At 37.5% G+C, this 72089-nt stretch overlaps 3 protein-coding genes and 1 long non-coding RNA gene across 4 annotated transcripts in view; 2 read left to right on the forward strand and 2 right to left on the reverse strand.

Annotated features, from left to right (window-relative positions):
- Positions 1-4031, reverse strand: part of LOC139730962 (centrosomal protein of 85 kDa-like) — a 20131-nt gene extending 16100 nt beyond the window's left edge. The window contains exon 1 of the mRNA XM_071641845.1: positions 3746-4031. Within this exon, the coding sequence (XP_071497946.1) occupies positions 3746-4031 (286 nt within the window). The remainder of the gene's footprint in view (positions 1-3745) is intronic.
- A 14907-nt stretch (positions 4032-18938) lies between these two features.
- On the reverse strand, positions 18939-32769 carry LOC139730325 (uncharacterized). The gene is made up of 3 exons (XR_011710918.1): positions 32685-32769; positions 20017-20145; positions 18939-19022 (listed from the first exon to the last, which is right to left on the reverse strand). It is a non-coding gene; the product is annotated as an uncharacterized lncRNA (long non-coding RNA).
- A 405-nt stretch (positions 32770-33174) lies between these two features.
- LOC139730332 (small ribosomal subunit protein bS6m-like) lies at positions 33175-35185 on the forward strand. The gene is made up of 3 exons (XM_071641203.1): positions 33175-33288; positions 33811-33950; positions 34945-35185. The coding sequence occupies exons 1-3, from the start codon at positions 33244-33246 to the stop codon at positions 35183-35185; spliced, it is 426 nt and encodes a 141-aa protein (XP_071497304.1). The 5' UTR covers positions 33175-33243.
- Positions 35186-38043: 2858 nt separating this feature from the next.
- On the forward strand, positions 38044-51996 carry LOC139730342 (PEST proteolytic signal-containing nuclear protein-like). The gene is made up of 5 exons (XM_071641213.1): positions 38044-38070; positions 39865-40241; positions 43607-43681; positions 48442-48497; positions 51627-51996. The coding sequence occupies exons 2-5, from the start codon at positions 40017-40019 to the stop codon at positions 51760-51762; spliced, it is 492 nt and encodes a 163-aa protein (XP_071497314.1). The 5' UTR covers positions 38044-38070; positions 39865-40016; the 3' UTR covers positions 51763-51996.
- Positions 51997-72089: the final 20093 nt, after the last annotated feature.

Raw genomic sequence — 72089 nt, forward strand, 5'->3', positions numbered from 1 at the left:
AAAACTATGGAAAACTATCAAAGAGAAAGTAATGGTCTTTCAATGAGATGTCAATCAGTGTCATGTCATGAATTATGTGAAGTCATATGATCTTAACATTTATGTATGATTTACATATTTATGAATAGTCATATCGCTTATAAATTCAAAAGAAATCGCTAATGAAAATATCCATCATAGCCTTTGTAAATACAGAAAAACAAATTTTGAAATTCTCATAATGTAAGCTTTTTGATGGTATGAATATAAAAGGTATAATGCTTTCATACAAATATGAAGAAATACTGAATAAAAACTGAAAGCTGCAGATTAGTGTGGTCTACATACTGATAAACACTATGGATGGGACTACAATAAAGTAGGCACTGGTACAGCAGTGTTTGATCTTACATAGATGTAGACCTATTCTGTCAGCAGCCTGTTGTAAACCTCAAAAGGGAATATTGATCCAAATATCAGTGACAGGAAGTGAAGAAAAGGACTGTGAAATATCAGGTCAAAGTTCACATGGCAGAAAGTTTTTCACTCTAGAGTATCTTGATATAATGTTCATAAAATCAAACTCACATTTCAAACATCAACAGTCCATTGCAAAAGAGAAGAAATTAACCATTCACTGCAGAAAACAAATTCAATTTTTGTATACTCAGATAATGAAAGAAGAGGTATGAACAGGACTTCATATTTCCTTGCTACACAATTGTACCAATTCACTAAGAAATCAGGATGATTCTAATAAAAATCAATAAATTTTCATTTTCTTAATTCATAATTATGGTAAAAATGTGTTTCAAGAGTTGCACAAAGTCGAAGGAAATCAGTCCAAAAGAATAACAAACAGCATACAGAATTCTATGCATGAATATGGATTACTGATCATTGTATTCCTTTTTATAAAAGCAATTTCAGCTCTCTATCAGTACACGCAATGGTCTTTCAATGCACCACACCTAACCAGTATCAATCATCAATATGATACACACTGCAGCTGTCAGAGGTCTGCTCAATCTACCAGATGTTTAATACTTCCAATGACAATGGACACATCATGAATATTCATGAGGGCAGCCACAAGGATACAGGCATGATTAAAGAGAGGAATAAAGTGTGATGGCTGCCATGCCATATGGCTCTACTGTAGTAGGAGACCTCCACAACAGCGGTGGTAAATTATTGATTTCCCCGCTTCATACTGGACTGCTTTTAATAATGCAGATCATCCAAATGCATAGCTCACACAGCTGTCATCACAGTGTGTAGATACACAGCACACGATATCCAGTATGAGAACCAGTCAGTTTGCAACAATTTTGGTGCAATTGCTGGTGCAACCTACACATATAATGTTGATGTGATCAGGAACTACATATCATCCCTCGGGTGACAAAACCTTGTACATACATGTACGTGTACAATGTACCTACAAAAAATCATCAGTTTTCAGGAGAGCATTTTTTTTTTTCATCTCTGCAACATTTTTGCAAAATAACATCAATGGTACTGTCAAATCACACAGAAATATTGTCACAAGTTCACTGCTTATAATATATGTCTTACAATTCACATCTGTAGTTTTGATATTCAAAATTTATTTATTTATTTTTTTTTTTATTTTTTTTTTTTGCATACTGTGTGTCCATTGAGAAACACTGTACCAGGTCTTAATTGTCACCCCAGGAATGTTTAAAATGATACATGGTGGATCAGGATATCAGTATGACCAAAAAAAAAAAAAAACCACACATGAAAAAAAAAAAAAAAAAAAAACACTATCATGTGAAATGTACAATAATACAAATTATGTATTATTGTGCATTAATAAGCCTACTGTAGACTGTGTGTCACAGCACTGTACATTGGCAATGAAAGTTGGACTTGGAACATCTGAATGAAGTACTGTATGGTACCCAGAGAATGCTCTTATATAAAGCATCAGTACTGTCAGACCAGGGAGGTGGAAGAGTTTCCACCTCCCTGGTCAGACCAAGCACAATTTGTTATGTACCATATGATGGGAAGACAATGATGTAATCTCATCGAGGTGTGGGTAAAGTTACAACGGATTTATACACCTAAAATGTGTGGGTGGGTATTCAAATGATATGGTGGTAGTGGTGGTGGGATGGGGGAACCTATGGGGGTGGAAGATAATCTGGCAATGCATGTATCTGATGACTTGCTAAGCCAATATTGACATTCCACACACATGATACATCATGCAAGCAAAGAACCCAAACTCCGCTGTGTTTACTCACGACAAAAATCTAAACTTCAAAGGTTTGGAGATAATGACGTTCGATTCCTACAAACTGAACTGAACTGTGACCTCCATGTGCTGTCACATGGCGTGGTTGCCATGGAGACGTTTGCCCGATTATCAGCGACTGTAAGCAGTGGGAGCTACAAAGTACACATTGTTTGACTACTAGATAAAATAACAATGTTCCTTGTAAATCATCAGTGATAATACCCTTCTTCTATAACACTTGCAATCTTTCTCTTTGAACAGTACTTGAGTATACCTACAGGCTAATTAATTTGAAAAGATTTAAATAGGGTTAGTTTACACCAAAAATTTTGATAAATCTTAAGCAAAAGGAGTTGCTCTGAAAGTGAAACCAAACTTATAAGGACATGGAAGTAAAGTCATCTATGACAATGCATTTTGCATTTCTATGACTGTAAACAGAAAGTGTTCAAGGCACACTTTTATAAAACATGAAATGGCTCTCATCCTGTGTGTGTGTGTGTTTGTGTGTTTTTTTTTCAGGCAAAACTTTATTTTGTGGTAACTACTGTAAAATACGATATTTTCGCGGCATGAAATTTTCGCAAATGAGAGCCAATGGCCGTATTTGCAGCCTTAAATTTTCCTGAGTTGCCTCTAACATTTAAAGGAGACCTCCGGATGATTTTCAGATTTTTACATTTGAACAACTATAAATTAGTTATACTGAGGACAGGGTTTCAGAATTTATGATAATTTGGATGAAGAATGAGAATATTTTCAAAATTCAAAACAAATTGTAATGAACAAGGATGATGACATGGCTGGGTCACCATAAGAATGCATGAGTTGGGGCTCAAGGAAGCAGAACAAAAGAAGAAGGTGTGTATAGATTATACACAGGTGATCTCACAAGCAAGCAGTATTGTAATGGAAATTACACTGCTACATTTTTTAAATATGTGAGCCTCTATGTCATCATCCTTGTTCAGTGTAATTTGTGATTTGGTTTTTCAAAGTTTTGTTTCTCTGTGGCTTAAGAATCACAATAAATTCCACAGATCTACAAAACATGGAACTATTGATTTACGTACTACATGATGTGAAATTATGAAAATCGTCTGGAACGCCCCTTTAATGCATATAGTGTACACAAGAACTATAAAGGTATTTTAATTTTGCATATCTCAGCTCTCGCGAAATTTGTGAAATTAAAATGCATGCGAACATTCATTGTTTTACAGTCCTATCATTCATGGGTGATGGTGTTTCAGGGAGCATGTTGTATCACTCAATTCTGTGTCTTTAAAATAAATTCTCAAAATCATTTTAATATATAACATACTCCTTTCTTTACTACTTGTTATTCAGTAACACTGGAAGTGAAGTGATCACCTGATAAATCTTCCATTATGTTATTGAAAATTTCTGCATTACATTTTAAACAGAAATAAAATTAAAAAGAAAATTTCCTTATTGTTCAGTAATCCTGCCAAACCATTTACCACATCAATTTACCTGAAAAATCGTGATCATAATCACTTTGCTCATTGTCTGTCATTGTTGTTGCAGTGAGCGGGAGGGACGTGACAGACCCATCATCGAGGTCAACGTCGCCATCATCGTCGAGAGCGTAAAGTTCGTCAAGGTTCTGGAGAGAGCGGCTGAGGTACTTTTGGAGAAAGCCCTCACCTTGGTCCTGTTTGTGGTAGACCTTGTGGCGGTCCTCTCCTAATTCGAGGTCCAAATCGTCGTGGTGTTTCCTCCGCGCCACTTTCCGCTTCACGGCCCTCACGGAACTCATATTGCACAAGCTGAAGCAGCAGAATCTCCTCAAATCTCAAATCCTCGCAATGCGGTCGTATTCCATGGTAATCCCAAGCAAAGGAGTTGTCAAAAGTCTGAATCCACACTAGCACAGAGTGATTAACAAAAATATTGCAGGCACATTCCCACTCTCGAGTAGTGTAGTAGAGTGCTCACTGCCATGTCACCATTCTTGCTGGCAGACTTAGAAGAAAGCAGCTGGTATCTGCCCGAAGTTATAACTTTGCCACTAACCAAAGCAATTAAGCAGCTGGAATTTAACCACCTCAGGACCAACTTGTGAGATAACTACTAACAGTGCATGCACAAGACAGCCAGTGGTAACAACAGGACCAATCTTATTGATAGCACTAAAAATCTGATAGCGCTACATTAATTAAACTCACAGGTACCCAGAATGAACAGTGCCTTTATAGGAGACTTCAAAGTTCAGTGATGTCATAAAAATGCATCCCACAACAAGCTCCGAGGTCCAATCAGCCCCCTGCAATGAATGACATCACGGTGATTAATGCTAGTACAACCTAACTCACACACCTACACACTCCTCGTTGGAAGGGAACTCCCAGACGGTGTCGTGATCAACACACTCATCAAACATTCTTCAATGCAAACATTGTCGACAAAGCTTACAGTGTGAACAGGTTTATTTCTGAAGGCAATTTACACATTGACACAATGAATTTAAAGTGAAAATATGACAACCATAACTAGGACAGCAAGTTACTAGATGAGATACAGAGGGAGAGAATTTCCACCACAAGTGCCTAATTACCATAATGGAGTTTGAAAACAATCAGTCGAACCACAGATTTTTCTTCTCTTACCCCCCCCCCCCCCATGAAAATGTAGAGATTGACAAGTTTACACAACCAAAGAGCAAATTGAATACTGTAATACGCTATTGTTCCAGAGTGAGACTGATTACAATAAATCCATTGAGAGAATCAAGTCCAGTCACATGAACACAGAGAAACTCCAAAGAAAATCAAAGTGAACCATCCAATTTCAGAGGTACAATTCTCTGGGAGCACCCCTTGATACACCACTACCTATGGCATCTGCAGATATACAGATACCATGATTGTTCCCAACAGTGGGAAAGAACCAGAACTGGGATGTATAGGTAACAAAAACACACACACATCATACTCACACACGGCCTTCTTGCCATTGACTGTGAAACCCAAGAAGGACAATATTTGTGAAACGAATCCAAACAAAAACTCCTGGCAGACACCTTCCCAAGGCCTCAGAATGGAATGCCGGTGGTCATTTTCACTACCAGCTGAATTGATCATCAGACTGAAAATATCTTTCACTTGGAAAAATTGTTAGTTTTATCATTTCATAGAAAGTTTCCTTTTCAATGTGTCTATTCCCTGCACATCAGTAACAAAACTAAAATTTTAAGGTAACATCCATAAATGGAAAGCACAAACTACTGTGTCATCCACAAAAATTAAAAAAGAAATAATTTGACTGGGTTCTGGAGGATTCTGAAAAACACAGCGGGCCCAATCACACACATGAGTTAGAAATTGATTTTGTGGATCAGGATGCAAGAATCAGCCCAATTGTGAGGGTTTTTTAAAAAAATAAAAAAATAAAGATAAAGTGATGTCTGCATCAAGAGGAGCATCGGCAAAAATTACCAATTTTCGTGTCCACAATGATCATCAGTTTTTGCATCACTTTGCAATAATTGAGTTTAAAAACCCCCAACAACAACATTTTTGGGTGTGTGTGAACGTGCCTATCTGGACACTTTTGTAGGATCAAGCTGTGTTTTAATAGCAATTTGAGCCCTCTCATGTTTGTCTTCGGAGTCTTAATTAAAAAGTAGCGGTGATCATGTTTCGGACTGGCAGTACTTCACGTTCCTTTCATCCATGATATATTACAGAATTTTCTCCTGTGCATACCAGCCCTGGCACTATGTCAAAATTGTAAGGATAGGAACGTTGAAGTTCAATTAACATTCCCAAGATCACTGAGAAGGAACAGTTTGAGCTGACAACTACCCCTACATCCAACTGGATCTAAATGGTATGTAGGTTTGGCATAAGTTAATTATAAACTATTTCGTATTCTGTCTCAAGACTTTGAAGACTGCAACCAGGCCAAACTCATTTTGAAGGAGAAAGATCAGGAGCAGCAACTGCTGTCTTTCACCAAATAGAACAGTTCTACAGAAAGTGAAACACAAAGTAACATTAATTTACTATTCACAATGTTTGACTACCTATAGCTGGTACAGAAGAGGTACTTGCCTTCCCTACTTTGTATTATATCCTCACCTTTATCTAATTCAGCCACAATGTACAGTCATTTTTCAAAGCCACTCTATATGATCAGAAATGTTGTGTCTTGAATCAAAGAGGAAATGAAATATATACAAAGCTTTTTAAAGGACAAGTCCACCTTCATATACATGTGGATTGAGTAAATGCAGCAATATTAGTAGAACACATCAGTGAAAGTGTGGGGAAAATCGGACAATCCGTTCAAAAGTTATAATTTTTTTAAGTATCTGCATAGTCACTGCCAGATGAGAAGACTACTACAGTGTATGATGTCATATGCGTACAACCATATAAAGAAAATAAAAAGAGAATTTCACAAAACTTTACTTTTTGAATAAAGTACACATTTCTTTGACTTGTTACTGACATATGTTAAAGGCAATCGGTCGTCGCAGGCGATTCGCAGCTCAGGAGAAAAGCACGACAAGCTGCTCCTCCCGTTATTGTACCCCCGTACGTACCGAATGCCGAACACGACGCTACGCAGCGCACCAGCGAAAACCAGATGGGGCACGAGAGCCGTGCGAGCCGTCCACTGTAATTTCAACATGGACGCCCGAATACCTACCGAATGGGGCCGAATGGGTGCACGCACAAAACTGCACAACAGCCATGTGCATGAAAATCTCTCCTACGGGTCCCCGTCGCGACACAACAGTAGAGCTGTGTGGTGTACGTACGTACGTATCTGGCTGCAGTCTCTGTTTATTTGCACTATGGTGCCAATTTCAGCAATCTAAGCAATAATATTTTAAAATGTCTGAAAATATTATATAACAATATTTTAAATCATTCATATATTATGTTGTTTAATATTTGGTATTTATAAATATGCTTTGATGAAGAAATATTAAAACTCTAAACTTCATGTATAGCAAGTTGCAATGCTCATGGCCATATGGCGGGTTGTTTTGATCTCATTGGCAATTGTCTGCTGCGTCAGCTGTGTTACAGTATGTTGGGCCGGATCGGAACATAACAAAGTTGGTATAAAGTCGTCGGTACCGGTATGTCAATATCAATAATGTGTGTGGTATGCGTGTACTGTTTCGGATTAGCCTTGGCTTTGGTTTAGTAATGAAACCTCACAATGGAGATCAAAACAGCCGTCCAACTCGAGTAAAACGTATCTACTTGTTTGACGCTATCGACGAGTGGAGAACGCAGAGAGACGTGTTCTTAGCATGCTTAGGACAGGGAGGTTTCCTCTCACCTCCCTGCTTAGGACAAGTAAGAGACCAGTGGCAGAGGGGGAAGCTTCAGCGTCAGCGTGCCGATGAAAAATTTGCTTTCCACTTGCTGGAGTTGCATGAACAGTTTTGCAGGAATTTAGAATGTGCAAATTCGTGTTACGGCATGCACGGTGGAATTGTAATGCCACGGCTTACGCCAATCAAGCAACCCCAGCTGACCAAGTCAACAACTTCAAGGAATCCAGATCCAGATGATGTGTAAGTAACGTTAGAACTAAAAGTCTATTACATGAATCAATGATTGAAGTGGAATGACTTTTTCTAATCTATCTTTAACTGCTAGGGCCTTTGCGTTTCATCGACAAGTAGGCCTATTTTTCTATGTATAATTCCGCGAAAAACTTCTCTAAGTTCTCATTTATGTCAAATTATGATAACGCCGTAATCGAAATGACATTTGCTGGGTCAGTTTATCGCTTCTTAAAAACTGACCCAGCAGTAGGCAGCAAATGTCATTAGTCAGGGAATCGCAAGTAGTGGTAAGTTTTTTGTCATCACAGTATAGAGAATTTAAAGTATTTCATGTGCAAATGTAGAATCTAGATAGATACAGAGAGGTCACTTTCCTGAGCAGCTAGCGTCAACAATCCAGGTTAAATTTGCATAGCCAGATTTCATGGCTGCGATTCAAATACTGTTTGTCCCCATTGATTTAGCAATGTCTCCTCTTTCATCATATTTAGGGGCCCTACATTTTAAGTTTGGTTAAGGAATTTTGATAAAGATTGTAATTTTCATAAGCTTGGCAAAAGTTTCAGGCATCTATGTTGCATTTATAGTCAAACTTCCAATGCATTTGGTCCAATAATTTGAAACCAAATTCAAGTGATCCAGTGAAGTGTACATCTTTTCATGTGAATTTCTACAAGTATGTTGAAATGTAAATTCTGAAGAAAAAAAAAATTGATCCTTTACAGTTGAAATTCGTTAAAGTTTGGTTACACCGACAGTGTCAGGTCAGTGGTAGTAACTACAGAGTTACAGTAGTGTACGTACAATACCCTTGTACGTGAAAGTTAGTTTTATTTACCCTCACATCTTCATATAGGAGTGTCTAATAGGGATGTTGATTGGTGTGGAAGTTGTTGATGAACAACAGTTCATAAGAATCCATTGTTTTAATTCTAATACAGATATTGGTCATAGGTCAAGGGGCAATATGAACCTATCAGTTTGTAACATGCTAATATGTACAGGTATGAGCTTCATCAAGTACGATTAATTGGTATCCGTGGCACATCCCTTATTTGTTGATCAAAGGTACGCCTCTGATTGGTATTTTAATCAGTGTTTGGTAGAAAGCTAACCCATTACAATGGCTTTGCGATGTTACACTGAGTTGACTATGGACAAAGGTCTACTGTCCGCGATTTTCATTAATTTGTAGGGCATTTTTCACACATAACCTCAAATACTGATACCTGTGATAGGTTTATTTATAATGGTTATCCTTCACACTGTATTGTTGAGACAATAGTGTTCTGTTTGTTTGTGTAAGAGGGAGATAGACAATAATTTCTTTATGCTCCTGTCTGAAGAAGGCATTACATCTTATTTGTCATGTACTTATCTATGAGTTTTAATGTTCACTTTGTGTGTGTGTGTGTCTTTTTTTTAAAGATTATTCACACCAGGCTAAGCTGACAGAACTATAACTGTGAGTTTACCTAGTCAAATGAAAGGGTTTCGGCATTGCTTCTTACATATAGTATATTCCAGGCAGGTGATACAACGCTCACCTTCTTCATATTAGTTAGTAAAACAATGAAGAGTGCAAAAATACTGCATAAATGTGCAGTGCAACTGTGGCCGTTGGCCGTTGGCCCTGCACGGGCACAGTCGCTTCCCCGTCCTGAATTTATGTACACACGCCAGGCCAGGGCAAGTACATGATGTATACAGGCAGGGTCTCCGACCCAATCGTCCGCGTTCAGAATAGACAACTCGGCGGTAATATCCGCTACCCATGACGATGTGTCATCGTCCATGATGGCCACCCTATCTATTATGATGTGGTCTGCACTCACTAATCTGATCTGATCTGATGATTACAGTATAGTTGACGAGTTAGTGACGACGATCGACGATGCGATGAAGAGAATGCGTAGTCGTACGAAGTATACGCAGCTAGCTACTAGCTCATGCGAACATCACTCACATTACACAAAACGTACTGTCCCGCGCTCAGCAAGCGATCGCGAGCAATCGAGATACTATAGCGCGATACATTGCTTTAGGGATGTCTTGCGCACACACACATTTCGCTTCGTAGCAACTTCGGAAGCGAGTTTACGTGCTGCCGCCCGCGGCTGAAATATGTCCATGTATCCTCGCGACTGGGTGTCTTTAAGGGTAATAATTATTATTCCCCCTGCCTTCTGAAAGAGAGAAGTTAAGTGTTCTTTTGTTATGCAAGAAAAGTGAAAATATGTTGGAATTTTCTTTATTCTTTCTTTATATCGTTGTACTCATATGACATCACAAGCTATCTTCTCATCTCGTCTTCTCATCCAGCCTTGAGTGAGCAGAAACTTTAAAAATTCATAACTTTTGAACGGATTGTCCGATTTTCCTCAAACTCTCAATGATGTGTTTTACTAATATTGCTGCATTCACTCAACCCACATGTCTATGAAGGTGAACTTGTCCTTTAACTTCAAAAGGAAATGCTTCTCATAATACCCGAAGTAAAAGTGTGACATATATTCATCTGTATTGTACTGTACAGTACGTTGGAGACTAAACAAGGTTTGTCCCAAACTCCTGTCGGATGTTGTGATGGCATATATCACACCTCGTCAAGAACCCCTCTCCTGTCTTAATATTTGAGGCATACGACTGCAGATCTATTGAACTCTGTTTTATAAAGTAAGAATGGAACACACTTTGAACACATTGATGATGAAAGTCCACATTAAAATAGAACAAATACATAATGCTTCCTCTTCTCTAACGTCGAGACTGAGTCACCAACAGGACAAAGGGTAGGGAATGCTCAATTCCCAAGACTGACAAAGTCACAATCGCAAACAAAAGTGTCAACCCTAAAATCATTCAAGCTGACAGCCTCTGCCAATAAAAACTCTTCTTCCAAAGCACTGTTCACATTTTTGCAAAAGTGAGATTGAGAAGAAAATCCACTGCTTAAATTCAAATCCTTCATACCAAACCAGTCACGTGGAAAAAAGGAGCTTGCTTTGTGGGCCAGTGCACTTTGCATCTACACTGTAATAGTAATGATTTTACAGATGGTTTTTTGTTTCGTTGTTGTTGTTGTTGTAAGTTTGTTTTTTCCCCCATTTTTTAGTATCACATGGCAGCCAAGATACTGAACTGCACCCAAAGCCATACTGATGCACTGTCATAGCTTATCACTGCTGCTGAAATAAATTCAGTACGCACAAAATATCAATCTTTTTAAATCGATCTGGTTGTGTATTCAACCTCATGAATATTTTACTCAAAAAAGCTTTCAAGACCTATAAATAGAATGTTCCGTGTAGTTGTACAGCTGTATGCATCACATGTTATCAATACATACTGTACCTAAACACTTTAGATTCAAAGAGCTCTGTGATTGCTGAACATGATGCTGGATACTTGAAATTTATGTTACAGATGCCCATTATGATGCACATAATATATTTCTCCATTTCCTCCTCCTCCTCCTCTTCCCCTTCTTCTTCTTCTTCTTCTTCTTCTTCTTCTTCTTCTTCTTCTTCATATGGCACATTGGTTGATACCATTTGCTGACTTATGATAATAATGATAACAAGAGTAATTAGTATAGTAAATGAACTACATATCATTGGTAATTAAGTATAATGATAATAAGACCTGATGAATCAAAATACGATTGAATGCAAATTTCACAAATCAGTAATTGACATCTCCTCAGTATGTAAATGTACAATGTAGTAGGAAATTTGGGGAGTTTACAAGTAATAAAGAAAGTATGGATACAATGAGTATTCCCAAGAGTATAGAAAGAAGCACTGAAATTTTAATTCAGTTACAACCCATTTACATGTAAATGTACAATGTATCATCTAATGCACCAGATCTTTTTTTTTTTTTCAGTACAGATTTTCAGGACAGATCTGCCATCATATGGCTCATATTTTTTCCCCCAAGTTGACATTTAAATTACCACTCATTTGTACCCACAAGCACGGATGCAGGTGGTTAAAAAGCTGGCATTTAACGTTGGAAAGTAATTGCCTTTTTCTCTGCCTCACACACACCATGGACCTACTAGGTCCATGCACACACGAATGCATCGGTCTGCTGTTGCTAGGCTACCAGGAAATACAGGACGGTACGCAGACAGAATTTCCACTCAGCTGCTGCTCTGGACAACGACTAAATTGCATTACTCAGCTGCTACGAGATGCATAATAAGTCTGTAAAGGGCCATAAAGATAGCAACAACAAAAAAGAAATATATGATTGGGGTAATCAATCAATTTGCATGCCAGAAAAAAAAAATCTGTACTATTTTATCCCTTGTTGTTTTCTATTCATTGTTCAATGAGGCTATTAAAACAAGTCTGTAAAGTGGAAGATTCCTGTAATAAGCATGTACACTGTATTATCCACAAGGAGGTATCATCACAGGTAATTGTGTATAAAGACATTGAGCCACTTCCAAAAAAAAAGAACAAAACAAAAGACCACTGATAATGATAAACTGCTGAGAAAAGGGTGAACAAATATTCTGTGATTTACTTGACTTATTTGGTTTGGTGACTTACAGTATTTGATAGCTCTGTCATTTTCTTCTACAGAATGCATCATATCACCTCATTTGAAAGTATTATCTACACAAATTCATGAATGTCAGAAGTCAAAGACAAATTTTATACCCTTGGTACTTGCATTTAGAGAAGAGTGCACACAGATTTTTTAGACTTTATTTGTGAGAGTGACCAAAAACTTGGATGTGTCTCTAATCTCATAAAAATACTGAATGTACTACAGTATTGCGCAATTCTCTTTAATCTAAATAGAGCAATTATAATGTAAATAAATATGGCATTTTCTTAAATTATAGGTGGCTATTAAAGATGAAATATTATTTCTGTGATGAGTACCAAACAAAAGAAAAAAGAACAGTGTTACAGCTGGCAGACAGACACACAGACAAACATAGTAAACAAACAGATAGAAAGAGAAAAGACAGGGGGTAATCTTTATCTTATTGATTACCTCACAAAGACTGACACACATACTGTGCCATTCCTGGTAAGGACTTTCATCATTAGTCATACATTTTATATGTATACAATAGTATACAGGCTCTGTGTGATACAAAAATCAATATGATGAGTGTATAAAACAAAAGATGCTTCCAACCTTTGCTTTACACCGGACAAAGGAAGGGGGAGGGGTAATTGACACACCCATATGGCATCATCACCTTATTGGAATATGAATAAGGCCTTGCAGGTGATGATTCAGGCATATAATAACCTACACACAATACCACACACAATTGACATACAGGTAATATATTAGCATACACTGGGCAAAGGCAGGCAAGAGTGGGTACGTAGATAATGATGAAAAGCCCATCTTTAGTCGCCGAGGGCAACGGTGTAATGGGGAGATAATGAATGCCTCATTTTTCGGCGTAATTGGATGCATATTTTCTGCAGGCAATATAATGCAGTAACCAGTCCCCGAGCCTCGTAACTGTGTTATGCCTAGTTTATGTTGTCTTCCTGGAAGTGGGCGCTACATGCGTGCATTCTGTGCAATTTGCTGGGTGTATGATATTGAGTCACTATATGTGTGTATGTGTGTGTGTGTAGCTGTGTTTGCGTATTTTGAGAGAGAGAGAGTGTGTGTGTGAGTGTGTGTGTGTCTGTCTGTCTGTCTGTCTGTTTGTCTGTCTGTCTGTGAGATGAGATGAGAAAGAGAGGGAGAAAATTTTTTTGAAATGGTTCTTAACAGTTTGAAAAATAGAAATACAGGGTGGGCCCTTGAATGCTTTTCGTACAATCTCTCCCGATGTAAAACCATATATTTCATGCATGAATATTATCTAGCTCTTCCTCAACCACAATATTTCAAACTGATTTGACTGAATATATAATGTGCCAATAAAGACAGATTTGGTGATTTACAGTTTGTATCATATATAATTTGTCTTAAAAGCGCTAGAGTGAATTTTCAGAGCACAGCTCTCTCCTGATTCTGCCTAATTGTTCTTAGATGTAAGTGCTATATGTTTGCATGATGCAATAGGTTTATGGGCAACAAAGATGAAAGGGTGAAAGATTTCTACAATGGTGCATTTGTCATTGAATCAAATCACAAGAATAAGTTTTGCTCTTAAGAATAATTCTTTTATAGTTATACTACAAATTTTGTATATCAAGAGAAGAGAGCGAGCAACATTGATATTACTCATACAAGGAAATAAACTGCAAACATACAATGCTGTAATTCTCTACACTATACAACAATTGACAAACCAACCAGTGGAAAGAATGTGAAATGGACAGGCAATGTCTAACAAAGCTTTACATATGATGCCCTGCAAAAGCTGCCAATATAATGCACAATGTACAGATGAATGACCAGCACGGAGAACAATCTCAAAACAGCAAGCTCCTCCAGATGACTTCACAAGTCATTGAGCTAATGACCAGCACACACATATTTCCTCCTGTATCAAATGGCACAGCTCACATCGCCTGATATCCATCATGTACATCCGTACTTGCCTCCCCTCCCCCTTTAAATATGGCATCAAAACAGCCACCAGCTTGCATGCATAAGCCACGATGGAATCGCTTCCATTAAAGAAATATTCCACAATCAATAGGCACTCCAAACACAGCGCAACAAAAATTGATTGAACTTCTTCTCCACTGATCGGATGTCCTCCTCCGCTGGTAAGATGCAGCTTGCTCCCACAAGAAAAAACATCATGGATTACTACACAAACCAATCAGCAATTCCTGAACAGCACCGGGTAATCCTAAACCTCGATCCACATCGAATTTAACAAAATCAGAGCTTTATTCCAGCAAAGCCCTACACTGTCGTTCCTGCCCCAGATACTGCAATCACAAAAGCTCACCATGAGCATTGGAAGTGGAGCTCATCTACCTCCACTCTGCTCTGTTTGACTGACTGTTCATCACTGGTTCCAGTGATCAATGCGAGAGCAATACCCTGACATTATGTACAGCTGGAAAGATGCGCTCGTCTCTCTATATTGGAGGGTATTTACTTTGCACAGATAAAGGGGGGGGAGAGTAGAGGAGTTTTTTTCTATTTGTTTTGTTTCTTTTTTGCCTTTTTTTTTTTTTTTGCTTGCACCATGCTGGGCTTATCCTTAGCTCAAACATCTCAGAACCCATCCTCCTTTGAAGCAAGACCCCTAACAGCACTCAGGCCATGATTATAACTGTTCTGCAAACAAAGGAGTAATTACATAACACTGGTACCTCTTGCAGGTGTCTATAGAGGGAGTCAATAAAATCCTCTTGCTCTGGATAGTGCTAAGAAGTTTGGGTCTCTTTCTAGTGGGTAATCTTCATCTTCTTCAAAACCTCCATATCTCTCCCCCCCCCCCCCATTTTCCCTTCTTTTTTCAGGAAATGTCACTTTACTAAGCTTTCTACAATGTAAAATCCTCTGTGCCCTGCCTGAATTAATTGCTACAAAAGTCTTTATCATCTAAATCCTCTTATGTTCATAATGAAAGATTCTCTGTCCAGCCCATTTCACAAAAATTAGGTCTTTGATAAATGACAGAAAATAGGGGAAATCTTCAATCTTCATGTGACTACCACACTATGTACATGATCTAGACACTATCTTAACCACAGACAGAGGCCTTTGGGTCTTGAACAGAAGTTAGCCTATTGTGGGTTAATTTGAAGAGCTTTGTCTTCAAAAACCATTTCACTATCATTACCTCCGCCATGTAAGGAGGTTATGTTTTAATTGATATTGGTTTGTTTGTTTGTTTGTCTGTTTGCAAAAGAACTCAAAAATGTGTGAACTGATTAGAATGAAATTTGCAGGAAAAGTTGATAATGACACAAGAAATAGGTGATTAAATTTGGGCATTGATCAGGGAATTTGTGTGGATTTTTGAAGGATTTTGATATTCAGGCAGATAGGGTCAATAAACTTGGGAGTACAAGCTGCGCATTCGAGGTTTGCATGCACGTGCCCTAAAGCATGCTCTGCTCAGGTAAAGGCGCTGCGTAGCTGAAAGCTGATGACGTAAACAAAAGGCTTTATTGGGAAATTTGGCAATTTTCAGCATGCATGTATGGGTGGAAATGAGCTGCTTGGTGGAGGTCTACGCTCTCTGATTGCTTTTCTAGTAAATATTTCAGTGGCATTCACACACACTGGTGCTTCTTTAATCCACTACATACATGTAGCAGAGATTACCATACAAAGTGGCCCTGAGATATACCTCACATACTCGCAGGATCATGATCACAGATCACGGAAAGACTGTCATTCCTACCAACTAGGCTAATTCACTGGCTGACACTAAATTGCAATGCATGCTGGTATATGAGTGGAGGAAGGTGACATATCACACATACTGTACAATGTATGTAGGAAAGGCTTGCATCAGAACATCATGAAACACACTTTTTAAACCTCAATGCACTTCAAGTAGCAAAATAATAGCAACAATGAGAATCATATTGATGATTTAAAAAAATATAATCTCAGTATCATGATGATAATGATAGTGACATTAACAACAATAATCTTGTTAGTATATTCTTATAATGGGAATAAAACTGACAATATTAACAATATGGCAATAATGCTAATATCTTATTAAAATGATACTGTGAAAAAAAAATGCTACAAGAACTGGTAACATGTTGTTTGGAGTACTTGATCACACATTTCTTGGTACATTAAAGGCATAAGAAATATAATGATTAAAAAGGTTGCATGTTGGCATGTATATTTGTACTAGAACATCTGTAAAGTGAGGAAGATTCAACTTCATACATGTATGTACAGATATCACATTAGCTTGCCAAATGTTCTATAGTTGTGTTCTTCAACTCAACAGGAACTTGTCATATCTTTAGACTGTGTTTGTAAACATTTGTGATTTATTCTTTGATATCAGTTCAATAGAATCAGAGGATGGTTTTCAAAGTCATTTTCTGAAGATATCACAATCCTAAAAATGCTGACTTTTAGACAGAAAGTTTCTTCTTCTTTTTTTCAAGATCAAACTGCAACAAGAGACTTATGAAAGCTGAAATACTGATATTAAGTCAGAGTGGAACCTGTTTTGTATGCTTTAATAGATAGAAGCTACATTGTACATACACAGTTTTTGTTGTTTTTTGTATGTTTGTTTGTTTGTCTGTTTGTTTTTTGGGTGTTGTTTTTTTTTTCCGTTTTTTTTTTGTTTTTTTGTTTTGTTTTTTATTCCACTAAAGCAGATCTACTATCTACTGGTCTAATAGATAACAGATCTGCTTTAGTGACAAATTTTAGTGACATTTTATCATCTGTCATGAGTATTATAGTTTCTAAACTGTCAGTAGGAAGAAAGAAATCCAAACTTTCTACGAGTGTAGATACAATACTGCAAGCATAATACCGTAAGCCACAAGTTAGCCTAAAAAATGAAGGACCAATGCATGTCTACATGTACACGTATATAATGGAGCAAAGAAACCCTGTGTAAATAGAGTTAGACTCTTTTTAATCTGCAGCATGTAAACACAGCTTGTAAATACATCAGGTAGCCTACTATAAACAGCAACAATTCAAAAAGCGCCCTCTGGTGTTCAGAGGCAACACAGTTACATGTCTACATTGTTAAGCCTGCGAGACAGTCGTATCAACATTCATACAGTTTATTACTGTATCAGATTCAGGTACAAGTAGTTCATAAAAACAAACTGATCAGTATCACCTCCACTACCAGTATTCCTGACTCAGAACATTTTCTTACTGTACATTTCCCTACTGCCGTTAACCACCCCCTTTTTAACTGTACATGCTTATTCGATCATTACAGTTTATGTTGCCTGGTTCTGCAAAACAATTGTCATTTTGAAATTATGCGCAGAGCTCTTCTGAATAGGTATGTAACTTCACCTATGCCCCTTGCAATAATTGATGTTAGAAATCACACACTTGCAGGGCTAACAATGCTAAACACTCAAAAAATCAAGATCACTTTAATACTCTTTTGATTTGGTGATAATGTACATAAAGTATTTGACAAAGAATCAGGGTACCTTTGTTGGAAAATATATTGTGAAATTACATGACGAAAAACAAAAACAAAAGGTCACCTCTAATACATTGTATATATAAACAGAGCACCATTTTGTTTGTGTCAAATCTTAACCAGCAATATGAAAATGAGGAGCAAAGTGTACTGGGGTGAATACAGGAAGGTGGGGTGGGAAGATGCTCTGACTACAAAAGGGTCAACCTAGTACTTGCTTCAGAGAGGGGGTACATGTGTACCTCTTGACATTATGTTGTACAGTGCACTCCCATTATAACAAACACTGTTAGAACGAAATTCTGGTGACAATGAAGTAAATATTCAGAACACAACATTATCTGCTCTATATCTTTATTGTTTATTTGTTCGGTTATACAAAATAGCGAAAGTTTGATATTTAAATGGAAGAAAACTTCCGGTCCCGACAACTTCATTATAGTGGGAGTCGCCTTTACACAGACATGATCATTCCTTCCTCTTAGAAGAGGAGCAAGCCAAAGAGATACATGTAGTATAGTTTTGGTCGAGATGGGGCTTCAGGTTTCCAACATTTTGTGAGAAAATGATAAACCTCCAGGTATATGATATGAAAGAGCATACAATTCTAGGAGGAATTCAAAGTTTAGTTCACTAAAGAAAATTGCCTCTTAACCCGTCTCGAGACGGGCTGATTTTACAACACGCATTTGCCATAGACACCTACCCCAAGTATACTCGGGACTATGTAGTCTTCAACAGGTTAAAATAACCGAGATATCCAAAAAGAAAGAGGTCCTAATAAAAGATTGGTCCAACCTTTCATTAGGACCACATTGTTTTACCTTGTTTTGGGAAATCTAAGCCACTTCAAAACCAATTTTCATCAAATAAACTTTGAATACAGGTCTCTTAGAATTGTATGCTCTTTATTATTTCATTAGTGGTTCCTAATCATCCCTAAGAAAGTTAAATCTAAATCCCCCATCTCAACCAAAACTACAGAGTATGCCATCCCTTTCAAGTTACAAGGGGTGGAATATTACATGTTCTTACAAGACAGTATGCAAATTACAAAGTGAGATTCTTACCTTTAGTTGATGCAGCGAAACCTACACCCTGTCCTCTCCTAGCACTCCCTTTGTAATAATTCACTGGAGATGTCATCTCTCTGGACACTGGAACACAAGAAATCACACATACAAGATGAAGCATGTTGATAACAATGATACACACAGAACTTATAGCATAAAATGTTTGACAGACACTACAATCCCAACTCGGCAAAAGTGGGCAGACATTGTGCAAATTGACAAGCATCTTGTACGGTGTATGTCAACAAACCAACAACCAACAACAATAAAAATGGTCTTCAGTGCTTCACGAATTCTTACTATCTGTTCAAAAAATCTAAACTGATGTAGGAAAGTGTTCCATATCACTGCTCAGTGCTGGTAACCAATAAAAGTTTGTATCCACAATACGATTATGAAATTTGAACGTGGTTCAGTTAGCTAGGAGTTGGTGGTTCCTAAACAGAATCTTGTGAAAATGGCCGCCACAGAATTGAAATCCTGCTACCATTTTACAAGGTATATCAAATAATTCACATTACTCGCTCAGGCATTTGCAATAATCAATCACTTGTCCACAGTAACTTTTGGACACATTCAGCTTTGCCTGGAGTGTTTCAAACTGTCTTTAATTACAAATGTACAGACGTATTTTCAGGTGGGTAATTCTTATTAAAGCCTTGTATAATGTATATTACTTATAGTATCAACCCGATAACTCCATGATGGACTCTTGAAATGTTTACTCAAAATGTTGAAGTAAAAAACTGCACATTTCTTCTTTAAAATTCACTACAGCAGTTCCATGAGACTCACCATACTTGAAAACATTCTTTTTCCATATATCAGGAGTTTCTACTTCTCCTTCTTCTTTGCGGAGTGTGTGAGTATACGTGTGTTTATTTTAAAAGTCCAAACTAAGCAATCCCCTGGATACAACTCCCAATGCAACCACTGTACTAGTCAAGCAAGAGACACTGCCCCAACAGGCAGTCAATATCACCTACTATGTGTAAACAACAGACTACCAATTGATCAATCTTTATATTGATTGCACTTCATGACACAGTCAGAGAATGAAACATTTCCACAAACTTACCAGGAACATTTGTCTGCTGATGCTTCTTCATTGTGATGTATGATGGTTGTCTATTCAGCTTCTCAGTAATATCACGTCGACTTCATCATTTGTTGATGGTAGAATCCCTTCAGTGCCGTGTGAAGATTTCTATGAGGGGTATCAAAATATAGTGAGAGTCAAAATGTTAACTTGTAAGTCAAGCCCTTGGTAACATAATTTGTTTCCAGTCATTAGAGGCTCCCATCATGGTTACATGTGCATTGAATTTTGATTCATCAGAGGAATAATGCATTCCCTGCTCCATTAGCTTTGATTGGCATGCAGTATTCTGAGAAAAGCTTAAGAGTCAAAAGGCAGTACAAAGTCATCTGCATTTTGTCAGTTTCAGTAGTAGATGTGGCATGGCAGCAATTTCATATGCAAGTTGAAAAATTTTTAGCTATCTTTTTATGTATGAGTCTTGGACAGGTCACTTTGGGTGAAAGAAATTTCATGTTGTCTTAATTCTCTTCCAGAAGATGTGGTCTCAGCATGCTCAGTGAATGCCTAAAGGACAAGTTCACCTTCATAGACATGTAGGTTGAGTGAATGCAGCAATATTAGTAGAACACAACAGTGAGAGTTTGAGCAAAATCGGACAATCCGTTAAAAAGTTATGAATTTTTGAAGTTTCTGCTCAGTCACGGCTGGATGAAAAGACTACTATAGCTTGTGATGTCGCATGAGTACAACGATATAAAGAAAGAATAAAGAAAATTCAACATATTTCCATTTTTCTCCCATAACAAAAGAACACTCGACTTCTCTCTTTCAGAAGGCAGGGGGAATAATATTACCCTTAACATATAGCGTATGTCAGTAGCAAGTCGAAGAACTGTGCACTTTATTCAAAAAGTAAAGTTTTGTGAAATTCTCTTTTTATTTTCCTTACATAGTTGTACGCATGTGACATCATATACTGTAGTAGTCTTCTCTTCCAGCAGTGACTGCGCAGATACTTAAAATATTCATAACTTTTGAACGGATAGTCCAATTTTGCTCAATCTTTCGCTGATGTGTTCTACTAATATTGCTGCATTCTCTCAATCCTTATGTATATGAAGGTGGACTTGTCCTTTAAGAATATTATCAAGCTGTGCGAGCATTTGAAGATGTATTTGACTATGAGTAACCGCTACATTGAGTCCTTGGTCTCCAGCAGTTGGCATCCCTCCCTGCCATATGTATGTTTTACAGACTTTTAGAATATCACTTTCCATATTGAATGAGATCAGCCCAGGCTATTGATCACGAGCAGCCACGGATTCAATCCTGATCAATGAACAGGCTCTGACCTAGACACCAAAGTAGGTAGCTAAAATAAAAGCAAAGCACGCAATCTGACCATATACGGTAGCCTTTTAAAATGTCGTCCAATAGACCTTGCTTTACTTAAAACACATAAAATGCATCATCAAGTATCCACACTCCATATGCCACATGTCATCAGCATATTTATAGAGGTGCAGGCTAGAATCTCATTGTTGTGTAGCTAAGCTACACGTTGTAGATCAGATCTACCCAGGTAATCCTCCATTTGCCATAAGATTTCCTTCCACGGAATATTGATGTGAATCAAATACAAAACTTTGTATATGGCCATTTTTACAATCAGTGGTGTAAAATGCAGTATTGGCACTAATTGGTGTATAACTTTCTTATACACTGACAGATATGCATTATTTTTTCTCATAAACTTACCATCCACAGTGTCTACCTTGGGTACCTTAATGAACTTTCCTCTCTTTTTCTTTCAGATGTGGCAGGCACTTACATGCTTGAAATCCAACTCTTTTGGTGTACTCACTCTGACATAGTATTTTTGTTAGAGCTAGCATATTAAATTGTTTATTCCTTTTCATTATTTTTGTTGCTGTTGTGATAGACAGGTATCCAACTTTAAGAACTATTATGTTTACCAGGTTCTGCTTTGTCTTCTTTAAATACTGAAATTGTCCAAACTTTATGTTTCGGAGGTGACATTTTCCGTTAACAATTAACCCCTCTTTTGAGTTAGCTCTTGTTCACAATTATAAAATTCAACTTTGCTAATTTCCATCAAAACAGAATAGTAATCAATCTGACTTAACTTTGATCTAAAGATTATTCAATTCAAATAACTTATCATTTTTTGGTGAGCGTTTATAAATTTATGTAACTTTTCCGTTAACATTTCTGTCACCTCCGAGACAACAGATTTATGTATTTAATTTTTTTATTCTTGACATCAGTTATACATTACATTTGCAAAAATGTAACATATCCCCTCACATTATCTCTGAAGGAAGGTAGTAGAAATATAGCCTGTTGTTTTCATTTCGGAGCAATTTACAATTTTCCGTTAACACTTGTCACCTCCGAAACACTTGTCACCTCCGAAACAACAGGCATATTATATTTGATAATTTCTCGAAGACAAAGCAATTTTGTTTGATTCTGTCCAATTGACAGGAATCTCTTTTGGATGACAATAGTAATATGGCAACAGGAAGTGAGAATTTTCTAGGGATTAATAAAAGATTCAATAAAAACTAAAAATTACTGTTTCGGAGGTGACAAAACACTGTTAACAAGATTTTTTGTTCATTTCTGTTGAAGAGAAACCATATCATGTACACCAATGGTTTCATTTATTTTAGTAACATAAGTCTCAAAGTGGAGAAATCAACTACCACACTCTCACTCTTTTTTTTATTACTAGACTGTACGTTTTAGGGCAAATTTACATTTTTTCACTTTTTTTTAACAATGAGAATGCACAAAATACACCCATCTGTTGTATATATAATATTGTAATCAAGATCATTTCTCCTGCTTTAGTTAAGTAAACATATAGATGCTTTCATCTTAGAAGCTTGATTTCCAACAAGCAATTTAGTTGTGAAGATTTACCAATCACAGCTTTCCATGTAGGTTGCTTTTTCCTGTGTTTCGGAGGTGACATTGTCTGTTAACACCATATTGTTGTGTGATAGTGAAAGGCAAGACTTCAGTTCCTTTTCACTATTTATTAATATTTTCTAATACATATTATATCTACAAAATCATCACAACAGAAGTGACTTTTGTATACATAGCTCACCAGAATTCCCTTGATACCAAAGTAATACATGTGGCAGTTCTTTAATCTTAAAAAAAAAAGAATGTAAAAAAAAAAAAATCATCAAATAATCAAACTCCACAAAAAGGCCACATGCCTATAGCTGGTGCACAACTTGTTCTTGAATTCATAGTTGTTGTTTTTCCAAGTACAATGTGGTAATCATAAACAAAATTATGTGATTTTTTGTTAATATGACAATAATTATTACATTTTCCGAGTTGAACCAAACTGTTTATGACATTGTATTTTTTAAGATTATTGAAGTTATGTGACAACTAAAGTGAACAGAGGAACAACTCCCAAGGACTGGAAAGGGAAAGATTAAAAAAAAACAAACAAGATTTGTAGTTCTATTTCAGTACTTTTGATGAGGTGTTTACCTTGTTTTGTTATTATGTTTTATCTTAGAATTTGGCTTTAAGTACTGGAATTTCAAGGAAAAGAAAATGGTTTCTTAAAGGACAAGTCCACTTTCATATACATGTGGATTGAGTGAATGCAAATGTTCAACAGTAAAACATATCATTGAAAGTTTGGGGGAAATTGGACAATCCATTCAAAAGTTATGGGTTTTTTAAGTATCTGCGCAATCACTGCAGGATGAGAAGACTACGACAGTGTATGATGTCACATGCATACAACGATATAAGGAAAATATAAGTGAATTTCACAAAACTTTAGTTTTTGAAAAAAGTGCACATTTCTTCAACTTGCTTCTGATGTATTTTAGGGCAATATTATTCACCCTGCCGTCCAAAAGAGAGAAGTCATGTGTTTTGTTATGCAAGAAAAGTGAAAATACAGAATGTTGAATTTTCTTGATACTTTCTCTATATCCTTGTACACATGTGACATCACAAGCTATAGAAGTCTTCTCATTCAGCTTTGACTGAGCAGAAACTTTAAAAATCCATAACTCTGGAACGGATTGCCTAACTTTCCTCAAACTCTCACCGATGTGTTTTACTAATATTGCTATATTTACTCAACCCTCATGTCTATTGAGGTTAACTTGTCCTTTTCCAGTTTCGGTCCCTTTTAGGTTTATTTGAGACCAGTTTGTGTCCGGGACCTTCTGTGAAGTTGATGGGGAAAATTACTGAACAAAAACAAATTTTCCCCTCAAGTTCACAGAAAAGCATTATGCTGCTCTCTTCAGCTGGGAAACACAAACTGTTGTCTTAACCAAACTGTAAAAACCTGTTAAAGATTAGTATGAATTACAATCTCAAACAAAATATGAGCTGGTATCCATTATCATGAAAGAGAATAACCAAACAAAATAACAAGTAAGAACTGAAAGAAAGAGCTTATATTTGAAAATTAAAGCCATGAAGAAAGACATGAATGTTCACTAAATAGTTAACACCTGATAAGTTGGGTTGTCTCTGTGTTGTGTCACCTCAAAAACAATAAAATGTTTTTTCTTATCATATACTTTTTACTCTCAAAAGTGACTGTTAAATACATATGCATGATTTGCAGGTAATTTTCAATCAATTCAAAATGATATGTAAAATATATTTTAGTAATGTCAACAGTTTAAATGAATCTGGTGTGGTACATAGAAAATTTATCCCAGATGAACCAAGCACCTTTCACCAGTATTATAACATTTGTATGGTGGCTATCAAGGATGATGAAGAATTCATGAACATCCTTGAATTAATCTATTTATAAAACTATGTGCAAACAAAAATGTACACAAGTCAAATAAGAATTTTTGCTTTTGGTATTCATACCGTATGTCCCTGCCAAAAAATTACAGTGGTACCCTCCGCAACAATAACTTTAAAGATAGTGAATCAATCTAAAATACAATGTAAGGGATTGAAACTATAACTCATTGCCCACGCCTTACAGAAAACCCCATTCAATTTGCTTCAGAGGTCAAAGAGAATTGAGGATTTTTGTAGAGCATGTGAGGAATCCCTTCCCTCCAAGTTCTGCATGTGTTTACACATTAATATGCAGTTCCAAGAGCATCCAAGTACTGAACTTGGAAGAATCAGACTCCTGACATCCTTTATAACAATCCACATTTCTTTGAGATCACTTAACCAAATTGACTGGGGCTTTCTGCAAAATAGAGCTAAGATGTTATAATTTAAGACCCCAAAGTAGAATTTAGTTGATTTAATCATATTGGGTGCTATCAATGCAAAAGTCTTATTGTAATTTTTTTTTTTTTTTTTTTTTTTGGGGGGGGGGGGGGGGGACATACTATATGAATACATGAACACAATGTTAACATTGAATGTCACCTCCGAAACAAAGTTATTCTTCCCTGGTGTTGTGGAATAAAATATTCTGAGAGTAAAGAAACATTACTGAAATGATCTTACACCCTCATTTCAATTTAAGGTAGAAAATGGAATGCCATGTTTCTTCTGGTATACAATATCTAGCTTATGTCCATCATATTCTTACTGTAAATTAATATTTTAACACAATGTTAACATTGAATGTCACCTCCGAAACGAAGTGATTCTTCCCTGGTGTTGTGGAATAAAATGTTCAGAGAGCAAAGAAACATTACTAAAATGATCTCACACCCTCATCTCAAGTTAAGGTAGAAAATGGAATGCCATGTTTCTTCAGATTACAATATTTAGCTTACATCCTTCGTCCAAATGGAAGGCAAACTACCGGTACCCATGCTAATTAATGAAGTGTAGAAAAACACTTGTTCTGTGTGGTTTATCTGCTTGAAACAGGAGTTAATTTCTTGTTCTCGAGTTATAATTATCAAAAACATTGATAAAAAGAAGAAGTTTTTGTGTTATTGTCCCTTATTCTCAAAATAAGTGAGTATTAGTATTAATGTCACCTCCGAAACATTCTAATATGTTAACTGTCACCTCCGAAACATCCATGTGTGAAAAATCCAAGTTTTAAAGAAATGATTGGAATTTCATTTAACCTACATAGGAAGGTAGCCCTTCTTAAAGACTTGTTATAGTAAGAGTTTGACCTGGCCTGCCCTTCAATAAATAGTTAAAATCTTAAAAATTACATGTCAATTGGTATTTTTCAGCAAAAATTTATAAATCTCATGTATTTTTTTTTAATTCACTTTATATTCAACCCCCAAATAGTTTTGATTCACAAACTATATATTGTTGTTAACCATATAAACTTTGCATGGTGAAGTTTGACTACAGAGTTTTGTCAATATGGTGCAATTCATGAAAGCAAAATTTTGCTTAAATTTACTTCAGGTGCCAGGGTTTTCCTTAAATTACACCAATAACCCTTCAGCTTTAAGGTCTGAAATGTTATTTTTTCAAAAATTTGAATACTTTCAAATAGGAATCAAACAGAATAATGAAAAAATATTTTGTTTGAAATTTTGACCCTCCGAGTACAAAAGTTACACCACTGATCGTAAAAAAGGCCATATTGTAAGTTCCCAAAACTACATGTGAATATATCACAAAATTATTACACCAATAAAAACTAGAGCACTCGCAATCCAGCACACGTATCCCCCGAACCCGTCTCCCATACCCCATCTGGATTACTAGTACTTTTTGGGCCAGAATGCTGTATAATATGGCAACTGTCACAGGATACAATAAAATCCGATGAGAAATGAGGCTAGTATATATTGCACATACAAGGAATATGACATGTCATCCTATAAAAGTTTGAACAATGAGAGCGCTGGCAATGAAAATTTTCGTTACCTACAGAATAACTCCCCATAAACCTCCATAGCAAGTTTGAATAAAATCCGACAAGAAATGTGGCTTATACAGCATTATATACAAGAAATGTGACATGGCCTCCAAGTCGGAACACTAAGGGCGTCGTCACCACAAACTGTTGTGTCCTTCATGTAGAATGACCACCCATACATCTCCTCAGCAAGTCTGAATAAAATCCATCGAGTAACAATCAAGTTATTGAATAAATAAGCACATGATCAGGATGGCCTTTGACTTTGTAAAAGGTGGAACAGTGAGGGCAGCATTATCAATAGGCATAGGTGTATAGATTTGACTATGATACATATTTACATACCAAATTTGAAAAAAAAAATAAAAAATGGTCAAGGAACAAGGTCAGCGTTGCAAACACAAGCAGACCCTGTTACATTTTTACCTTTTCATGCATAAAGACGGAACAAGCAAGGGTGCCATAACCAAAAACAATAGGCTTCTTTGTCTCTAATACCATAATACACCTTCACGCCAAATTTGAAGATGATCGGAGAAGAAACACAGCTGGTAGAGCGCTTACAAGGAAATCTCTGCGGCGGCGGATGCGGCGCGATGAGGCCAAATCCATAGTATCCTCCGAACTCTGTTCAGGGGATACTATTATGACAAAAATTACAACTGATGCCAATCAAACATTTGTTCTACCTAAATGAAATAACCTTTATCAAGGTTATCCACAAGATGACAGGAAATGTCACACATCTCATCCGAGTAAAATACAGGTGTGCACAGCACAGATTTCACCGAAAGATTGGTCTGTATCTGGTTGTTGGGGATATGTTCCACAGAGACTGCGTCTGGCTTCACAGATCATATGGAGGAGAGCGATAAAGTCAAAAAATAAAAGACTCCTCTGGACAAACGGATCTTTCTGTCTAAGCACAGATGAACATTTTAGAACAAGCAAGTACCGGTAACCGGGGTTCATCATAGGTGTGATAGGTACACTATAAATTCAGGTATCTGGTATTGAGTGGTAATTCAGGTAGCCCATTGTCAAATTGTGAGTTTATAGATGGGATAGCTAACTATTTGAGTTGGTGGCAATGAAGTTCTTGTGTTAATCCTATTGTATTGTTGGCCCCCAAAAAAAATTCTTGGGGAAGACAACATCAGCTGACATAGGGGTGATGTGCACAAATTATTTAATACTCATGAAATCTCATTTCACCGAATACAAGACAAGTCCATATTATTAACATTGGTCATTGTTAATCAGGTTAATGCGAAAATGGTCTAGCTTACTACTTTTACTACTAGTACTAGCTAGATGAGGACCGAGGTCTAATTGCTTTTCAATACCGTACAATAAAACTATTAAACCTTGTGTGGTGGCCAGTAGACTTATACTAGTTCTACTAGTACTTGATCTTGATCTTGATGGAGTAATCCCTATAGCAGCTGCAAGCACAGCTAGACTGGGATGGGTTGGTGCAGTGGCAGTATGTGATGGTGCACGTGATGATATCAGTATATGTACAATTAAAACGTGATACATGTGCAAGTAAAAGATGCTCTTGAATTACAGCATCCTGTCACTAATGGGAGGCTTCATCCTTCGGATGGCTGGAAGGGCAGCCTCTTGGAAAGCAGCAAGGGTTTGTGCTGTTACTGCTTGATGTGGTAGACAGTTCCATATACGGATGGCTCGAGGATAGAAAGAAAACTTGTAGGAATCTATGGTGGCCACAGGTACTGTAAGCTTGAGGCTGTGGTCATTTCTGCTGATGTATGGGGCTGGTGTTATGAAAGCTGGGAAGGAGATATTTACAAGTTGCTGCCGTATTTTGAAGAACATTGTGGATTGTGCAAGGAGGCGACGTGTGTGCAAAGGATCCCATCTAAGCTGTCTCACGAGACTCGAAGATGATGTAGTCGTTCGGTAGTCCCGGGTTACAAAACGTGCAGCTGCTCTCTGGATTCGTTCAAGGTTTTCAACACACTGTGATGTGTAGGGATTCCAAGCTTCTGGACTGTATTCAAGTTTGGGGAGAACCAGGGCTTTGTATGCATTTTCTTTTACAGTCTTTGGACATGGTGCAAGAGTTCTGCGCAGCAGGCCAAGAGTTTTGCTGGCATTGTTGGCCTTTTCCTGGCAGTGTTCATTCCATCGGAGGTCTTTGGTGACTGTAATTCCCAGGTATTTGTAGCTGTCAACTCTAGGGATGGATTCATTGCATAGTGTATAGTTGTACATGTTGGGTCTACGCTTTCTTGTAATGGTGAGCACTGCACATTTCTTCACATTGAATGACATAAGCCAGACTTTGGACCAGTTGGATAAGACCTCAAGATCACGTTGAAGGGAGATGTTGTCATCTTCTGAGTGGATGTCCCTATAGATAACACTATCATCAGCAAAAAGTCGCATAGTAGATTGGATGTTACTGGTAATGTCGTTGATGTAGAGTAAGAAAAGAGCTGGTCCTATTACGGATCCCTGGGGCACTCCTGATGTCACTGGCAGCCATGATGACCTGGAGCCGTTGACAATTACTGCCTGTTGCCTATCAGATAGCAGTGCCATTGTCCAACGGAGTGTATCCCCTGTGATTCCATAGAATTTTAGTTTGGTTTCCAAATGGCAGTGGGGGACACGATCAAATGCTTTCTGGAAGTCCAGAAAAGCCACATCTGTCTGTCCCCTGCATTGGAGTGTATGTGCCCAATCGTGTGTTGCTGAGATAAGTTGGGTGTTGGTGGACAGCTTCTGGCGAAATCCATGCTGCTCATTCACGAAGATGTTGTACCTAAAAACATGCTTGGAGATGTGACTAAGCACGACATGCTCCATGACCTTGCAGCAGATGCATGTTAATGATATGGGTCGGTAATTCGCAGGGATGCACTTATCACCAGATTTATGGACAGGTGTTACAAGGGCGTACTTCCAGTCAGATGGAACCTTTCCAGTGTTGATGCTCTGCTGGAAAAGAAATGCTAGTGCTGGTGCGATCTCTTCAGCAACAAGCTTGAGTAATCTAGGAGAAAGTTGGTCAGGGCCACAAGCTTTGGACGGGTTGAGATTCCGTAGTTGTTTAGCCACACCAGGTCTATTAATGTGAAGATGGCCTATGGCAGGATAAGGAGAGGTGCCCTTGGAGTCAGAATGGCAGGATTGATATCCGGTATGTATTGAGTGGAAGAATTTGTTTAGACACTCGGCTTTGGCTTTGTCGGTTGTGAACAAGCCACTGTCAGTACGTAGTGATGGGATTCCAACACTCTCTGATCTGCACTGTTTGACATAACTCCAAAAGGTTTTGGGGTTTTCTTTGAGACTGCCTCCTATGACAGAATTGACATATTCTTGGTGAGCCTGGTGAACAAGTTTCGCTACCTTGTTTCGATGCTCACGGTATAGTTTCCATTTTGAAGTACTTGGGTCTTTTCGAGCATTCTTGAACAGTCTATCCCTCTTTCTCATTTGTCTCTTGAGGACAGGTGTGATCCAGGGAAGATGCCGTCTGGATTTGCTCATCTTTGATGGGATAAACTTTTCCATAGATTCTGTAAGGAAGTCAAGGATTTTCTTCCAGTTTACGTCAACCGAGGATAGCTCTGGGGATGACAGTAGGAAGCTAGAGGAAAACTCTTCTACTGCTTCTTTGAGCCCGTCTTCATTAGCGCGATGAAATTGGTAGATCTTTCTCTGTGGGGCACAGGTGAACTTAGGACTTCCAGAAAAAGTGAATATGACAGCATCATGATCCGAGATACCCGGTTGGGTATGTATGTTAGTAAGCAGGTTTGGGTTTGAAGTCAGTATGAGATCCAGGATGTTCCCTGACGTGTGGCGTGTGACATCTCTGACAACTTGCGCCAAGGAAAAATCTAGCATAGTGTCTAGCAGGAGTTGATGAAGACTTGCACGATTTGAACTTTTGGTAGAATTTGTCTCCCAATCAATGTCAGGGAGATTGAAATCTCCGCCAATGATGATGTTAGGATGACTTCTCCTGTGTTTGGACATGAGTTTCGATAGGGAAAGATGCAAGCCTTCAAGACTCTTCCTAAGGCTTGATGGTGGACGGTAGTAGGAAGCTATGAAGAGCGGCTTTGCATTGGTAAATTGTAGATTACACCATATAATTTCACCATCTGAGTCAAATTCCGGACAATTCACAATTGTAAGAGAGTTGTGAACTGCAATAAAGACACCACCTCCATGCTCATTTCGATCTTTCCGGAACACATTGTAGCATCTCAGAAATATGCTGTAAGTTGGAATGTTGCTACCAAGCTTGGACTCACAACCAAGAACAATATCTGGTTTGTGGTCATCTAAAATCGCTTGAAATTGGGAAACTTTCAAGGTGCTTTTGAGCCCATTGCAATTTATGACCATACCACTGAGAACTTTCCTACGATTTTTAGGTGAAAAATGCGGACGTGGCAGCCTTCCAGAAGTTGGGGTTGATGTCAGTGGGGGCTCTATGCTGTCATCAGTTGAACTGCTTGCATCCAAAGATGAGAAACGGTTGTGTGAAGTGAAATCGGAGTGGCCAAAGGAGTTGGTTAACTCGGCATTTATCCCATGGCATCTGCAGCATACCCAGGAGAAGCTACTGAGCTTGGTGAGAACTTCATACGAACCCTCTGTAACACCAACGCAGGAGGTATGGCACCAGGTGTTGCAACTATCACATAAGAGAGCATGATCATGGTCTCCAACACTGTTGTTGCAGATGGCACATGGAAAAGCTGGTCCAGGATTGCTCTCAACTTGCCCACCTAGTAGCAGGAGAATTGCAATTTGGCTGGCTGAACGAAAGTTGAGGACACTGGTGGATTTTTGTTGCCTCTGGTAAGCTTGAAGAAGCAGCAATGTGCTCGAGTTGCACACATCATACTTATCAAAGCTAGGGCAGAGAGAGGTGTTTTCTGAAGCTTGTGCTGGGTAACAGTCTAGGTGTTTAGGTTGATCGATGTGGTCATGCAAGAAGAGCTTCGAAGTCAGTATAGACAAGCTGATGACAAGTGAGAATAATGTAAGGACAGGATGAGGCGGAGAGGTCATGGTTGTGTAACAGTCTCAGCTCAGGCTGGCTTGCATACCGTACACTGGCACAAAATAATGAAGTGTGGGGCTGGTTTTACTTTTACTTCAAGCTGCTCTTGAACTCTAAGTCTCAGTTATAATAAAACTTGAAAATTATATGGAAGTAACTTGATGGAAAGACGGTCCCTCAGTCCATAAGATGTAGGGTGGTAACTTTGACTATGCAGTCTGTCTGTAACATAGACAAAGGCTTTCTGACTTTTAATACTCAGACAGAGTCCTACCTCAGAAAAGTATGTTTGCATGCATGTACTAACGTAGAATGTAGTACATGTACACTGTTATGGGGCTGGCATATCCACTCCCAGTCTTGAGCTGTTCGCAGAGAATCTTGATTTAAACTTCATTACGTTCCATAAAAATACTTGATGGGAAAATGGTCCCTCAGTACATAAAATGTAAGCTGGAAGCTGGAGGCTTTCAAGTGACAAATTGATAACTATCCAGCTATCAGGATCATAAAGCAGAAGTTGTTTGACCATTAAAACCCAGAGTCAGACCTCGGACAAGTTGGCGTGCAAGCATAAGACACTATAATAGGAGATAGTACCGGTATATGGGACTGGTACATCCAGGTCTTGACCTGCTCAGTAAAGAAGTCAACTTGTTTACATATGCTACATTGTAACAGAATACACCATTATAGTATATGGGACTGGTACTGGGAATTAGTACTAGCTAATTCATGATTGTTACCGAAGTATCAGATGAATCGAGAAATTAAGACCTGGTTTAACGTTAGTAGTTGTGGTAATACCTTGTTGTTGTCTTGTAACTTGGGCCTTTATTGGCTTTGGTCATTGCACATGCACGGCCTTCATATTGAAGTTCGCGCCTTGCAGTTGCACTTGCAGAGCCGATCCGCGATCAGCCGCCAACATGCCTAACGAGTTACAAAATAACCTGCAGTGCAGTGTGACTGTGAGACGTAGGTTCTGGTTCCTGGGGAATCGTTTGTTGTAATAATGTCGCATCCTCCTAAGTCCTGAATTGAATACCGAGGATACCTGTCTCTCGAGTTCTCTGCAGTCTGCGGTTACGTTGGGTTACACCGAACTGTTCGAGCTTGACCGTACCACTGCGTAGCTGCTTCGCCAAGCGCAGTCCGCGGGTAGTCAGTACCGTAGGCCTAGGGCCAAGGGTGCAGCTTCGTTGCGGAGCGCCAGTCAGCTGCGGGTTGCATTGGTTGCCAAATCTGTGCATGCTGCCCTCATACGACCAATGCCAAATAATCTGAACTGAAGAAATCGCGTGTAGATACATGCGTGACGATCTTCATTCGACTCTGGAACTATCCGTCACAGAAGCGCAACAAAATGCCGGGCTATGAAGTAGCGCTGATTATGAGAGTGATGAGACGGGTATGAAGTTTAATTTATGAAAGTTTTTATATTTAACAGTTTATCCAGGTGGCGGATTTCGATGTTGTAGCTTAAAGCTGCTGTCAAGCGCTTCGATTGCGAATGCGATTATGTTGGTCCTATATATTCATTTACGTGTTAGTGCAGTGGCCGGACGGCCTATCAGTAGGTGACATAACAAAGTCCTCGCGACCTCAGGACCGGCAGTTTTTTTCGTTATATTGAAATTTCATCATAATCAAACAAAAAGTAAAAATAAATTACATAGAGCCGATAATGTTGGGACCTGAGTATTTATTTCATTGTAACCGGAATTTTGTTATAACCATGTTCGTTACATGGGAGTTCACTGTAGTATATAGACTAGACTAGTCAATGTACATGTACATTTTTTTTTTGCAACAAAATACATCCTTCTCCTATTCAAAAGAAAGAAATTATGCTTTGTATTTACAATTATGCTGTTTTGAATTAAGATGAAAGGATGGTAATAATTTATGTATCTCTCAAACTTTTTCCAAGCCTGAAATGGTAGACGCTCTGAAGAGGTCCCTGACGGAAGTCATGAATAATGGCGGCATCGTGCGAAAGATTGAGAACCTGGGAGAGAAGAGGCTGCCTTATCGCATGAGAGCCCACCGTCAGAACTTCAGCCATGGACAGTAAGTATTTTTGATATGTGTTTTATTTTCATATCAAAGCGTAACATCAGTTGTCATTATATGATAGCAAATTAAAATCTGCACTGTCATAATTAACCAATTAGAACAGTCCACTTTGCCATGAAGTAAGTGAATCACTTTGCTGTTTTATACTCGCAGAAAGAATTATCTACAGTAAATCTGCTTTTCCCTTATCTCTTTTCTTTCTGTGATTGTATTTCCTTGTTATTTTGGTACACTTCGTATAAGAGATGTGACTTTGATCCATTTGCTGATTACATCCAGAAAGCAAGACTTCAGTTGGCCACCAGTAAAATAATGATTGCACTTCAAGAGTGGAGTATTGATTGCTTGCAATGTTTATCCAGTGAGCTTTTCTCTAAGAAATAATCTGTGAAACCCACTCGATGTACAATTGTTAATTCAATTAATGTGCAAAGAAAGAACAATCAAATTGTACAAATATCTAAACAGCGTGGAAGTGAATCAAGAATTTCTTAATCATTTCTCGCAGTCTCAGAGCTGGAGTAATATTTCTCAGAAGTCGAGTAAAATTTGTACATGTACGTGTATAAACTATGGTGGTAATACAGAAAAATCTATAATGTTTCTTTGGAACTTGACATGTCAGGTCAGAAGTCGTGTGCCAATGTCATATCCTGAAGCGACCATGACAATGAAATAACGTATCATTAAAACAAGTCATTCATATTTTTGCCAACTTGATATTAGGCTTCCTTGCTGAACTTTACCACTGGACATTTGATCAACAGATCTGAGAAATTGTGTACATACAGATAAGACAGGTCAAACTGAGTGTAGACTGAAAGAAAGGGCATTGGAAAAGTTATAGGTTCATATCATGCTGTTGAATTAGGCTGGTGTCCACACTAGGTTAGTATGAAAAAAAAAAAAAAGATCTTTAACATAGAGTATGGTGGTAGATGCAGGTAGCTTATATTGATATACCTAATATCACTGATTATTTTTTTAGATATTTTGTGGTGGACTTTGATGGGCCACCCACCATTGTCCCGCCGGTCATGGAATACTTCAGGAGGGACATTGACATCATTCGTCCTACAGTCCTGCGACGCGACACCGAGCAGTGGTCAGAAGAAGAGGTACCCTGTGGTGCGCCCTTTGATGAGAAGTACAACCCCGTGGTCTCCAACTCCAAGAAACTCAAGACCAACATCGTGCAAGATCTGAAGGATGCCAACATTAAACTATGACAACATCATACTGCTCTGCATTTCAGAGGACACTCTTATACTGGATTTTCATCCTCAAATTTGTTGACAGTCTTGGACAGCAAGATAAGGCTGCCGGTGTGATGAGATGTGCTGCTACTGTAGGCCTTGGTCTCTCATAAACAGAACAGTGACGAGTTGAGAGAAGGGGCCGAGAGAACAGACCCAGCTTGCAAGGCATGCTGGCATATTAGTAGCGCCAGACCTGGGCTCAACAGCCATGGACTCTGTCAGTACATCTTGGAGTAACATCAAGTCGTTGGGCATCTGCAGTTTCCATCTGAATCAGACACAGTTGACCAAATAAAAGCAAATACAGTAATTTCTGTCACAATTGATACCCTACATTTTGAGAATGGCAGATTTGATATGCAAAAACAATGCACTATCACGTAGAAATTGTGTGCTTTTTTTTTCACCAGTCTGCAATCTGATGGTAGAGAAAACCATCATATTTAATAGAGATGAGCATTGCAAATGATTCCATTTTCAAAAGACTAGGCTTCACTAGCCCATAGGCAAAAGATGCACAAATGACATACGACCAATGATTGAAAAAAAAAATTGAAAGAAGACTTGGAGAATATAATTTCCTTTCTGTGGTGCAACTTATCTATTTTGTGCATCACAGTCTGAATAGAATGGCTTTGATATACAGTAAACCGAGTGCAAGTGGACATGCACAGGACTCAGTGAGGCTCTGTTGAGCCATGCTACTTATTGACTTATGCAATGTTGACTTATGCAAAGTTTACCCAATTGTCCTTTTCTTAAGGTGCAAGCCCAATGTGGGTATTGACTCAAAGTGCAATCAGAATGTTCACTGTCAAGTCAATGGGGAATTCATATCACAGAAAGTCAACTTATGTGGCTAAGGTTTTGGTTTCACAAGTTGTGATTCAGCAGTAGTCAATTTCTTTGTTCATGAACTATCTTTGACCTGAGTTGACAGCTGCTATCTTGTGGACCTGGTGCACAGTGAGAGAAGAGGTCTCTAAATTTGTACTGCAGAAGAAGCTAGAAAGATCATGTAAAATCCTGTGTGCGGAATAAAACATACAAAGTGTAGACACATAGTACCAATTTGTGTATTGTTTTTCACGAAGGTTGTGTATGTGAATGACAGCAGTGTGTGTAGAAAGCAGCAGGGCAGGGTGCTACAAACCCACTATCTAAGATACTTGCCAGGGCAAGTAGTAAAAGCTTTTTGCTTTTGGGCAAATGGAATGAATATGCCCTTGCAGTTACGGATCCAGGGGGAATGCACTGGGTGCGCTACCACCCCCTCCCCTCCTCCATTTTATTTTTGTAGAGGCACCCCCTCTTTACGGAATTCCTGGATCCATCCCTGCCTTGTGTGTTGAAGTACCATGATGGTATGGAGTCTTGGCTCTTGCTCAAATTGCCGTTTGGACAAGTAATGCTTTTGTGAATGTGTGTGTGGTGTGTGTTTGTTTGCTTTGTGTTGTTTTTTTTTTGGGGGGGGGGGGAGAGGAGGGTGTTTTTGTTTGTTTGTTTGTTTGTTTGTTTGTTTGGGTTTTTTTTTCAATGAATGACCTATGAGTGTATCATGTTTAGTATAAAATGTTTCCAACTGTATGGGTCTGTGTGTGAGTGTACGTGTGTATGCATATGATATGTACTACATTTGAGATAAAGCTGAATAAGTGATAGTTTTTACAGAATTTAAGTGCTCAGTGGGAAAATGTGCATTTGATGTCTTTGTTGTCGCATCTACAGAGTGGAATTAGCAAGAGAAGTGACATTTGTTTAGTATTGTTTTGTTTTTTATTGTGAAGGTGAGATACAAGCTAGAGTGACTGAAGGCAAATAACATTTTCATGGTTCATGCCCTGAGATATGGCACATTAGTTTCTTGACATTCTGTTTACTATTATGCTATAGAGGATTTACACATCATTTACCAGGTACCCAAAAATAAAAAATAATAAAAAATAATAATAAAAAAATTAATCCATATGAACTGTTGTGGTGTTTACAAAACTTCTCTACCATCAATCACAACTTTCCTTATCAACACAAAGTAGAGAAATTTCACTTTAAATGTACATGTCAAAGGAGTACACTGTACTCCATTAGTTCATGCAGTTGCGCTGCTTTACTGGCCATTGCAGTTCAAGCGTGAGGTACTACCTGCTGCATTTCCACCAAAGTAGTTCTGCTGAAACTGCTGATTTGATGGACACTCTGCTCCTCAGCTCGTAATTTGTCTGGCCCAGTCTTATGAAACTTGGTACAAAGTATTGATATTGATTTCAAATTTCATAAAACTTTCAATTGATTTCAACTTGAGATGAATTGCAATTATCATATACCGTGTGTAAAGATCAAAATTGAATTGCAATCAATCTATATGAATTGTGTTAATTTTATGTCGATATGGCACAAAGTATACTAGTAGGCCGACCTGAAATTTTGGTGTACGCTGATACACCACAAATACTGGTATTGAAAGAAGAAGAACCCCTTATGTACAAATCTGACTACCCAGTGATCTTTTTCAATTAGGGTCCTACTTTCATGGTAAAGAGTTGTATCTTTCATTCCAACGGTATTTGTGATTTGATGTCAATCATATGCCAATCACAACTTCTTTATTTATAATTATTATTATTCTAAGATGGATTTGAAATCGATGGGAAAGTTCGACAAAGACGTGTCCTACTTTCTTGGTTAGCTACTTTCTTGGCATGCTCGTATGTGCACAAACAACATTTGGCCATCCCCCCATGACCACAGAGCTAGCTATCTGTGTACATGTATGTGGCGAATGATCGCGTGGTGTTGAACCTTCTAACACTTAGTAACAGGTTACGGCCGATCAACAGTTAGATCTCAATTGATCGGTAAGTTAATCCATCGAACTTATTTATTGAAAACCAGTCAAATCGACATGTTATTACGTCAATTATATTTTATACATGATGAGCTCTATGTTTTTGTTTCAATCTTGGACTCGAAGGACAATGTAGTGGTGATACACGCGAATCAGTCAGTACAGTCCCACTCGTTCAGTTTTGTGTGTGATCTGTCGTTTGACGGTGGAGGGACCGAATTCGAAGTAAATTACAAGTTGTATGACACAAGAGCAATAAATATATCACTTTAATTCTGCTGCGACCACTAAATTATAAATACTGGGTAGTCATATTGTCATTGAGATAAACTGGAGACTAACAAAGCCTAGCAAACGCGAGCAAGGCCAGAGGCCTGTAACTTGTAAGTGTTATGACTCGGCTTCATACTTCGTGTTGATGTTATTTGGGTTGTATTAATATTTATGTGTAGACATTCTATTACTATTGACTATTGTCTAACGTTACCCTTTTTAAATGTAAAGTTGTACTCGAGAGTAGAATCTAAATCACATAGAAGGTCTATGAGATGCATCGGTAACTGGACTTGTCATTTAAAATCAATCGTCAATAATGTTTGTCATCGACCCCACCTATCAAGGCCATGATAATTCATCAGCTTCTCTTGCAGAGACTCCAACCCTGGCCAAACACCTTCTGATCTGGAAATTCTCCCGCCTGAAACCCCTGGCAAACGGGAGACTCCAACTTGATGTGCCCGAAGCGCGAAGTTCCTTGCGGTCCAGGGCCCGCTTAAGCAAAGGGCCCTGGAGGCTCTAGGGTTCTAGATGCTCTCTAGTGCTATCTAATAGGCTTATTTTTCAACATACGATGGCAGTAAGTTAGGTATCATTTCAAGTGGGAGACACAGAGCCTGGGCGGGAGAAATCAAATCTCAAGTGGGAGAACGGGAGATTTTGAAAAAGTGGACTTTCAGTGGGAGATCTCCCGTCGAAAGCGGGAGAGTTGGAGTCTCTGCTCTTGTTTTGACATGGACTGTTGTTAGAACTGGAACTCGTGGAAGCTCTAGAATTTAAATATTGAGTAAAACACCCTGTTTGACAGATTGCGGCAGGCTTTGTACAGGGTGCCTATTTGCGGCAGGGGCCATTTTATTCATTGATGAAAAGGCTGAATCAGGTGTAACTTCCCATAACACTTGCAAGTAACTCCTGATTAACTTGTGTCCTATCTGGGACTAGGCTCACATTAAATGACATGTTCATCAGCTGTTTGAGTGTTTTATTGATGAATGAAAGTACCCCTGCCAGAAATAGACACCCTGCTGCATATACAGCCAAGGTTGTTTACTCTTGTTTTGTGTTACTTTGACTTGGTTGGTCTTCATTCCTGGATCATTGACTTTTCAATAACTCGATTTGAAGCACATTAAAGGTCTGTTTTGGTTGATTCTTTTTACCAGCTTACTTTATAGCTCTGTTAATTGTCTGTCAAAAAAATTCCCTCTTTCATTTTGCTTCAATTACTAACAAGATCTAGGCCTAAGCTATTTCAGCGATAGCAACATAGAAATGGCCAACAAGGAGCTTAGCAGGATGTCCCAACTGCATCGACAGATCCTTGCATGCATGTGTATAAGGTCAGAGCTCAGATGTCCAGAGGACAAGAAATTAAAAAGTACTTTGTAAAGATGTGTGACTTTGTCTTTGATTTAAATGACGATGATTAGCTTGATAATATGTTGAATGCATCCAGCAAAGTTGCTTCCATCAATTTCAAGATGACTGTGTCTTCATGAGTTCCAGTGATTTTTCTCATTCATAGGCCTTCCAAGTGAGTCTCGGTGGCAACTGCATCAGCTTAAGCTGGATTGGGCTTCTCCCTACTCATGTTTGCCAGGGATGGCTGAGTAAGTGCCGTTCCGTCGCATCAGACTGTCTTCCACCGAGGATAGAGTGTCTTGAATAGTGACAGTGATGAGCAGCGGGGATTTGAAGAGGAAGTCTGCTGGGGAAGGCGAGGACACCAGAGATGCAACCAAGAAGACCAAGATGTCTTTCAGTCTCGGATTGAAGAAGTCGTCTGATGGATTGAAAAAGGCATCCGATCAGCAGGAGGAGGAAGACGGGGATTCTGCGCAAGAGACTACGGGGAAGCGCGTCATGAAGATAGCCCCCGTTTCGATGAAGCTCAGCACCGTGGTAAAAGTTCACCCCTCAGTCTTCGTTGACTCACACCCATGCATCATATTTCTTTATTTTTCCCTGCCCCCCCCCCCCCCCACTGATCCTTTTATAATCTTCACCTCTCTGTGATGAACAGGTTTGTATTGCTATGCATCATTTTTTTTTTTTTTTCATACAGAACCGCAGTTGTATGATACATTAGATACAAAATTAACTATTCTTGTCTTACATTGGTAAGTCTAACTCAGTCGACGGCTTGCCAACTTTTCACTTTTGCTCCAAAGTGCACTGGTGCACAAACTGATCCATAAATCATGATGTGCCTCAGTACATTGAAAGTGCCATAGCCATAGCTTTGTCATTAAATTTGCATCATAACAAAGCCAGTGATTTTCTCCACAACTTTGCCTGTGTTGCATTACTAGCATAAGCACTTCTACAAAAAAAAAGTTTGGGAAATGCATTGCAATTTCAAAATGATGTGGCGCACAGGGCGTTTACACCATGGTACACAAAGAGTCAACCACACTGGACAATGTACAGTTTATTTCATAACACATGTAAACTGTACCATGAATGAAGTGCCGACAAGTCATGGATACTATGTTAGTAAAATGGGAATTCAAGAATCTCTGAAGTAAACTTGTGAGTTGAGAATTCCTCAAGAATTTGGTTAAAGTCCTAGTTCTCCATTAGTAAGTATAGCCTACCCTTTCTGTGACCATTGATACAAAATAAAAATGTATTTTAGACACCAGGTAAACACAAAAAGCTCTTCCTTCAAGTCAGAATAAAAATGTTTTTTAGCCTCTGCCCCAGAGGGCGCTAGAGGCATTATTTTGGGGGTTGTTCATCTGTTTGTCCATCCATCCATCCCACATCTTGTTATTGCAATGTAAGATAACCGCCAAACAGATTTTCGTATGCTACACGAGATAGAGATGTATGCTATTCGGGTCTTGGGCAAAGTCCCTTGAGGGGAAAGGTCAAAGGTCACTGGACATTGGTTCGAAATGACTTTTTCTTTCAGGTGTAAATTTCTCTGAGGACTGTCTAGTGATAAGTTATTTTGGTAGAAAGGGTGGAAGTACAGAGACAATCATTTTCATGAAATGATAGTGGTGTAAGGTCAAAGGTCATTGTACTATCTGAGCTCAAAAGTGTCATTTCCAGTCATTACTTGTACAGTTTGGAATCCACTGGTAGCATGAGTTTGCAGATAGGGTAGATTAATGAATTGTCAGTTATTTACAAGAGCCTGAGAGTGGTAATAGATTAAAGATAAAGGTCAAAGGGCACTGTACTTAAGTTGAAAATGTAAATCCTGTATAGTCTTACGCTAGAAATACCCGTAGTAGAAATGTCCATATTTTTTATGGGAAGGATATGAATATCAACACCTAATGCCCAAATTGGCTGGGATGAAAGGTCAAAGGTGACAAAAAGATTAGATACAAATTTTATTTTCTGGCCATAAATACCACTCGGTAAAAGTTCAGTAATGATGTTATGTGGTGTTATGTGGTGTCTTATGTATGCAGAAAGGGTTAAAGGTCAATCTTCTATCCATGGTCTACTAGATCATTTACATGTAGCTTCAACAAAGTATAAACAAAGGACCATCAAATCATTTTGATATCCATTAGGACTGCTTTTCACCAAAATTAAAAAAAAATCATAAACAATCAAATGAGAAACATGATGACTTCGAAAAAATGTCAAGGGAAGTTTGTGGATACAACCACCTGATTTGTCGCAAAGTTTCTTTGTCATAGATCACTAGTTTCTCATTTGCCTCTGATGTGACATTTACAAGAAAAATAAAAGATTTTAGAGAGAAGAAAGAAAGTCTATGGAGATAACAATATACTGCAGTTGCACGGCTAAACAATCTCTCTCGAGTCTTGTTAAGCTAGGTTCAGATGGATCCAAGATTTTATCTGGAATGGTTTCTCAGTAAGACTGTGCAGATCGTTACATTTCTGTGTGGCAATGCGTGTCTGTCAAAATCTTTGTAATAGCCGACCAGTGTGTACTGCGTAATACCCCATTCCACAGAGAATTTCTCTCATCAGTCACTCATCAGAAGCTAAGTTTATCGCTTCCGGCCACCCACCGAAGTGTATCGAATCGCATTCTGATGAATCAAACTTGTGCTGGTTGACTATCAGGTCAGAGTAAGACATGTCGGGCGATGATCCGATGAGGCAAGATCGTCCAATGAGGATCATGTGTGACATGTCTGATACTCACCTAATACTCGACCAACCAAGTTGGATTCATCAGACTGGGATCCGATACATTTTGGTGGGTGGCCAGAAGCAACAATCCATGCTTCTGATGAGTGACCGATGAGAAAAAAAACTCTGTGGAATGGAGGTATTACATGATCAACTATTCAGAATGTACAGTGAACCTTGCCTAAGTCGAATCTAATTGGACTGAAGAAATAGCTTGTCTTTACAGAAAATTTGACTTACGAGGGATTAAAATCAATAGAATATAAAGAGAAGAGGACTTGAAATAGACCTTCAACTGAGGCAATTATTCAACTTATGCGAGGTCGACTTAAAGGAAGGGGATACCTTTTACAGACCTCCCAAAATGCAGCAAAACATTAAATATGAACCTCAGGGGACTTGTTTAGGCCACTGCTGAGAAATTTGGAAGTCAACAGTTATCTACAATTTGAATAATGCACAAAACTCAACTACTCAGTAGTTCTGTGTGTCAGCCACACTTAAGCCTTTTTGTTGCAGTCTTCTGTATTTTTTATCTATAAATACAAATCTAAAAGTATAAGAGCTGATGTAATAGCATATAGAGTGTGTGGCAAGAATGTATTTAGAAATGTTTGTAAGTTTTGATGAACTTTCTTCACAAAATATACATGATGGACACACATGCAGTGCATGGGTCTGCAAAGGTAGCCTAGTAATGTCCTGGAATTTACGGTGAGCCCCGAAAAAAATTCAATTCAAAATCTAACGGTCAATAGAAATGTACTAAATGTTACTTTCCACTTTCAATACTTTATTGGAGTTTCTAAAATGATACTCTCTTCAACATACCACTGTATTTATACAACTCTTCATTTAAGGCATGCAAATGGGATTCCCTACCTTTAAGCAAGGTTGACTGTATACATTTACTTGTGAGCCACATTTGATGGCTAAATGCTAATGATACGAAACAGGAAGAAATGTTGTTACTTTGTACAAATTCTTGCACTGCACTGACAGTTGTATTCAATTTGCCACATTTCTTTTAAAAAAATGATTGATTGATTGATGTTTGATTTCCTGTCTGCCCCATCTCCCATCCTATTTAAATCCCCATTATTTTCATTCATTTTCACTCCAAATCTCTCCACATTGCAGAAGCCCAAAGAGCTAGAGAAGAAAGTGGCAAAGCCCAGCCGGTCTGTCGCCAAGGCATTTGCAGATGAGAGTGATGTGAGTTCTCTTTGGACCTCTTTTCTGTCAAGCAATGGACAGTCTTTGTGTTGTATGTTTTGTATCATTGTAAACATGTGTCAACAATGAGCCAGTTCGGAGTTCTGCTTTGCGCATGAGCGGAAAAAGGTCATTTGTATTGTACCAACAGGAATGTTGGTTTTCACATTCACTTGGATAATCATCTGTGATGTAAATGATTATTCATTTTATCCTTATAAATGCTGCTTGCCAGCACATCCACCTGACAGCAAAAGTGGTATTTGGCAATAGAAAGAGATTGTTAATACATTCAATGCAAAATAATGAAATGGATACTTTCCCATGTGTTAATTGATGGATTGTTCTGGTCATCTGGTCAATGCAAGTTCATTCTTTGCTTGAACACAATTGATGAATCCCATGTCGTGTTGAAAACGAGTGAAGTGCCCCTAACCGACTTTTATAGAAAAAAGAAAGGTCATTCGTACCAGTGTGCCCTTGAACTAACTCCAAACTGGCTTATGAAGAGCTTTCAGGATGTTTAATCAGTTGTATTTGTCTGAAATGAATGAATGAATGACTGGAGGGGGGGGGGATGTGGAAATGTGTCCATTGCACAAAGATATTGCGAACTCTTTAATAGAATTCTGCATAGTTGCACACATTAACTTGAAAGAATGATAGCAGTTGCACTCACACATCCCTAGTGGAAGAGAAGATGATATTGTGGCCCAACAGGAGTACAGAAGTATTGTCAAGATCATGTTTTGTTTTGTTTTTGTGAAAAATTTAGCAAGTGAGACCCCTTCCCCCAGTAATTTGTCATGGTTCGATGATTAAATGGAACAGCTATATGATGGAAAGATTTTATTTTACATCAAAATTTTTGTGAAGATTTATTTGCAGGCAAACTAGGAGACTAAGGACATGATGACATCATCATCTCCTTTGTTTTGCATGTAGTTCAGTTTCAGTTTCAGTTTAGTTCAGTTTAGTTTATTTCCACAAGTTCAGTTAAATAACATATAAATATACAATCAATCAAATCAAACATATATTACATATACAAACCAAAAATTATTTTGGGTAAGTACATAATCAAAGTTAAAAGTGTGTGTTCAAGATTGACATAACAATTAAAATAAATTGTGGAGGAAATCAGCAGTAGGCCATTGGCCTTTCGAGGCTGATCCCATGAGCAAATATACAATACATGTATTAAAACTGTTACGACCAATATCACTGTTTTGGTGTTATTTTTTTTTTTAATAAATACACATGTAACTTCAAATTGCTGTACCATTTTTATAGTACACCTGGTGTTTGATGAAACTTCACCATTTTGTATGGATAATGGTTTTACCTCTGAAGCCAACATTAAAACATTGAGCTGCATAGCGCTTTGGATGACTCTAGCTTTCTGGTCCTTCGTTGGCCCTCTAGTGTTGTGTGGTACTGGATATGGACATTGCAGTCGTCGAGACCAGTGTATTTATAGTCAGCTTCCTTTAGTCCACTCGAGTCATTGTTTGTCAAACCCCACAGAATCTCTCACTACTGTATACCGTGTGCTGTGTATTCCTTGGTGTTTTTATTTTTGCCCGTTTTGCAAGTCCACTGATATTACATTGTAGCAATATTAATAGCTCACAACTCTCCCATGACATATTAAATGTGCTGTGTATCATCAATGGGGGAAATAACTGTCTTTTCTCGTGAAAAGGGATCAAACTTACTTCTTATTCCATTACCGCAGTTCTCAATCTCAAATTGACCACTCGCAAGATTGCTTTACGAGTCCCATTTTGCAAAATATTGTACTCATGAGATATACACTGTACGGCAGATATAATAGAGTTTGACGGATTTTATGGAGATAAGTGTTTGAGCTCAGAGTAAAGTCAGAGTCATACATAATGTACTTTGCATACTGAACATTTAAAATAAATGAACAGTGTGCATATATATTCACCTAGTGCATTTCATATTGACTTCTCCAACTCCATAAAGAGACAGCATATATATCTCTAGTGAAGTAAAATTGAACGATGGAACACAAGAAGAAAGATTTGTGCAGAAAGTAAAATTCTCTCCAATGAAATCATTTGCAAAGTGAAACAAAACTGAGACAGTGTTTGCGTGAGCGGGAAAAGCAATTTCACCAAAATGTGATCCCTTTATTTCACATAGAATGTAGAGTATAATACCTTATCAACCCTCGTAACCTTACCTGAGGGATCATGTGATTGCAGGGTTGTTTTTAGAGCACTCCTTAATTGTTTTGTCAACAAACAGACTTAGACTATATTTTTCTTTAATTTCATACTGGAATTGACTTCCTTGGTCTAAGAGGATGTGCTGGAACTTAATCTTCCTGATATATTTTTAGCACTGTCGTGAGAGCGGTCTATTTTTTGTTTTCGCTTTCCTGGACACCAACTTCTACCATGTCTAGTGACCTTTCACACTCACACAAACACACTTACAGATTATGTGGAAGGGGTGCAACGAGACACGAATAATACATTCATGCGACTTTGTGACTGCTCTTTTTAGTGCTTGTATAGGATTACATGTTAGGTGACATTATCACATTCAAACTGCAGGGACCTTCCTCCTTGGATACGTGGTACAGTGCTTGCCCGTTATCTGGAACTGTTTTAGCGGGAGCCCCGCTCAAGTTCAACAAAATTTGATTTAAGATATTTTTCATGTGCTACCGTATTTCCATAGCTTGATCGGAACCATAAACCACTTTATTGGGACAAATTCTGGCTGGAACACTTCCATTCTCCATCATGAATGTCCAAAAATTATGAGTACATCCTTAGAAATAATCACAAGGATTTCATTTCCTTACCATAAGTGTTTGGTTTTTGTTTTTTTCAAACCAACTCCAGATAGATTACAGGGTACACATAATATGCCAATTGCACAGTCTAAACATTTGCCATGACACAGTAGGACGTACTGTAAAAGTGGATATTTTCGCATGACTAATTTTTTGCGCTCAGCAGGGTAAGAAGAGTTTCGCGTCTTTTTAATTACGTGGAATCAAGACCTCAAATACTGGAACATATAGCACGCAAAAATGTTCACATGCTTTTATTTTCATGCTAGTTTCTGGTTGCGCGAAAAGCGCGAAAATTTCCACTTTTACAGTACAGGTATAGTGCAGGCGGTCACATTGAGCGTCGTCAGCTTCTACAGCACTTTAATATGCATATATACTACACCTCCAGTGTGATACGGAGAGTCGCATTCTCCATGTGTAGCCAATATTCTCCCTCTGTGTGCATAGTACGCATGTAGTGTGTGTGTTTGCATGTGACAGACGGCAAAGAAGGAGGTATGAATATGAGAAAAATGTGTTTGTCACAATCACTGTCGTCAGAATGTGCATGTTAACACATTAGAGTCAGAGACTCCAACCCGAAGCACCTTCTGATCTGGAGATTCTCCCGCCTGAAACCCCTAGCAAACGGGAGACTCCAAAGTTTATGTGTGCGAAGCGCTAAGTTCCTAGGGTTACAGAAGCTCTCTGGTGCTATCTAAGGCTTATTTTTGCAACATACGATAGCAATAAGTAAGAAATCCTTTCCAAAGGGAGACATTGAGCCAGGGCAGGAGAAAATAAATCTCAAACGGGAGAACGGGAGATTTTGCAAAAATGGGTTTTCGGCGGGAGATCTCCCGTCGAAAACGGGAGAGTTGGAGTCTCTGTAGAGTTGGCAATGCCGCCTCTTTCTGTGCATTCATAGGGTCATAGGTGTCGGGACTTGTTATGTACAGTACAGTACTCTGAACTCTAAAAAGGTTAATTTTTTGGAAGGGTTGTTCTGATGATGCATTAGCCAAAATTATGAGGCTGCTGTGTCGCTTTTTTTAAATCACTGTTTTGTGTCTGCATGTCGAAGTGTGTGTACTTATTGCTGTGGTTATCAGTTGGTCCGGGTTTAATAAATGTGTATGGTTAAGTGTAATGCCCACGTACAGGACTTCATGTTGTGTGGTTTGCAATAGCAGCCACCGCTTAAGTGGGAGTACCACTTAAACAGGAGAAAAAACTTGTCCCCTAACCCCTCCCAATTTAGCAGTGACCACTGTACTGTGAGGGTTCTGTCCATTAACCCTTTAACCTCCTGAACCACCCTGGTCAGCCCCTCATGACTTTCACTGGACCAGCCCTTGGACTGCCTTGAAGCACATGTGTATTTGTGTAAGATTGTTTGTCTGTAGGGTGCAGTGTATGAAAATGTGCACATGCGTGGGCGGGTGTGTGTGTGTGTGTGTGTGTGTGTCATCACCAGGTTTGTATCATGCTGGTTTCACTCTACCCTGGCACTTAATCTCCATAAATACACAATCAGTTTGTCAAACACATCGTAAAATTTCAGGCTGCCAGTTCAGTGGAGGTTGATGTAGCAAAAAAGCTCTATAATAAACTCCAAATGTATATTATCATAAACACCCGGTATATGTGTATTATTTTATTCAAGTCTCTTTTTTTTTTTTACATCACTGCCCTTTAATGTCATCAAAATAGCAGGGCAAAAGAAAAACTGAAAACTATTCAGTGTGATCCCGGATCTATTGGACTAATTGCATTTTCCTACATTAGTGGTTAGCTGTGGTTCTTCTTCCTGTTTCACATCATAGCTGTGCTGCTCTCTTGTAATTTCTCTGTCATTTTTTGCTTGTTTTGTTTTGCGTTCGAGAGTTGAAACTCCAGTGTGTGCGTTGTTGTTGTTATTCTTTCTTTCTTTCTTTGTGAGCAGGAAGAGGAAGAGGATATGCCCCCCGAGGCCAAGATGAGAATGAAGAACATCGGCAGGTGAGACGCAGTTATTAAAGGGGGAAATCCAGTCCAAATATAAGTTTATAGTCAGATAAGGAAGAGTAAAATATTACCAGTTCAACAGTAAAATTTTGATCGAAATCGGGTGAGAAATAAGGAAGTTATGACATTTTGAAGTTTCACTGATTTTTCAGGAAACAGTTCTTGAACACTGAGTATGAATATGCAAATGTCAAAGTGAGCATGTCATCCCACCACCACTTGCCATATAGTTTGTACATAAGATTTTGAAATTTCCAGCGTTTCATTCAAACGCAATTATGCCCAAGACTCAAAATCCTAGATCTAATTGATCACTATTCTGAAGTCACTCAACCAGGAATTACAATATGTTTTAGACGTCTATGACAGAAACATTGAATTTTCATCATTTTTTGGACACGATCAATGGAAAATTATGAGGTTATGACATGGTTAGCTCACTCATTTGCATATTCATACCCACTGCGCAAGAACTGTTTTGCAGAAATTAGCAAAACTTCAAAATGTCATAACTTCCTTATTTTTCATCTCATTGCAGTCAAATTTTTACCATTGAACTCATTAAGATTTTCCTTATTTTAATCAGATTAACTTATATTTGGATTGGATTTTCCCTTTAACTCATCAATGCTCCAAAGCCACACTTTATATGGTTTGAGGATGTTATTGTTTTTTCACAGTTTCTATTATTCATTTATGGTGTATCATTTAAGAAGAACTTCAGTAAATATGCTTACATGTTTGAGTCCTTTTATGTTCATATGCATAGTTGTTTTACTTGCAGAATTACAACAGAAACAAAACCAAAAAAATCACTAAATTTCCTAATTATGGTTCTATTGGCAACCAGTTTGTAGATAAAAGTTCCTTTGTCACCTTTGAAATGAAACATTTTCTACACTTCTTCCATTTTTCTTTTTTCTTCTTTTGTTTTTTGGAGAGATAATGAATTGGAACCATTTAGGTTTATTTTCAACCTAATCATTCTCCAGCTAAAGCTAAACAAAAAAGTATGTAAAGATTGTATATAGATGATAATTTTGTGGCCTGAATTTTTTCTTCACTGTATAACAAAATTTCATTACAATCTTGTTTGTTATAATGGAAGTGCACTGTGTAGTGATAGCATGTGATGCTTCATCATTCCATAATTTTCCAAGCTCTGATCAGCTTTTGATTCGCCATGTGCCATTCTGCTCGTCTAATTATAGCGTGTTTATGAAATTCAACTCGAACAGCGCGTAGAATTACACTCTTAAGTGCTCTTGAGAGGTGGTCAGTGTACTTAAGTAAGTCAACTTGTCTTACATCCTCACCGCAAAATATTGCTGTAGGTAACTGTCGGCAAAAAATAGCCCTGGGAAGGTAATGTTTACACACTGCTCCAATAAAAATACTGTCCACTGGATCCGTGTAGTCCAAGATGAGGCTCTGTGAACTGTACCTTCAAACAGAGTTGTGACTACTACGTTAGTCGATTTCGTGTGGATAACGCTACACGAGAGGAACCCACGAGACTCTGTAAAATGTCGGCCGCGGCAGTAGACAGAAAAATCTGTCTGTCCGGAAGAGTCCTTTGTCATTTTTTTTTTTACTTTATTGGCTCCCCTCCGGAGAGGATTCCAGAAAGCCAGACGCAGTCTCTTCAGAACATATCCCCGACGACCAGATACAGATCTTTTGGTCAACCACGGCAGATATTCCATTTCTGTGTCATTGATGTGGGTGGACCAAGGCTACGGTTCAGTGTCGGCACTGATTTTCGCCCACCATGCTGAATCTTCCCCATCAGCCCCTTTCAAATCCCCTCTGTCTTGAGTTTGTCTCGCAGTTTTTAATATTTGGCCGATACTGCAGCCAGTTTTTGACGGTTTGCACTGAACGCCTGAGCTCCTTTGCAACTTTACGAACAGTTTGAGCTATACCTGGCATGATTTACCGCGTCCATCACTACCTCTTCAATGTTTGTTTTGCTGTGTCCACTGCGGAATGCCAATCCATTGTATTGGAAGCACCTCTTCTGCAAACTCTGTGGACGCGATGTTTTTGTTGTCTATTTCTATCTGTCAGCACTCAAGATAATAAACGCTTCCTTGTTATGCTGTGAGCATGAGGTGTCCCCTGTTTCTGCCTTCAAGAGCGTCATCTTACAGAAACGTGTATCAGTTTTGCTCACATCTCCCTGAAGCAAACTGAATTTTTAGTCTCTCACCAGGATATCAATCCTCTCGCGGTGCGTTTCATCTTCAGCCAATTGCAACTCCAGGTCGTTGACCTCCTGCGATCTCCGTCCAATTATGACAGAGAGAAGGTAGAGATTAGAAATTGTGTCCTGTGATTCAGTTTGTATGGCAGTAATTTCCTTCATTTTTATCTCACAACCATTCTACATGGGAAAAAAAGACAATCATAATCTCTCAATACCCAGGTACAGGCTACTCCTGTTATAACGAAGTCCTTGGAACAGGCAGTTTGCTTTTGTTATACAAGCTGTATTAAAATTATGTTAAAGTCAAACAGTGCAGTTCACAAAGATAGAAAGGCAATAATTCTATGACCTGAATTTTTACTTTGTTGTATGGAGAGTTTGTTGTAACTGTGTTCATTTTACAAGGAGTGCACTGTAAATACATTTTGTCTTCCTTTTTCGCTCTGTTTTTCTGTATGTCCTATCTATCCACCTGCATATCTACCTAAATACTGGTACATTTGAAATTTAGAATGAAAGTGACAAGCTGTAGGGAAAAACATGAGATACATTGTTTTCTACAATGTGAATTTAGTTACCAAGTGAATGACCATTTCTTCAATGTATTACAATTCATGTTGTTTTTTTTCCTTCAGCCTCATGATAAAACATTTCATTCATCTGTTTTGTCATATTAAATTCCTTGCAGGCAGGAATTCACTTCATCGTTACGAGATAGGGCAAGCCTCCGGCAAGCTTTGTGGTTGTTAAGGGCAATTTTTGTGAACAAGACACATATAGAATTTTAATACATTACTGAAACAGTCTATATTGTCAGTGAATGCTTTCAGCACTACAATGTATATGCGAAAATGTCTTTAACATTCTCTCAATCATCAGTCCAGTGCTCTTTTTCTGTCATCATTTGCCCACAGAAACACGCCCACATCGGCCGGTCCCAACTCCTTCAACAAGGGAAAGATGGGATTCTGCAGCCCCTCGGCAAAGTGGAAGGTCCAGAACCTGAAGTCGGAGGCAGAGAAGCGGGAAGAGGAGAAGGGGAAATCATAGCATTCCATTTTGTGAGAGAAAGAGAGAGAGAGAGAGAAACATATGTGCATGTGAATATGTTTTGTGTGAGAGAAAGAGAGAATGAGAGATGAGAGAAAAAGAGATACTTTCTCCGTATTGTTCAAAGAATTATGGTTGGTGCGTACTTGCGTACATTTGTATGAAAAATGTGTGGTTTATACATTAAGCTCTGAGGAGGATTCCCGACATCTATCGTCATCAGATGTCATTAACAATCTGACGTGGTGCATCAGCAGTTTGGCATACTTCTAAGACGTTCCTGTACAAAGATCGCTAGAAGATCAATAATTTTTCTAAAATGGCTGGCCACGTGTTTCCATGTGTGTGTGAGTGGAAATGCTTTGTACATTATGTGTCTTTCTTTCTGTCTATGTAAAATATATTCAGAGGTCAGAATCTGAATTTTTAAGCCTTTATTCAATTGGAAAGAAAAGTATGTAGGTCATAAAGTGAAAATTGATACAGTTCCCCGACCTCCACCCCAACTCCCATGTGTTAGAATCATTTACTGTATTGTTTCTCAGATTGAGTGTAGGCTCTTCCGCAAGGGAAAATGTTTTATTGCGTGAAAACAGTAATGCAAAGCAAGAGATACGAGAATGATTTAGAGTACAATTCTACACCTTGCTCTAGTAGACCTTGATGAATTGAGTAAAGGGCAGATAAACAAAATTTTTGGAATTTCATCAGAATTAAACATAAAATAATTTTTTTGTGAAATATAAATCATTAAAATTCCATAACTTTCTCATCATAGTACTGCTCTGTTTTGCATGTAAAGTACAGAAGTTTGATTGATCTCAAGTATTTGTCTTCTTGTCTCCACAAGATATGTCATATTTATTGTTTCTCACACATCTACGAAGAAAGAGAGTGTCAGATTCTTCATATAGAATGAGAAAAACAAGAGTGTCCTGGTTTAGTTATTGGTTTTTATTAGCTCACCTGAGCCAAAGGCTCAAGTGAGCTATTGCGATCGCCCTTCGTCCGGCGTCCGTCGTGCGTCGTGCGTCGTGCGTCGTCCGTCGTCCGTCGTGCGTCGTGCGTAAACTTTTTACATTTTCATCTTCTTCTTGAAAACCCCAAGACCGATTTTCATCAAACTTGGCAGGTAGCATCCCTAGGGGGTTAGGAACTCAATTTGTTAAAATGGGCACCATGCCCCACCCAGGGGGCCCCCAGGGGGGCCCAAACCCCCCAAAATTAAGGAATCTGTAAAAATCTTCTTCTCTAGAACCAGAAGTGATAGAGCTAAGTTAACAATATGAGTTAGTACATTGATGACTGTAGTTTCAAGTTTGTTCATGGCAGAATCAGGGGTGCCCCCCTTGGGACCCAGGGGAGGGGGGTGGGGAAGGGTTCTAATTGGGCCTAAATTGTACATTTTCATCTTCTTCTTGAGAACTCCATGACCCATTTTCTCCAAACTTGGCAGGTAGCATCCCTGGGGGGTTAGGAACTCCATTTGTTAAAATGGGCACCATGACCCACCCAGGGGGCCCCCAGGGGGCCCAAACCCCCCCAAAATTAAGGAATCCGCAAAAATCTTCTTCTCTAGAACCAGAAGTGATAGAGCTAAGTTAATACTATGAGTTATTACATTGATGACTGTAGTTTCAAGTTTGTTCATGGCAGAATCAGGGGTACCCCCCTTTGGACCCGGGGGGGGGGGGGGGGGGGGGGGGGGGTGGGGGTGAGGAGGGGTCCTAATGGGGCCTAAATTGTACATTTTTATCTTCTTCTTGAGAACCCCATGACCCATTTTCACCAAACTTGGCAGGTAGCATCCCTAGGGGGTTAGGATCTCAATTGTTAAAATGGGCACCATGCCCCGCCCAGGGGGCCCCCAGGGGGCCCAAACCCCCCAAATGAAGGAATCTTTAAAAATCTTCTCTAGAATCAGAAGTTATAGAGCTGAGATAATACTATGAGTGAGTACAGTAATGACTGTAGTTTCAAGTTTGTTCATAGGAGATCCAGGGGTGCCCCTCTTGGGGGTGGGGGGGGGGGGGGTGGTTGGAAGGGTCCAAATGGAGGCCTGAATTGTACATTTTCATCTTCTTCCTGAAAACCGCATGATGGATTTTTGTCAAACTTGGCAGGTAGCATCCCTAGGTGGTCAGGATCTCAATTTATCAAACTGGGCACCATGCCCCACCCAGAGGGCCCCAGGGGGCCCCAATTCCCCCAAATTAAGGAATCTTGAAAAAATTGGGCCCTTATTGTACATTTTCATCTTCCACTTGAGAATGCCTCGTCAAATTTTGGTAGAGCTGTGAATAATTTAGATTAGTGACTGCGTGAAAGGTGAACTTGCGATACTCAGGTGAGCGCTAGACCCGCGGGTCTCTTGTTTGTTTTAGGGTGTGTTTTTTTAATTTACAGAACCAATGGAAATTTGTATGTAAGATGTTTTAGTTTCCAGAAAGAAATTTCTCAAAGGATGCCATGCAGTGATGGCTATGAGGATATATGGCTGACATTGAAATTGTCATAACATGGATGGTATTTAAGAAATTCTGTCAACATTTTGCTCGCTTGTTTCTTCTCCTTCTTCTCCTTCTTCTTCTTCTTCTTCTTCTTCTTCTTCTTTTTCTTCTTCATCTTCTTCTCCTTCGAGCCAATTTATCTTTTCATCTTTTAAGTAGATATGGCTTTCATAGGCCACTCCTGTTCTTTCTATGTATTTGTGGCTGTTGAAAGACTTAAAGGGATGGTACAGTATTGGTGGAGATGAAAATTGGGCTTTTAAATTTTTGCAAGATACCAAGAAAACACTTATGATATTGTACAGAGCATACCATTTCAAGAGGAATTCAAAGTTTATTTTATGAAAATCGGGTTTGGAATGACTGAAACATCCAAAAACAAAGTAAAACAAAGCGATCGTAATAAAGTGTGGGTCCCACACTTTATTAGAATTACTCTTTTTTGGATATCTCAGCCATTTCAAAACCAATTTTCATCAAATAAACGTTGAATTCCTCATAGATTTACGTGCTCTTTCATATTTCATAAGAGGTTTCTCATTATCTCACCCAAAAATGTTAAAAACCTGAAATTAGGTCTCAACCAAAACTATACGATCCCTTTAAATAGCAGTATCCACTGCACCAAAGAATGTGATAAATGCTGGCCTTCAACAGATGCTTGTTCACCCAAAAGTCTTACTTTGCTCGTGATCAGGCTTGAAAGGTCCTCTTCGTTTTCATTATATTACAGTGCCATCTGTTAGCATGAAAGTAATGGCCATGGTGTTTGGAGTTTGGTCCCTGATCAATTATTTGTGCTCAGTGGCTGTGATTTAGTCCGCAGTACAATGTAATCATGAATTTAATCTGAAAGTTCCAACAAGCAGGAGATCACACCAGCCAATACAATGATATGAAAATAACTTTCCCTTGATATTACACAGAGAAATTGTTTTATTTTTCTATGAAATCAATAGATTGAAATGAATTGAATTGAATTTGATTGGAAATTGAAACCGTTTGTTAAGGTGACTGGATAGTGCACCCAGTACATGGGGATTTGTTAGTTTGTTTGTTTGAATATATATCGTCATGAAGGGTAGGTGGCCTTTGTAGGTTTGTTGTTGCAGTGTGGACAATTTAACTTCAGGTATTTGTCTGGGGTTATGTAATGTAATTTCAATCTCTTACCAAAAGCAGTCAACTACTATGCCATTCTGAGTAATGGTAACTGAGAATTAGGGATCAAGATTAAATTTGATGAGTACATGTAGTAGGCCTATGTGATCATGAAGATTCATTTAAGGGGTCTGCACGTGATTTAGGACTTGAGACTAGCCCAAGATGTGCTCCTCATGAAGTGTTGTTCATCTTTCAGACTTACGTACATGTATACCATGTGTGTATTTTGAAGTTTTAGAAATGTGTGGGCAAGCCCTTCAGTATTCACATTAATAGAGTTCATGTAGTAATAAATACAGCGTACATTTGTCCTTGGCAATGTAATCTGCAATTCTTGTCAATGCAAGTCATTGGATATAATAATGTTCTGCATTGTACTTCCCAGAATGTCTTTGAATGTTGAGCTTTCCTCTTACGTATTGTATTCATTGATGACAACATGTACTCTTATGAGAGAGTTCTGGAGAAAAATTTGTGTAGAACAGAGACCTCCTCTTCACTTTCATTTTGAATACTACAGCATAATTTCAATTGACAGGTTTGCTGTAAGTACATGTACTCTTTAAAAAAATCAAGTGAAAATGTTCACTCTTAAAGGAGTGAATACAAAAAAAGAGTGAATTTTGAGTGAAAATGTTACCTCAGGGATCACTCGAAGATTTAGGAGTGATCCCCGAGGTCACTCCAAAACGAGTAAGAATGAACATTTTCACTCAAAATTCACGCTTTTTTGTATTCACTGCTTTAATAGTGAATATTTTCACTCGATTTTTTTTTTAGAGAGTAATTGTAAGAGGAGATGCTGTAGTGTGTTGGTCGGACACTTGGCTCTCCACTGGAGGGTCGTGGGGTCAGACCCCATCAACGCCTGTATATGTCCCTCAGATTAAAGGATTCCAAATATGACAGTGTCTGCCTGATATCTTCAAATGAACTTGCATTTTTCAAAGAAAAAGTAAATTCATTGTACCACAATCACCAGCCAGCTAAGGAATTCTTCCCCAAGATCATAGTTGAGTTGTTTACTTCAGTAACCATGGAGACAGGATGTAGTACATGTATGCCAAAGTCTGTGGATACGGTGTAGAAGAGTGCTATGGTATTTCACACATCATTATTGTCCATATCCTCATTCCGTTCATTCCATGCTTTGTGACAATAAACTCTGAACAGAAGCATATTGTTATGTTTCTAAGAGTAAGAAAAAAACTCTTGTGATCAGTCATACTTTGAACTTTGTCATTTTTGCTGTCTCTTGTGCTGTCATGTATTCTAAGAACAGACTGCAGTATTCTGCATGAGTTGATTGTACTGAGGTTGTGGACTTTGACCAAGCTCGATTTCAATGATGAAATAAACACGCTGTCTTGAATATTTCAGTCTATGAATTTGTGTCAACATCAACAGAAGTTGTAACTCAAGACTCACATTTTTCACCGGGCATTCAATTGCTAAATGTCTTGGAGGAGTCTGCGCCTTTGAATGTTTCTATAACAGATATATGGCGCCATACAAATGGTGTGGATCATCATCATCAACTGTAACTTTTGAAGAGTTTTCTGTGTGCATTGTATGTATGGTGGGAGTTGCTGGTAACTTTCCAGAAGTCACTGTTGTGTAAAATGTATCCTCTTACTGGTCCTTACATTTGAAGGAATGAACTTAAGTACAGTGTAGCTGTCTGTATTATCACGTTGTCATTCTTTGCACACAAAGTTTCTTGCTGTTATAGTTATGGTGGCAAGAATGAGCGAATGCAAGGAAAGTTTGAAATTTGGGACCATTCCATTACTTTGTTATAACGATGTTTAGTTATAACTTAAAAACGTTGTATGTACTCAAAATATTGTACATGTATAATGAAACTACACAAGGAAAGAAATCAACAGATAAGTAAAATCCTGAGTAAAATTTATTGAAATTGGAAATTTACTCATACATTGTACATGTATTTTCCTGGAATTGAGGCATTTAGTATAGAATTTTTCACTTTGCATGGTGGAATCATTTTGATTTCAAAGTATTCCCATAGTTTCCATTTCCATAAAGGAAACGGTACTCAAAATTTGCATAAATATATTCTCATCATGAATACCTCACTCTTTCATTCAAGTTTATGTATATATACAATATATATATATATATATATATATATATATATATATATATATATACATATATATATATATAAAAGATGACGAAGTAGAGTGGTAGTACATTTTGACAGTCCAACAGTGCTATTTATTCAGACCAAATTTTCGATGAATACATTCATCTTCCTCAGGGTCGACAATGACATTTGACAATAACAAATGAATTGTCATTGTCAACCCCAAGGAAGACGAATGTATTCGTCGAAAATTTGGTCTGAATAAATAGCACTGTTGGACTGTCAAAATGCATTACCACTCTACTTTGTCATCTTTTCTATACTGGTACCAACAAGCGGACTATATATATATATATATATATATATATATATATATATATATATATATGTTGATAAGGTAGTCCACGTGTTGGCAAGATAAAAAGATAAGTAACAAAGCTGCAACAAAGTTCATGCTGTATTCACCAACGGTTTATTTCTTCACACAAATTTTCGAGCGTCTCGCCGCCCTTTCTCAAGTGTTGATACTGAGAGAACAATAACAAAATTAAGCCATAACAATATATTGCAACCGTGTTACCAAGGATGCGCGCTTTAACGCATCCATGCTAGGCATCCTAACACCCAGCGCGCATCCTGGCAACAGTGCAATGTTACGTCATAATGAAATTACAATGAGTATAAAGCATACATGAAAAAACTTGGCACGACTGATACAGAAGTAATTCCTCTGAATACGCAGCTGCGGTGGTAATGTAAAAGCAGTGCATTATTTCTTTCAAAATTCAACATACACATAAATTAACTTTAATTCTAGTGTATAGATAATCTTTACATAATCTGAAATTATCATGATCAATATAAACATTCGATTTTTTAAAATCAAACTGAATCGTCACACTGATGGTTATGCAAAATATGTGCAAGCAGTTTACCATTCCTTTCAAACTTCAGCATACACATACATTAACTTCCAAATTCTGGTGAGTAGATAGTCTTTAAATAATCTGAGACTATAGCATGAATATGAAATACGTGAAAAATCATATTTTTCTTCTTTTGATTAAATAGATACGTCACAATACGTCTCGGAGTGGAAAAAAGACTGGTTCCAAGAAATGGTTAAAAGGAGCGTCAGCATTATATCACTCAAGCAATATAATGATAAGATCTATTGCAGCGGGGTAAACGGGAGAACATACAACAATAAGCGGCGCACCTACTTGTAAAAAGTATAGTTCGTGAGCCATGATAGATCTGTGTTCATGCCCTGTCCCTGGAAGCTTCGTGTGCGGATGATTGTTTTTAGTTCTTTCACGTGTCTTTCTTCAAATGCTTCCATGTCCTTGTATAAAATGCAACATTGCAGATCTGTTAGTGTGTGATTTGTTTTGTTGAAGTGTTGTGCGACTGGATGTTGTGTTTGACTTCTAATGATTGTGCTTTTGTGATTGTTGAAACGTTGTCTAAAATTTGTTGTTTCTCCGATGTAGACAGCCAGGGGACATTGCTTGCATGTAAGGCTGTATACTACATTCTTGCTGTTAACAGCACGTCCCTTACATGCACAACGACAGCCACGCAACCTGAAAAGTTTGCTTACACGATCTCGAGTCAACAGAACAATCAATCCTACTGGAAATCATAAATGTGGAAACAAACGATGTCAAATATGCGCTCACCTAATCACAGATACAGATATCACACTTGGCTCCGGCCACACCCTCCATCCGACGTCAGGGGACTGCAACAGCAAGAATGTAGTATACAGCCTTACATGCAAGCAATGTCCCCTGGCTGTCTACATCGGAGAAACAACAAATTTTAGACAACGTTTCAACAATCACAAAAGCACAATCATAAGAAGTCAAACACAACATCCAGTCGCACAACACTTCAACAAAACAAATCACACACTAACAGATCTGCAATGTTGCATTTTATACAAGGACATGGAAGCATTTGAAGAAAGACACGTGAAAGAACTAAAAACAATCATCCGCACACGAAGCTTCCAGGGACAGGGCATGAACATAGATCTATCATGGCTCACGAACTATACTTTTTACAAGTAGGTGCGCCGCTTATTGTTGTATGTTCTCCCGTTTACCCCGCTGCAATAGATCTTATCATTATATTGCTTGAGTGATATAATGCTGACGCTCCTTTTAACCATTTCTTGGAACCAGTCTTTTTTCCACTCCGAGACGTATTGTGACGTATCTATTTAATCAAAAGAAGAAAAATATGATTTTTCACGTATTTCATATTCATGCTATAGTCTCAGATAATTTAAAGACTATCTACTCACCAGAATTTGGAAGTTAATGTATGTGTATGCTGAAGTTTGAAAGGAATGGTAAACTGCTTGCACATATTTTGCATAACCATCAGTGTGACGATTCAGTTTGATTTTAAAAAATCGAATGTTTATATTGATCATGATAATTTCAGATTATGTAAAGATTATCTATACACTAGAATTAAAGTTAATTTATGTGTATGTTGAATTTTGAAAGAAATAATGCACTGCTTTTACATTACCACCGCAGCTGCGTATTCAGAGGAATAACTTCTGTATCAGTCGTGCCAAGTTTTTTCATGTATGCTTTATACTCATTGTAATTTCATTATGACGTAACATTACACTGTTGCCAGGATGCGCGCTGGGTGTTAGGATGCCTAGCATGGATGCGTTAAAGCGCGCATCCTTGGTAACACGGTTGCAATATATTGTTATGGCTTAATTTTGTTATTGTTCTCTCAGTATCAACACTTGAGAAAGGGCGGCGAGACGCTCGAAAATTTGTGTGAAGAAATAAACCGTTGGTGAATACAGCATGAACTTTGTTGCAGCTTTGTTACTTATCTATATATATATATATATATATATATATATATATATATATATATATATATATACATACATACATACTAGACACACAAATTGATTGTGATAGCTCAATATGAGTCGTATTACACGTATTTTGATATGTGTCGACTATGGGTTTTTTCTCTTTGTGTCTTTAAACATTGAAATTTGGTTCACGCACATCCTCCTTATGCAACCATCGTCATTTTCCATAATCCACTTAATTCCGGACCAGTGAATAATTACACGTACAGTAGTTTGAAAAGAAAGAGATCAGTTTGATTTGCTAACAGCGAAAAGTTGATCGAAATTAGATAAGAGTTCAGGAAGTTATGCAATGAAATTGTGATGGGTTGCTAATTTTCGCAAAGCATATGGTGCAGATGTACCGAACAGTCAATATGGATATGTATACATGTTATTGGGGAGTTGGTGCCATTGCCCCTGGCGTGTATATCCTGACTGATCATTATTTTTAGGTTACTCAGTCAGTTGTACACTTTTATAACAGAAGAATAGTATTTTCGTCATTTTGCTTTGTGGGTTTTTTTTTTTTGTTTGTTTTTTGTTTTGTTTTTTTGGTTTTGTTTTTGGTACACGAATGGAAATTTGTGACGATAAAATATCAGCTCACTCACAAGCTTTTTATTTCATGTATGACATTCATATTTCATTTATTAAAGTTCCAGACACAGTGTTGTATTTGCAACATACATCCATGACAATGTGAGGTAATATATGAATAATCATAAGTTCAGTATATTCTATTCATTTCTTTTCAATCATTTATTGTCCATATCATGGATATTTTATTTTGTTCACATATAAAGACTATACACTGTAATAACATTGCATGACACAAAATCAATTTAAATCAATCTCAAGTACGTTACATTCATGATGGATGAATAAAATTGAGTGCCGTGGGAACCTACGTAGAAGCAGATGCTTGTGAGAGTACGACAGTCCCGGGGGGGGGGGGGGGGGGGGGAAGGGGGGATCAATCACAGGCAGTTTGCACTCATATACTAGTACTCACTCTGCACGCACGCTAGTGCACCTCAGCAAGCTTGAGTGCACACACACACACACACAACAAAACAGAAGAGAATGAGAGAGAGGGAGAAGGAGAAAACACTATACAAGGCCGTCATCATGGTCATACGGACGGTATCAATGGGTGTTGTTCGTTATTCCGAAGGTTCGTTATTCCGAAGGTTCGTTAATCCGAAACACACAAATTCCCTATACCTAGAGGTTCGTTAATCCGAACATTTGTGGCGTTATTCCGAAGATTCGTTAATCCGAAAATGAAATAGGGTTCGCTATTCCGAAGGCTAGTTTATCCGAAAATGAAATTGGGTTCGTTATTCCGAAGGTTCATTAATCCGAAAATAGAATTGGGTTCGTTATTTCGAAGGTTCGTTGATCCGAAATGATATAGGGTCTGTAACAAACCTTCGGAATAACGAGCTTTGTTTCATTTTCGGATTAACGAACCTTCGGAATAACGAATCTTCGGAATAAAGAACCTTCGGAATAACGAACCTTTGGACTAAAAACCTTCGGAATAACGAACCTTTGGACTAAAAACCTTCGGAATAACAAACCTTCGGAATAACGAACCTTCAGAATAACGAGCTGTATTCGTATCAATGACGGTGCCTGCATCTGTGAGAGAAAAGAACTATGAAAGAAAAGAATTGAAAATAAAACCATGTGAACCTGTTGTGCAGTCATGCCGAAAAATTTATGCAATGTGTATCAACATTAGTTATATCAAATCATCTGCTAAATCATATTAATTCATGTTATCACTGGAGTACAGCATTATTTTTAAACTTACGATTGAATGAATAACATCCGGGTGTTTGTTTTATTTCACTTTCTAAAGAATTCCTTAGTTTGGGGCCATCATAGATAAAAATATTTTGCAATATTCGTAATAGAGTTTTCTGTAAGGCTTATATGGTACATATCACTCTGACGTTTTTCTTAAATAAAAGCTCCAAAACTTCAAGTAAAACACGATAATTCAATTTATACATCAAAACTCCTGAATTCATATAGGCCTACAAATCATCTATTTTTAAAATCTAACTAAGAAAGTGGATCAGTATATGTGCATATATATTACGTCCATAAATACATCTTAAAAGTCTGTTTTGGGTGACTAGTATAACTTATCAATATTTATCTTGGCTGAACTTCCCCACGCTAATATTCCGTAATTCAAATATGGCAAAATTAAAGCTGAATATAACATCAACAGTATTTTAATCGGATAAAACTGCTTTGATTTATAAATAATCCTTGCATTTCTTGAAATCAGTTTATTCAAATAAATGAGAACTGTTTGAGAACTGTTTTGCAAGAATAGCAATTCCCCACAATTCCATAATCTAAATAATTTTAATCTGAATTTGATAATATTTTCAGTGTTGTGCTTATATAATTTTACTTTTGTTTTTAGACTGAATCTTAACTTTTTCGGAATCCCCCTTTAACCCTTGATCCCCACTAACTCAACAACAACAGCAACAAAATTAAATTCATGCTCAACCACAGTGAGCAGATCTATTTGTGTTTTGATAAACAAAGAAAACAATGAAAGATCTAGTAGAATCAGACTAAAAGAGAAAGAGGAATTTTTTAAAGTAACTCTTGTATCATTTTGCTGTTCATCAATGAAACGAAATTCTACAGAATATCCAATTTATGATGAACTGTTATAATTTTAAATCATTTCACATTTTTGTATGTTGCGTATGGGGTCAACATCATATGAAACAATATACCTCATTGTTGTTATTGTTGTTTGTGTTTTGTTACAATGATTTTCAATAACGTTTTACTAAATATACAAAGAGAAGTTGTACATCATGCTACCGTGATCATGATGGGGAAAATTAATTTGCCCAGTTTAAGATTTTAGCGTTCATTGAATGAAGTTTGTATATAAGAAAATTGAAGGAAAACCTCCCTCTTCCTTTTTTTAAGGAAATGGTTGTGGAAGTGATTGTATAATTTACTCTTTCTTTCTTTTTCACGAAAAGAGAATAGTTGTCACAAATTCTCTGAAACGCTAACATCATAAGTTTTGTTTTTTGTTTTTGTTTTTGTTTGTTTGTTGGTGGTTTTTTTCTTTTTTTTTCTTTTTTTTTTAGTGTTCATGCTCATTGAATGACGTTTCGTAGTAAGAGAAATAAAGAACCACAAGGAGAGAAATGGTTATGGAATCGGTTGTATAAGCTCTCCTTTTTTTGCACGAAAAAGGGAAAGTTGTCGCTAATTCTGTGGAAGTCTATCATCATCTACCTATTTTGTTGTGTTTTGTTTTCGTGTGTGGGCAAAACTACGATGTAATCCGACCAATATAGTGACGTGTTGTTGTCCTTTTTTTCCTAATTAAGTGTTAAATGGCATCATCTATGTCATGAATTTCTACGATTTTGTCTGTATTAAACGATGCTGACGTATGTTTTCTTTTGTAAACCAAACGGCAACATCATTGAGAAGATTTGCGGTTCGATATATACTTTTTTTCAGCGAAACTGCAATATTTGTCATAATTATCATGGAATTCCATGGTAGTTATGTTTCATTTTGTAAACAGAACAGCGATGACATTACGATGGTATCGTCAATTTGAAGCGGAACAGCGGTATTTGCCGTATAATTAATACGGAATTCTACGGTTCCTGTGTTTTGGGATGTGTGTGTGTGATCTTATGTACAAAATTCTTTCTTTTTCAAGCGTAATATTGACAATGTGGAATTCATATTGTCATAATTTTGTGAAATTTGTGTTATCTTCAATGCCATGAATTAATTTCTATATTGTTTTATCTGAAAAAAAACCAAAATGATTGGCAAAAAAAGGAAAAAAAGTGTGTGTTTGTGTGTGTGTGTGTGTGTGTGTGTGTGTGTGTGTGTGACTGTGTATGCGTGTGTATTAGGGGGCAGAAACGCCATGTCTTGGAAGGGTACAGTTTTGATATGTTTTGAAACGAAACAGCGATGTTATAGCCAAGAATTATGTTTCAAAGAAAACTAGGCCTAGTAGATATTTTCTATTTATTTTGATATACCATTTATTCTAGTGACGATTTCAGTCATACTGGATTCCACAGTTTGTTTGTTTGTTTTGTTTTGTTTTGTTTCGTTTTGTTTTTTGTTAAACTAAACTACAAACATTATGTGTATATATGTGTTTATACATGTACATGTATATTTCATATACATATATATATATATATATATAATTATATTGAAACAAAGAAATGGAAAACTGACCATAAACAATTGATAAATGGTGAAAACTTTGAGCAAAGAAAATGGAAACCCATTTTCTTTTCACAAAAGTTTTACTATGTATATATCATATATATATATATATATATATATATATATAATAAAATTTTGGAAAAATGATCATTATAATAAGATAATAATAATAATAATAATAATAATAATAATAGTAATTTTAATAATAATGACAATATTAATAAATCATCTCTCTTTTTAGCATTAATTGAACCATGCTGGCTCCTCCAGATATTCAGATACAATAGATAAGCATTATTTCAGGTGAGTAGGGCACAGAGTTTTGTATAAAAGATTTTTTTAAATAGACAGAAAAGGTCATGTTTCGTAGAGAGAAAAAAAATCGTCACTTTTAATGATCACTTCGTCATTTACTATGCAGGCCAAGCACGCCAACCCGGACTTCACGTGTGCATGGAAACGGATGTTTCAAGCAGAGTCAGTCTCACTTTTTTTTCTTTTCTTTTTTTATTTTATTTTGCGCTGCCATCAGGCGCCAGGCATATATTATAGGTGTGATTCTCTCACTCTGCCGACATTATTATCATGATTATATAAGTCAAACCGGATAAACTTGATCTGTCAGAGATCATTCGTATTTGCTTCCAACGTGGCCAATTGATGACATCATAGACACAGCATTGAAAGTGAGATTATTTTTAGGTTCGGGGAATCACCTGGAAAAAAAAAGAAGACATGAAAATGTGTACGTAATGAATGCATTGCGAAACTTTACCTTGATAAACATAATACCTTAGCGTATAATAATACTTATGTAGAGACATTCCGTCATATGATATATATATATATATATATATATATATATATATATATGTGTGTGTGTGTGTGTGTGTGTGTGTGTGTGTGTGTGTGTGTGTGGATAGATACTGTGAAGACGTGTTCTTAAATATGATTTATATTATATGCTGTGGCCAAAATTTCGGAAAGTTTACAATCGTAAATGGTATTTATCTTCTATTCTCTTGTGATTTTTGTTGATGATACAAACCGAATATACATATTTATTAATACATATATTATACATATATATATATATATATATATATATAGAGAGAGAGAGAGAGAGAGAGAGAAGATATAGATAGAAAGATAGATATAGATATATAACTCGCTCGAATAGCCTTCCTCAGTGATGATCTCAAAGCGTTTCTTACAGTCCCCATTTTCAAAAATGTTTAAAAGTTTTTTTGTGTTTGTCTTAATTTCAGCGATATGGTCGAATATCTTTCTATTATGTCAATGTATGTCGTGCTATGTCTATATTGCTTTCAAGGAATGTAGCATGAGTTTAAAATCTAATATTTTGACTTCTTATGATTTATTCCAGATAGATCATGAGCTTGATCTGCACCTTGGTATGTTATGGCTTTATGTTGGTATATATCCCCTGTATGATTGTCGTTTGTCACGTTTTCCGTATACATTATCCGCAGTAGATTTATATTATCAGATTTTGACCTTTCGATCTGTCCCACAATTAGCCTTAACTGAACAGAATGAATAGCTTATAGGCTTTATAAATCCGTACATATCATTACTGATGTGTGGAAGATGATTCGTAAGCCATCCAAATATATACATGTAGTTCTAAATTACCTGGCTACCTAGAAATTAGAAAGAAAAATAATAAATAATAATAATGATAATAATAATATTTATAATAATAATAACAATAATAATAGATAGTGAAATTCCAAATACAGTCAGGATGTCTTTCCGCGTATTGCCCCTATTATCATGAATATCAAACTGTTAAAACGGTGTTTTCAATAGTTACTCGAGTCATGATTACACTAGTTAATTCTCCGAACATTCTCTCGAAAGGTATTTCGATTCATTATCCCCATTCGACACAGTCATGAAGCAGAAAAAGGGGAATCATTATTATCATTTTTAACAATTTAACAAGGCAGACAGCCAAGGTACGCTGTTTGGAGAAAAGGAAATACACGGTAGAAAAATAATGCCGCGTTAAGAGGAAACACAAAAATCAAATTGCACGTCCATGTCATGTGGTTTGTAATTTTCTTCAATGTTTTAATGAAGTATGATAGAAACCATATACAAGCAAATCGGGGAGGTGACGATACCATTAAACCACGAGATTCCCATTGACCTACTCTCTTATTCACAAAAAATCGGGATCGTCACTAATGTTCACTTCAATATATTTTTCTTCTTCTTCTTTTGTATACCCAGTAAATGAAATCAAAATGAACAAGTTGCGCCTTTCGATTCAAAATGATAAGCAATGTAGTTGCATAATAACCTGTAAACGGTAACTTTAACTATAAGAGACTTTAGCTGTTAAATTATTTACCAAACACGATGTAATTCTTCATTAGTCTACAAACCATTATAAGGGACATTATGAGACAATGACTAAAGTTGCTTCTTCCGATTAGCGTGTTCTGTTTCGTGGTTACGACTGATATCTTTATTCCACACAATCATGTCCACTTCTGCTGAAACTTTTGTCATTCTTTTTATGTCCTTCGTGAAACTCAACTTGAACGCGGCGTGGGATTGCATTCGAAAGAAATACAAGTATATGCAGCGTGATCAGAATCGATAAACATCAACACGCGCAGACACTCAATCAACATGGTACATAGGCCTATAGTGATTCACAATATAAACACGAAGTTTTTCCGATTCTTAGCAACCGAAGAAAGAGAAAGGGGAATATTATTCTCCCTCCCATTTTTCTTTTCACCCTCTCCCTCTCATTTCCCGCTCTTCTCCTCTCTCTCTCTCTCTCTCTCTCCCAAGCAATTTGTATTCAACAAACCAAGCAGACGACAGGCAAATTCCATGAATAAGCATGAGTCGTATTGCCTTTTACAAAACCTCTCAGTTTCCACTTAATTACATTACACTCATTTATTTTACACATTTGACTGTACAAATATATATCATAATATATATCCTGTCAGGTAATTATAAATGTATCGCGCAAGCTACTTCGAGGATTTGATATGACTGGATAAATTGCTCTTTTTTTACATTCGTTTTCTTTGAACATTTTAAGATTCCTCGTATAATAGTGATGGAATCATAGTCAGATGGTGATGACTTTGCATCATAATTCTCTAATTCAAGTCTTCAGAATCTGTGTCCTTTGCACCATATTCTTGCATGCAGTTGGGATAATGTAAGAGTGATTGTTATATGGTATATATGTATAATATTATATGTATATATTAATTCAAATGGAATGAAATGCAAATTGTACTTTAATAACATCTTCATAGAGCAAGTCTTTTTAGGTTTATCAGCTATCTAAAGTTAGATTGATTTCCTCTTATTCATCTAAGCGTCTTTCATCTTTATGGATCTACACACTTTTTTATTCTAATATATACATTATTACTATCAAGCGATTAGATATGAGTGTAACGTGGTGTATGAATACAATAGTATCATTTTCACCATTATCTACTTTCATTTTCGTTTCCTTTGGTACATAAACCTTGATTTTGACAATTGATTGTCAGTAGTCTATAAGTTTATTTCTTTTGTTATATTGATGTCATTTGAGAAATATGGAAATTAGATAAGATATTTGACCATTTGAACATGATATGATTAATAGCAGATAATAACAAAAACGCAGTTCAGGTCAGTTTATTTCTTAATCTTTCCATCAAGCAAGAAGTGACACAAAGTATAATATGATATGAAGCATACTTAAAACAATCACATGGTTTGATTAATTTCAATCACGGAAAAAAAAGAAATACAAAACGAAAATTGAATGACTTAGAATATAATAAGATATGATATAAGCTGAGTATAACTAGGCTAATAGGCTGATAATAACCTACTAGGCTAATAATAACCTAACACCCTATGCCATTAAGACAACTATAGGCGCCTGCCCCCAGAAAAGGCCGAGACTTCACCGGCGTCGGCGGGCGGGTCCTCAACCCGCCCGACGACGGGAATGGCGTGACCCTGCACTTCGGTGCAGGAGTAGGCAGGCGACAACTGTTTTCCCTAAACCTATCCCTTTTTTCCTGTGATTATCTGATTTGTAAATATTAATCATAAGTACAATAAGTTATTTTTTTTTAATAATCAGTAGTAGTGTAGCTTTTTGTAGTTAAATCTAAGTAATTATTTGAATAAATATAAATTTGGAGCAAATTGCCCAACCGGCAAAGAGCTCCATAGATTCAAAAGAACAACAACAGCTATAATAACTGAGAACACCTAGGCATGCTTTGAAGGATAACAATAGAGTATAAGCTAAGCTTGTTTTACATGGATCACTCAAAACACGATAAATAAGTATGCATCATCATTATTCAAACCGCAATTATTTTTTAAGTACAGAAAATACGATTGCAGGCAAATCTATACATACATTATTTATATATTAGATAACAAAGTAAGGTATCGTTCATTTCAGTCCAACAGTGCTATGGACTAAAATGCATTACTACCCTATATACTTCGTCATCTTTTCTGTACTGGTACCAACACGCGGACTGTATACAAACATCATTATATATATATATATATATATATATATATATATATATATATATGTATAATATATCCCTAGTTGGCACCTTAGGGAGACATATTGGGGGGAAGTGTCTTCATTAGGGAGACAACTGGTCATTAAGGAGACAATTTTCGTGTCTCCATTGCGTAAATTGCCATTGAACATGTATTTTAAAATTTGCATATAAAACAAATGGAAATGTCTTCCAAATGACCCATCTAGGAGTATATATATATATATATATATATATACATACATATATAGATAGATATATATATTATATGTATATATATGTGTATATATATAAGGGGGATTATCGTAGTTGCTATATAAACTGCATTGTCCAAGCCCTCTTTTGTGGCATCATTAAATTTTCTTTTTCCGCGTACAGGCTGATGAGAGGGTGGCGTTGACGTAATCTTTCTATCCACTTTACAAACATTACAATCGCAGTATCTGAGGGTATCGTGAAATATTCAAATACCACCACATCCTCGTGCTTGTGCGATGTTCATCAAAGTTTCAGACCTCATTTGAATAGAATGTTGAGTCGGGTGTAAGGGTCATATTGCACACGCTACCATGCATGTGAAATATATTGATTATATGTTAATAAAGTTTTCTCTTTCTCCGCGCTAGTTGTGTGTGTGTGTGTGTGCCTGTGTGCCTGTGTGCCTGTGTGCCTGTGTGCCTGTGTGCCTGTGTGCCTCTGTGCCTGTGTGTGTGCCTGTGTGCTTATGTTCTTAAAGATAGACATGAATATAGAGAGCATATAGAAATGTTGACGTAATTCACACGAAATAAATCGATATATATCTGAGGGGATTTTTTTTAAGCGCTCTTACAACCATCATGGCGATTGACCTGTCTTTGTATCGCTTTTGATGTGGCGTGCAGCTAAGCTCACAGCGCAAAGATTGTGGGTCTGCGGTTTGGGATCCGCTCCACCATCAGAAACGGAATTTGACGATGTTGAATATTTTATAACTTGCGAAGTCTTTGTTCTTATAAGCCTTACTTCGAAGTAATTGGGGCTATAGAACAAAGGTTAAAGGCAATGGGCAGGCGTATCTGCGTTTGTTTTATTTTTTTGAACTTTAATTTATCATACATTAGTTCGAGTGTCGTTAGTATAATTACTTTCATAACATTCAAAATTATTTCGAAAAGGTTCAGTTTTTCATTACAGCCATTCTATTCCAGAAGAGGCGAATAATTTGGGACAGATTACATTGTCTTAACGGAGCCTTATCTTAAAATTCTTGGGATGTAAATTCGATTCAATTTGATTTAATTCAACTCAATAGTTTGTTTATTTCCACCAGAAAATACATGATAAAAAGCGGTACATGTGTCAATTTGGCTTTCATCCAGCTGGAAAGGACAGTTTATTGAACACAATATAAAAGAACAATGCACACTTTGTCATGGTATCAAAAAAGAAGACGTATATCATAACTATGGAAAAGAGTGTTCAACTTAAAAGCTAAGCTTGTATGACGTGGAACACTGAAAAGAAAACAACAGCAACATCAATGAACCAATAAGACGTTTTTATGTTAAATTCGTCTATGTATATACCATCGCACATTTTCCGGTCATTTTGATGCTGATAATATAAGCATACCATCAGCAATACTTGTTCTAGAATGCGAATAAAATATACTGTAACATAGCAATGTTATGGCACAGACACAATTCCTTTGGCAGTGTAAACCAGTCAGAAACATTGTGATCAAAAGAGAGGACACACACGCAGTCACGCAATACAAGAACAAGAACAATAACAATAACAACACAACACAGAAATAACAGAAATAAAGTATACTAAGCGTGACTATTATCGTAACTCTCAACAAATCATTCGCTGTCTTCGTTTAGCAGGCTTGATCGTCTTGATGTTACTTAGATTCTTTTTGTTGTTGTAATGTTTAATAGCTGTGTACACATACACCCTCACAACATTTTCTGCTCTTTCCCCAGAAATCCAAAAGGGAAATTAGGAAATCCATCCTTCTCACGAAACTTCACCTTCATTTCCATTAACTGCCCCCCCCCAAAAAAAAAAAAAAACACAACAAAGTCTCTTTCCCCATCAGCCGTCTAAAATGATGCACGAAGAGTTACAGACCAGACCTAATACAAGAAGAAGAAAGTATAGATATATAGAGGTAGATTCGAATGATTGAAGTATAGATTAACTCATCATAGCGTCCTGATCACTGATGATTTGTGGTTCATTGATTATCAGTAGATTTTGGTCAGACGGAAAGACGGGCCAATGTCGATAAATCTCGGCACATTTCTCATACACTGTATCTCCATCTCCCTTTGCAAATCTCTCGTCATGTTCCTCATGATGTATTGTTATCTCCCCCTCCCGCTGTATATGTATTTATGTGTCTGTATCTTTGTAAGTTTGTATATTATATATATATATATATATATATATATATATATATATATATATATATATATATATATATATATAATTATGTATGTCTGTATGGCTGTATGTTTATATGTATGAATTAATGTATACCTGTATAATAATGTATATGCATATATGTGCATACAATCTTTATACGTTTGTATGAATACGTGCGTCGGATGTCTGTTAATATGTATGTATGAGTGCATATGTATTTGATAATGTACATGTACATGTGCATATATGAAGAGCTTGCTTCCAATAGGCGCTAAATCCATTATTTTTCAATGGATTAAGCGCCTTTTGGAAGCAAGCTCTTCATACGTTTAGTTGTACATCTATATCTACACAGTAAAATCTCGCTTACTGTCTTTCATCTT

Source organism: Diadema antillarum, unplaced genomic scaffold (assembly GCF_040938485.1).
Source record: "Diadema antillarum isolate AM-2024a unplaced genomic scaffold, OU_Dant_1.0 scf00000022, whole genome shotgun sequence".
Lineage (NCBI taxonomy): Eukaryota > Metazoa > Echinodermata > Echinoidea > Diadematoida > Diadematidae > Diadema > Diadema antillarum.

Bases quoted from the DNA above. Each gene is read 5' to 3' on its own strand.
- LOC139730332 (XM_071641203.1), top strand. From the start codon at position 33,244: ATGCCGGGCTATGAAGTAGCGCTGATTATGAGAGTGATGAGACGG. The intron at 33,289-33,810 runs GTATGAAGTTTA...ACTTTTTCCAAG, and splicing joins TTATGAGAGTGATGAGACGG to CCTGAAATGGTAGACGCTCT. The intron at 33,951-34,944 runs GTAAGTATTTTT...TTATTTTTTTAG, and splicing joins CAGAACTTCAGCCATGGACA to ATATTTTGTGGTGGACTTTG.
- LOC139730342 (XM_071641213.1), top strand. From the start codon at position 40,017: ATGAGCAGCGGGGATTTGAAGAGGAAGTCTGCTGGGGAAGGCGAGGAC. The intron at 43,682-48,441 runs GTGAGTTCTCTT...CTTTGTGAGCAG, and splicing joins CATTTGCAGATGAGAGTGAT to GAAGAGGAAGAGGATATGCC. The intron at 48,498-51,626 runs GTGAGACGCAGT...ATTTGCCCACAG, and splicing joins AGAATGAAGAACATCGGCAG to AAACACGCCCACATCGGCCG.